Source organism: Suricata suricatta, chromosome 6 (assembly GCF_006229205.1).
Source record: "Suricata suricatta isolate VVHF042 chromosome 6, meerkat_22Aug2017_6uvM2_HiC, whole genome shotgun sequence".
NCBI lineage: Eukaryota > Metazoa > Chordata > Mammalia > Carnivora > Herpestidae > Suricata > Suricata suricatta.
Genome location: NC_043705.1, coordinates 52,567,991 through 52,640,079, shown reverse-complemented (window position 1 = coordinate 52,640,079; position 72,089 = coordinate 52,567,991). Strand labels below are relative to the sequence as shown.

Below are 72,089 nucleotides of genomic sequence, written 5' to 3'. Positions count from 1 at the left end.
TAAGATATTATAGTAATTGTAGACTTAATGTATTCTTTCCATTCCTGTCACCATTAAAATTGATAAAATGAAGCTAAATTTTTACACATTCTTATTATATTTTCTAATTTGAATTTTTAAAGCCAAAACTCCTGCTGTCCAACCAAAAAGACACAAAGAGTGTTTTAGCGATGACTGCAGAATTGTTGATCCACCTCTTCTGTCCCACAGAGACAGAACAAGAGAAAGCCATCCTGGGGTGAGTGAAGTTGAAATTCTTTCAGTTTTCAACTTAGAAAATGCCAGTCATTGACTGTTGGCATTATTCTTTCCATTTTAGGAATGCATACGTTGAAAATATTTTTTGTCACAAGAAAATAAGATAGCTAATTGAACAGAATGAGCCAAGAAAATATGTGTGTAGTTAACTCACTTATCTGCATTGAATACAGTATTATGGATTAGCTGTTGTTCTTTACGTGCAGGCTGGGTTCTATAGCTATTTCTAGTCCCATGGGCACTGCCACTATCATAGTGTGTCTTCACCCATTCACTCCCAAAAAATGTCTGGGATACATAGTGGGTAGAAAAGACCCTGGAATCCGACAGAGAAGAGGAAAGCAGCCTGGGTTAGCTAGTGTGTGCCTCACATGGTTTAGACTGGTAGTGTTTGCTGTATCTGAAACTCCTCATATAAAGGTATAGTTTTACAAAAATAATATAGTAGTTGCTCACTTAAAAATGTGTTAACTGGTAAGATGGATACATGTAACTTGATAAAAACACAAAGCTTACTAGAAACTAGCTTCTCAAGTGAAGTAGCATCTTCAGTGAAATATTATTTTGAGGACTATATATGATTTAAAAATTTTTAAACATTTATTCATTTTTGAGAGACAGAGAGGGACAGAGTGCAAGTGGGATGGGGCAGAGAGAAAGGGAGACACAGAATCCAAAGCAGGCTCCAGGCTCTGACCTGTCAGCACAGAGCACAATGTGGGTTTGAACTCATGACCATGAGATCATGACCTGAGCCGAAGTCAGATGCTTAACTGACTTAGCCACCCAGGTATCCCTGAAGACTTGTGTAAATTGATTAGACTTCTCTTATATGCTTTCTGTTAGTCATTGTAGAGAAGACAGTGTAATTCTTTGAACCTTAACTATTGTTAATAAGCTGATTTATAGCTTAAATATTTGAAGTGGTATTCAGACTAAATTGTATTTGCCTTGGCACTTTGAAAATGATTTACATTGTTCCCTGATATCTGTTCATAATGGACAGAAGGTCAATTGTCATTCCCTTGTAAATAATCTTTTAGCTTTTATGTTCTCCAGCTTCACTAAGCTGTGTCTAAATGTGGAGCATTTTTATTAATTAAACTCAGGCCTCAAGATATTTCTTTAATTTGAAGGCACCTTTCTCACTCGTATTCCAGAAACTTTCAGTACTCAGACCTTTGAAAATTGTCTCTCCTCCATCTCAGTATTTTTCTTTTTTGGAACTTCTGTTTTGATGTTTGTTAGATTAGTGTCAGCACCTTCCAATATCTTTTTTCATATTTTCCATCTCTTTAGCTCTCTATACTATATTCTCCTATGACCTCTCTCCCAGTACATTATTTCTCTCCTCAAATATTTTACTTTACTTAACTGATATATTGAACCTTTAATATAAGTGACTGCTTTTTATTTGTAGAAATTCTTTGCTTTTAAAATTTCTGTTTCAAAGAAAGAACAAAATAAAAAAGAATTTTAAAGTGTCTTCCTGATTCTCTCACATAATAACATGATTCTTTATGTGATTTTTATTTTTTATTTATTTTTTTAATTTTTTTAACATTTATTTATTTTTGAGAGACAGAGAGAGACAAAGTATAAGCGGGGGAGGGTCAGAGAGAGGGAGACACAGAATCCAAGGCAGACTCTAGACTCTGAGCTGTCAGCATAAAGCCTGATGCAGGGCTTGAACTCATGGACCACGAGATCATGACCTGAGCTGAAGTATGACACTTAACCAACTGAGCCACCCAGCGCCCCTCTTTATGTGGTTTTTCACTTTTTATTATGATTTCATTTCATTGAGCACTGATTACTATGGGAATTTTGGTGTGCCTAGGCTTCCTTCGTGTTTAACATTTGCCTCTGCTGGGGCCCTGGAAGCTCATCACTTTCACACAAGTTTTTATGCTCATTTCTCAGTTTGAGTTCCTGAACCACACGAATTATATAAATTTAGTTCTCAGACATACGTATAGTATAGGCTTGAATCTCTGATTTTCTACCCAAAGCCTCAGGTGGGTGGCAAGGAGAGATTTTCTAATCTTCATTTAACCTAAAGGACACCTACTCAAGGTCACCAGCGTTATGTGGACATTTCATGCCAACTCCCTCCTCACGTGGCCCGAGGCTTTCTCTTTTATGGACATTAACAGTCCAGCCCCTAATACTGTATTTCTTCCAAATCCCCAATGGGCCACCTCTAGCTTCATTTCTTACACCAGGGAATTTTTCATTCATTTTCCATTCTTTCTTGTATGTGTGTGTATTTATAGCGTATTGTATTTTGTCCATGGTCTCCATGTGATAGGAATAGGCAGCGGTTCTTCTGTATCAGCTCAGCCCACCACATTGACCATAAATATTGTTAAGGTATATTTTCATGTAAAGATTAGAACATCATGAAAAATCTGCCTGTTGTTATTAACTATATAGGTGTTTGCTTCAGGGATAATGTATATCATTTCCAATACCCAGCTTCAGAAAAAATGTAATGGTGATAACAGGAGTCTAAAGAAAAGCAACTTTTGGGCAAGGGGTTGGGCAAAATGGATGAGGGAAGTTATGAGATGAATAAGTCACAGGGATAAAGATCCAGCATAGGTGATATAGTGAGTGATACTGTAATAGTGTTGTGTGGTCACAGAGGGCGGCTTTACTTGTGGTGAGCGCAGTTCAACATATAAACTTGTCAGATTACTGTTGTACACCTGAAACGAATGTAATACTATGTTTCAGCTATACTTCAATAAAAAAGAAAAAACCAACTTTCAAAAAGAAAAACTCAAAAGAAATGCAAGGACCTTAAAGTTAGTAAGGGTTAGTCTTTTGTAAATGTAAACTTTTAAATGTTGGAAACTTAAAACAAATTGGTAATGGGGTGACTCTATAGCCAATTACAAAGGAAATTAGATGATTTTAATTTGGTGCCACCTTGTACCACCTTCAAATGAGAGCATGTAGGCAGCTTCCTTCTCTATACCTGTGCAGATGAAGTATGAAAGTGATGACAATACTATTAGCTGGCGTTCACGGATTACTTATTAAATGACAGTTTCTCTTCTAAGTGCCTTGTATTAACTCATTTAGTCCTTGTAATAACCTTTTTAGCTGTGTTCTGTTATTCCTGTTACTTTCCTCATTACAGTTGAGGAAGCTAAAGTAAGAGAGGTTAAGTAATTTAATCCAAAATTGCACTTCTGCTAAGTAGTAGTAACAGAACTAAAGCAATGCCAGGCCGTCCGGCTGCAGAGCCTGTGCTGCTAACCCCTGTACCATCGAGTGCACAATTGTAAAGGAGGTGACGGAGGAGGACAACCTACCACAGTAAAAATAGGAAGTTGGTATAAAACTTCAGTGAAGCTTTTAGTAAACACAATATAAACTGTCTAAAGCTGCTTATTCCAAGGACAGATTGGGGTGTGTGTGTGTGTGTGTGTGTGTGTGTGTGTGTGTGTGTGTGGTGTGTTTTAAGTTAAACGAGAAGTAATGAAGGACTAAGAAGTGGGTCTTGGGGGTAATACATTATGCTGGACTCTCCATGGTGACAGGTGAAGCTTGTGTGGAGTTAAAGTTACTGCCTATGGTGGCCAAGACTGAGTGAATCCACAATATGAGCAAAACAGAGGGGAAAATCAGCACCAAAAAGTGTTTTCTTTTTCCTGACCTGTAGGTATTTGCTTACCCAGTCCAGACCTTTAGTTTGCTTATATAGCCATCCAGTATGAAAAGAAATAAATCTCATTTCTTTGTTTTGCATATTTATATTTTATACTTCTACTTTGATACATTTCATAAATGACAGCAGTGAGATTGCTTTTTCACATAATTGGATGCTTTTATTATGTGCATTTTTCATGTCCCTTGTAGGCACCAAAGTAAAATTTCAGGACAATGTGCTTTAAAAGGCTTTGAGGACTGACACATTCTTTAAATGAATGTGTATTGAGAATATATTAAAGGATATATAATATGAGTCAATCCATCAGTTTTCATTTATTGAGCACCAGCTATATATCCAGCAATTTGAAGTCATTCACAAATATAAAAGCTATGCTCCTGCCTATAAAATGTTATTATTTTGAGAGAGAACTTGAATATGTAAGATATTATATATATTTGTGCTAAATTATGTAGCACTGAGGTTCTTAAGTAATTCTGAGAAAGGAGAAATCCATAGGAATTAGATTAGTCACAGGTTTCATGTATGAGATGGGTTTTATATACTAATAAGCAGTATTTATTGAACTCTTACTTTGTAATGGCACTGTCCTAAGCATTTTACATGTATTACTCTGTTCAGGCAAGGAGAGGACAAGTAACTTTCTAGAGCCCCCCAGCTACGATGAAGTGAAACCAGATCACACCCTGGCAGCCCAGTTCCAGAATCTACTCTGTGCTTACATCTCTCAGAAGAAAGAGATGGATCTGGGCATCCAGGCAGAACAGTCACTACTGACATGGGCACAGAGAAGTGGCCTTAAATCCCATTTGTGAATATTTGAAAGAGTAGTGTTTCATATTTTAAGATTACTTGTGAGATACTAACAGTGGCAGTGATAGTCACAGAGCCTCAGAGTGAACCTACTGCGTGTATGTGGCCTCTAAATAGTACGTACTCTCAGTCCTTGTTTCACCTACCGATGTGGCTGTAACAGAAGTCAGTGAGAAACTGGGATTCTCTCTATGGTTGCTACTCTTACTGTTTACCAGGAGTAGATCTGCTGCATAAATCAAAATACTTAAGTTTACTTTTCCTCCCAAGTATGCAACGTTTATACAGGCAAACAAAGCATGAACACATTTTGAACATAAAGCGAAATAAGCATTTTAGTGGTACTTTTCTTTAGAGCTTTTACTGTGCATTTGACAATTGCATATCAGACAGAAATATCTACCTTCTTGTAATGAACTTTTTAATGTTTTTATCTGATAGCATCATCCCCTCAGTGCCATTCTGCAAGATATAGAAAAAAAACAGGAAGATTTGCTAGGATTTGAAATAAGAACCCCTGAAGATGCAGGTAAGTATGCGCCCATACTCAAGTTTGATTATTTAATACATCCAAGGTCATTACTACCTCGGTGTCTTACGGTGCACATTTATGTCGAAGCTTACAGTGGCCAAAAAGTATCCTTTTTTTATGTGATGGTTAAGTGCCAGAAATGAGCATTGGAAGTCATTTATGCAAACCAGTAGTTAGTGTACTTGTTGAGCAAGAAATTCCTAGCCTCAAAGTATAGCATAGGTAGCATGAGAGACACTTGGAACAATGATCAGAGATAAGCCACTACTGGTGATATATTTAGATGAAGATGTGAAAAAAGAAGCATAAGAGAGTGACTAGAGAGGAGATTATGGTACTTCTTGGCTCCTCAGCTTCACCCAGCTCTACTAGCCCTCAAAAACATCAGAACAGGAATATGCAGTTGTGACTCAAGTGAGGCAAATCCTCAGACCTTTCAGATGGGCAGATACACCAGGTAAATGTCTTAGCATAGATGTCCTCCTGTTTACACACTAGTGATTCAAAATAGTGAATTTGACTTTGATCCCTGACCTGCTAATCTGAATTTCTCAGAAGTTTGCTGAATATTTGTAAATCTTTGATAGCTCACAGTTGTGTTTTCTTGAGTTGACAATTACAGGGTAAAAATTAGATCTTGATAGATGTAAATCTGAATGTTAAAGTAGTTAGTTAAAAATAATTTGAAGTATCTTGTCAGTCTTTAGTGTAATAGGATACAACTATTAGTTCATCTCTTTTCTTAGTTCATACTGTATAGTCTTTAAAAAATTATTTTCTTTTAATTATACCCATTCTGCCTTTCATTTTGGCCTATATAATAAAATGTATCAGCTGTCTTCATGTGCTATTTCTTTAAATGCTTTTAAGATTAGAAACTTTTCTTCCCTCCCCATCCCTAGGCTTGTAAATTAATTTTATTCTTCTGTGACCAATACATTGACTAGTTAGGACCCCTTTATTTTCTTCTCACTGCCCCTTTAAGGGAGGAGCAGTAGGGTATGGGACTCTGGAGTTCTTGGCTAGCACTAGATACTGACTACTATCCTTTCTGTCAGTCTTTGTCAAATGTCTAAAATGTAAGTCTCTTCAGAGCAGTTTTATGGGGCTTTTCTGAAACTTGTACATGTCTCCTGTGATGTGGCAGGGCAGTGCATTTTCCTTTCCCTGCCTCCTGTGTTCTGTCAGCTGCTGCTGCTGCTCTTTTTTTTTTTTTTTTTTTTTTTTTTTTTTTCCTTGGTGGTCCACTTACACACAGACTCTTTCTCTCAGGTAGAAATCCCCCAGGCTCCCAGGGCAGGCTCCACACCACATCTGCAGGACCCTGGCACTTTGGGCCTGTGGTTAGAAGGGGGACAGTTAACCTCTAGCACAGGAGTATGCTATAGTGTGAATACATAGAAGAACGCATTAAACAAATGCATTTAAAAAATTGACACAAACACATACACACACACACACAAGTACACTGCTGCCAAAGTATTAACAGTAGTCTCTTTTGTGGGATAAAAAAGAGGAGAAGCAGGGGGTACAAGTGAGATACTCTTTTTTTACTTTTCTTCTGGGTAAACATTCATACTGTTTGAAAATTTTTCTTACAATGTATTCCTTTTATATTTTAAGAAGTAAATAATTTTAACAAAATATTTATTTTCCTATTTATCTGCCTTCACTACCCTCATTTCACAAATAAGAAGTGTAACCGCAGGGGTCATGTGACTTGTCCAGTGTCACAGAACTTAGTGGAGCAGCAGGATTAGAACTCAGGTTGGCCTTCCCTGTTCGGGGTACTTCCATAGGGTGGCATAATGCAAGGAGCTTTGGTTTATATGTCTGGACCTTAGACACTGGGGAGCAGGGTAGGGAAATAACTTTTAAAAATTTAATGGTAAGGCTGACTCCTCTTTGATCAAATTTAACAATTGCTATCTCACAATTAACTTTTTATTTTATTACCATGTTTCCAGAACAATATGTTAGAAAGATGTTAAAGATAAAAGAGGTTATGGATAACGTGCTTGCCAAACAGAAGGCAGAAAGAGATGATCTGGCTAAAAAATACAGGTGAGTGAAAAAAATAGGGCTGCTTTAGAATTTTCACAATTTATCCCTTTTTAGCTACAATAGTTAGGTCTGGAATTTCTTAAGAATACAGTTGTTGCTTAGGACCAAAAAATGACTTTATGAGGTCATTTCATCTGTTACCTTCGTGGGGAATTGTACTTGCCAAAAAGATATTTTCCTTTTGTATTACTTGAAATATTCAAAAGAGAACATTTTAGTGTCTTAAAAAGTTGTCTACAGCCAAGAATTTTGTGCAAGCCTCTCTGGTTATGAATCCCCAAACTAGATTTCCATAATAAATTCAGATTTTTTACATTAAAAAAAATTTTTTTGCAATCACAATGTTATCTAAGTGGTGTAACCATGTGTATTTTGTGGTTTTATGTATGTCTAAACTCTCAGGGTTTTATCCTGATTATACTGGTTATATACCTCTTCTTTTCCCTTTTTTGAGAATGATGTTGTATTTTTTTTCTTGTTTGGGCATATTTTTATTAGTTTTTCATAGACTTAGCTACCTATACCTCCTTCTTTTCTTCTTGTGATGAGAACTTTTAAGATTTACTCTCTTAGCAACTTTCAGATATATGAGACAGTACTACTAAGTATAGTCACCATGCTGTACACTCATCCCCATGACTTTTCTGTTTTATTATTGGATGTTTGTACCTTTTCAACTCCCTCACCCGTTTCACCCACCCTCCACCTTCCACCTCTGTATCTATAAGTTCATTTTTGTTTTTGTGTGTGTATGTGTGTGTATTTTAGATTCCACATATAAGTAAGGCCATATAATATTTGTTTTTCTCTGTCTGACTTATTGACTAATTTCACTTAACATAATGCTCTCAAGGTCTATGCATATTGTCAAAAATGGCAGGATTTCTTTCTTTTTAATGGCTGAATAATATTCCTCTGTGTGTGTGTGTGTGTGTGTGTGTGTGTGTGTGTGTGTATGTGTGTGTGTGTACATACCACATCTTCTTTATTCAGCCTTGATGGACATATAAGTTGCTTCCATGTCTTGGCTGTTGCTAATGATGCTGCAGGGAATATGGAGCTGGAGATATCTTTTTGACCTTATTCCTTATTCACATGTGATTTTCTAATTTCCTTTATATCTTTTGTTTAAAGTTTGTTTGTTTTTAAGAGAGAGAGCAAGTGTGTGTATGTATACCAGTTGGGGAGGGGCAGAGAGAGGGAGAGAGAATCCCAGGCAGGTTCTGTGCCACCAGTGTGGAGCCTGATGTAGGGCTCCTTCTCCCAAACCATGAAATCATGACCTGAGCCAGTATCAAAAGTCGGATGCTTAACTATCTGAGCCACCTGGAGCCCCTCTAGTTTTCTTTTTATTCTTAAAATCATTTGGCATCTATTGCATATTCAGTTTTCTGAACTTACTTAAAAATCAGTTTTCTATTTTCATTTATAAATCTTTTATTTTCATTTTGCTTTTCCCTCCAGTGAATAAATATCACAGATTCATTTCTCTTTCCTGTTTTCCTGTTAGTATAAAACAAGTGAGTTTACAGGACCTACAGGTAGGTAATTGACTGCAGAATATTTTTTAGGGGACTTTGGAGACGGCTAGCTTCAGTTTTCCTTTATGTCCTATGATTAACAGTATACCCGGAGTTTGGGGAAGTTACCAAGCAGTTGGGTTTGCAGGTGTGTAAGTCCTGATTATTTCTGCTGCAAGACTTAAAATCTTGTAATCTTAAATGCACTTTTATTTTCTGTCTGAACTCTGTTTTAAATGTGATATTATTAATTTTTTCTCCTCTGTCCAACTTCTTATATTTTATGCTACTAGCTGTATGCTGATATTTCTTCTTGCTGCTTCTTGGACTTATATCTACTACTCACTTTAACATCTGGCCTCCTTGAAGTACAGGACCAACAACTCTAAACTGTGATAGGAAGGACAGATATCTGTACTCTTGCTGTCCCTTAGGCAGCAGCTTAAGGGGGATCCCTGAGAGTCATTGAGACCATTTCAAGGTTGTGTGAAGTAAAAACTATTTTTATAATGAATTTTTATATTTTATAATATAATTATTTTTATAATTTTTATAATGAACTAAGATATTATTTCTTTTTTTGGGCTCTCACTCTTCCATGAGCTTATAATGGAATTTTCTAGAGACCACATGTGTGATATATCATTATCCTAATAGCTAATGGAATGTATCCTTTTATATTCTTTTTTTTTTAATTTTCCATTTATTTTCTAGAACAGTAAATATTAATAGAAATACCCATATTAAAAAAAAAGCACTTTGGATCCTCAGTAATTTTAAGAGTATAAAACAGTCATAAGAGCAAAAAGTTTGAGAACTCCTGGAAACAAGGAGTCCAGGATCCTGAAGGTCACTGTAGAATAGATGGGTATAGCCAAAAGAAAGAGGTGTGTGAATCAACCATTTTCTCTCACTCTCAAGCCCCTCATAGTCACACAGAACAATGCTTGCCCAGTTGGTCCCTCGGCTGAAAGTGCCCTAGTGCACATCCAGAGTACAATCACAATAATTACTTGATGGACTGCTGTTTCTCAGGTCTAGCTCAGGTATAATTACTCACAACGCAGTCTCACTCCTCCATAGCTCTAAGGGAACTTAAGTGGAACTTACTCCCAAATTTTACTTCCCAATACACCTTTCCACTATGAACAGGTACACAAACTTGTATTTAAAGGATGGTGTTCCTCCTTCCAACTAAACAGTCAACATTTTGGTTTTTTCAGGGTTGACTCAAAACTGATAAATAATGTAAATGTGGATAACCACACCATCACCTTCATAAAAAGTCAGTCTTACTTACCTTAAAAGTCATTTTCCTCTCAAAGGAAATACACTGCAGAAATAGACTCTTGTGTACTTTGGGATGATTAAAATTTAAACTGAGACAAACTATCTTTAAAATCTAAATGATTGCTAAGAAAAAGTTTTCTATCATTTTTTTGTTTTGTTTTGTTTCTTTCTCTAGGGTGTCCATAGAATCATTTAAGCAAGGAGTCCTCAGAGAACAACTGGCTAACTTGGCCACAAGACAGAAGAACCTTTTAGTTGTGGCAAAAAGACAGAAAAAAATTAGCCAGAAAATTCAAAACTATAAAAACATTACATCTGTGTCTGGTTCTGGTTTGAAGAGGCTTCCATCCAGCTCAGAAATCTCTAGGGAAAAGGACATCCAAGAGCTTACCAGTCTGGGAAATTCAATGCAGCCCCATTCAAGTTCATGTTCTGCTGTCAGCCTTGTTTGTGGAAGCATGCAGGAAACACAGTCGTCTCTGGAAACGTGGAATGGCAGCCAAAATACCAACACTTGTGTAAATTCAGAGACTGTGGGAAGGGAGGAACTTTCTGGAAATGAGCTGAATTCTAAACAACATGTCAATGACTGTACCTTGGATGGGTTATCAAAATCCAGACATTCAAATGGCACTAAGATTAAGTTACCATTCCAACCTGTCGCTTTTCTTGCTCAAGCAGAATATTCACAAAAAGAAAATGATCTTACAGAAGCTCCAGCCAGAGGGAATGAGTCCTGTAGTAGTCCTTCAGAGGTAACTGGCACACTAAATATTTCAGAGACTACAAGCGTACTTGCCGAAGATGATACCTGTCCATCAACTGTTACTTGCGATCAGGCTCCTACCAATTGTGATCCAAAAAGAGGAAACAAGAAAACAGCTTCCCAACAGCCACCTAGGGGGGTGTTAGAATCCCTGGCAGACCCAGGGACTGATGCCGTAGGCACTAATACTGGTCATCAGATGAAATCTTATCCGAAAAACTCAGTTTTTGCTGTTGCACATGCTAATGACAGTCAGAGCTCCTCTTCCTCGGGGTCTGGCTGGCAACGTGCTGTAAAAAAGTCTTTGAACAATAGCACAGCTCCCAGAAAGAAATGTATGCAGATAAAGGATCTGATATTACTAGGAAAAATTAAGCCAGGAAATAACATTCTGGAATTCAAAACACAGGTATACTATTTTTTTTCTCTAAAATCATTCAGTTTTATAAATAAGTGTTTAAATGTTGCTTTCACAAAGAGTAGCCATTTAGCTCTGATTTATGGATATAGGGTTTCACTGGGCTTCTTGAATGAAGGGACAAAACCATTGTATTCTTAGCTTGTAAAATCATGGTTTTGGATTCTCTATACGTTTTAGTTACAAGCACCTTTGGGCTCTCAAGCCCAATTATATTGCCCCAGGAAGGATATAAGAACAACATAAAAATAATAAATCGGAGCTATCTTTGGTTCCACACTTTCAGGAATTACTGTGTATTGCTAAACTTACCCTGATAAAGGATAGGTATAGATTCATCTTCCATAGAAGTTCAATTTAGAAATAAGAAGTAACTTGGGATTTAGATAAATCTGACTCAATTAAAACAATATCACATATGCATAAAAATAGAAGAATAAAGGGGCCCCTGAGTGGCTCATTCATTTGGGTGTCTGACTTCAGGTCAGATCAGGTCATGATCTCACAGTTCGTGAGCTTGAGCCCTGGGGTGAGCTCTGTGCTGACAGCTCAGAGCCTGGAGCCTGCTTCAGATTCTGTGTCTCCCTCACCCTCTGCCCCTCCCCCACTCATGCTCAATGTCTCTCTCCTTCAAAAATAAATAAACATTAAAAAATGTTTAATAAAATTAAAAATATAAGTAGAAGAGGTAAAAAGCTCTACAAGAAACTGCCGACAAAACAGGCCTCCTCTCCCCTTTCCCCACACTGACTTTTTGGAAGAGGAATTCGGAGTGGCAGTGATTGTAAGAATCCCAGAATGCTTCCTTGCTAATGGACTGCCAGTTCAATAGAATCATCCAGGTTAACTGGAATTTAATCTGATTGACCACTGTTTCTAGTCCTTCCATTGCTGATTAATAAGGCTTTTCCTAGTTCATAAGCTTTACTTACAAGTTAGGAGCAAAACAATTCATTTCAAAATTTCACGCTGTCGTTTAAAGACCAGATTAGTAGCTTGGTCTCAGGTCTCTTGACCTGGTTGCCTGTTAACCAGTTACTGCTAAGTAGTGCCTATACCAGATTAGCCAGAGCAACTTGGATTTTAGTTAGTAAGTTAGTTATAGTAACTCAAATTTTGACAGTTGTGGCTACTTCTTTGGATCAGTTATAATAAAATTTTAATATAGCTTTTCATATTTCAGCTATTTCTTAACAGCTTTATTGAGATATAATTAACATACACTACATGTATTTAAATTAAGCTTTGTGACATATGTAGACATCTGTGAAACCATGACTACAAACAAGGTAATGAACATTTCCATCACCCCCAGAAGTTTTCTTTCTGCCGTTTTGTATACTTCCTTCATACTTTCTTCCCATGCTGAACTCCAATTACTGGTCCGCTTTCTGTCCCTATACCTTAGTTTGCACTTGTAAGAATTATGTAAAAGTGGAATTACACCATATGTATTCACTTTGGTCTGGCCTCTTTCTCTGAACATAATTGTTTGAGAGTCATCCTCATTAGAGTATGTATGTATGTACTACAATTTGTCATTTCATCTATAATAGACATTTAGGTTGTTTCCTGTTGTGGACTATCACACATAAAGCTACTGTGAACATTGGTGCACAAATTTCAGTATGACACAGGCTTTTACTTTTCTTGGGTAAATACTTAGGAGTGGAGTGGCTGGATGAAATATGGTAAGTATATATTTAACTTTTTTTTTTAAACTGCTTGTTTTCTCATGTGGATTTGTATTACCATTTGAGGTCACTTGCTTTCAACATGAAAAACTTCCTTTGGTATTTCTTCTCAGGTACTCTAGCACAAATTCTCTCCATTTTTGTTTATCTGGGAATGTTTTTATTTAACTTCATTTTTGAAAGATAGCTGTTAGATATAGGATTCTTGGTTGACACTGTTTTTCTTGTACACTTTGAATATGTTATTCTACTGCTTCTGGCCTCCAGTGTTTCTAGTAAGAAGCCGGCTGTTAATCTTCTTGGGGTTCCCTTGTAAGTAAGGAGTCATTTTTCTCCTTTGTGCAACATTTTCTCACTGTCTGTGACTTTCAGCATATATCTGTTTATGAACTTTTTCATGTTTATCCTCCTTAGAAGTCACTGAGCCTCCTTCTAAAAGTACAGATTAATATTTTTCAATAAATTTGGGAAGTTTTTAGCCATTATTTTTTCAAGTATATTTTCTGTTCCTTTCTTTTGTCCTTCTAGTACTCCCAATATGCATATGTTGGTATGTTTAATGGTGTCCTGCATTTCTGTGAGGCTTTTTCATTTTTCTTCATCCTTTTTTCATTCTGTTCTTTACTTTCATAATCTCTATTGATCTCTCTTCAAGTTTACTAATTCTTTCTTCTGACGTCACAAATCTGTTGAGCCCCTCTAGTAAATTTTTCATTTTGGTTATTGTACTTTTCAACTCCATACCTTCTTTTTGGTTCTTTTTAAATAAATTTTGCCTCTTTATTGGTATTTTCTATTTGATGTGGCATTATCATCATACCTTCCTTTACTTCTTTAATTATAGTTTCCTTTAGTTCTTTCAACATTTTTGTAATAGCTATTTTGAAGTCTTTTTTAAATGCAACATTTGATCATTCTCACAGATGTGTTCTCTTGCATTGTTTTGGTGTATGTGTCTTACTTTCCTGTTTTCCCATATGTGTCATAATTTTTTGTTGGAACTGGACATTTTAGGTATTTTTAAAAGGGTCATGGATTATAGTAAATTTGTGTACTGGCCTCCGTCTTCTCTTAGTCTTGTTATTATTATGTGCCTGCTTATTTAGTTACTGGATAGATTGTTTTAGTGAGGTTATTTTTTCCTACTATAATGTTAAACTTTTGATATTATACCACATGGATTTAGGCAGGTCTCTCTTTAACTCTTTCCCTGACCATACCAAGCCATCAAGCTCCACTTACCACTGATTCATTGTTCTATTGTTTTGTTTTGTTTTGTTTAATTTTTTTATTATTGAGAGACAGAGAGAGACAGAGCATGAGCAGGGGAGGGGCAGAGAGAGGGGGAAGACACAGAATCTGAAGCAGGCTCCAGGCTCTGAGCTGTCAGCACAGAGCCTAACGCGGGGCTCCACCTCACAAAGTGCGAGATCATGACCTGAGCCAAAATCAGACGCCAGAGTCAGACTGAGCCACCCAGGTGCCCCTGTTCTATTGTTTTTAACAATGACCTGAAGCAAAAATTGCTACAGACTAATCCAGTCAAATGTGTGCTCCTCTGAAGGGATGGGATAAGTTTTGAGGTCAGTGTTTGAGTTTTATTCTGACTTTTAGAAGTCTCTGCCCTACTATCCTTTTTCCCAGTTTTCTTCTGAAAACTAGCCAGCCTACAGCTTTGCCTGTATCTCCAATGAATCTACCAATTTACTTCCAATTGCCTTTTACCACAACCTGTACTGCCTTTAGAGTGCCCTTGAGCTTGAACTTCTCCATGTTCTGTTGCAAATGAAGTAATTTCCTTTGGAGGAGATTAGGAACCATTTGTTTTAAGGCTTCTTTTCCCAGGCAAAATCTCTGTACCATAGCTCTGAAGCTGGGTGGGAACATGGCAACTTTTCTCTGAATGGCACCTCGGCTTTAGTAGCTGAGCATTTAGCCAAGGCAGGCACGGTACCCTCAAGCCTTCACAGCTTGTCTCTCCTGACATGACACTACCACCTTATAAGCCAGGCAAGGGTGATCAGGGTCCCAGTAGTCTTAGTGACACCATGCCAAGGGTGGGGCCCGTCCCTTGCCAGTGCAGGCTAGTCAGAAGGGATCCCCTGCCTCTTCTATTTTTGTTTTTTTCTTTTAAGTTATTTAATGTTTGTTTATTTTTGAGAAAGACGGAGTGCCAGTGGGGGAGGGTCAGAGAGAGAGGGAGACACAGCATCTGAAACAGGCTCCAGGCTCTGAGCTGTCAGCACAGAGCCCAACACGAGGCTCAAACTCATGAACCGTGAGATCATGACCTGAGCCGAAGTCAGATGCTCAACTGACTGAGCCACCCAGGCTCCAGTCCTGCTTCTTGGCTGCACTCCCCATCCACTGAATGTCAGCAACAGATAGCTGAGTGCAGGATGGGAAATGCTGGTATCCTGCCCTTGACAAGAAGTTAGCCCTCTGACCAGGGGTTGTAGGGAGAGGGAGCATTGTGTTTGTGACTGCACATTCTGGAGTGGAATCTGCACTCCAGTGAACTGGGAAGGGAGGAAGGAAGCAATCTTGGTTCACGTATCACAGACTCACTTTTTTTCTCTTCTTTTCTTTTTTTAACCTAATTGTCATAGATTTAGCTGAATAGTGTCTTTATTTGCTGCATGTGTTTATGACCATTTCCAGAAATTAAAACAATTTAAAAAATACTTTTCACCTGGGAGTGGATCCCCACATTGTCATACCAGAAGTTAATTCTAGAATATTTACATTCAGTGAGACTTCTGATACAGTTAGGGTTAAATCTGTCGCATGGCATGTGTTTTCTATTTCTCTCATCTCTTCTTTGTTCCCTTTTTCATGTCTTTTTGGTGTGTGTTCTATCTCCTTTGTTGGTTTATTAGCTACAACTTTTTACGCAGGTGTGGCTTTAGAGTTTATAGTACATATTTTTAACCTCTCACGGTCTACCTTTAACTGACACTATATCACTTAGGTATACAATAAGAACTGCAAAGTAGTATACTTCCATTTCTCTACTTCTGACCTTTGTGTTATATTATTTTACTTTTACCCAATATTATAAATTCCATACTGCATGATTATTTTTCTTTAAGCAGCGAATTATCTTAAGGAAATTTAAATAAAAAGAAAAATACCTTTCTTATGTAATTACTGTCACTGCCTTTCCTTTATGTAAATCCTAATTTCCATTTGCTATCATTTTCTTCTGCGTGGAGGACTATCTTTAACATGTCTTGCATTGGAGGGCCTTCCACTGAAAATGAATCCTTTTGACTTTCACATGTCTGAAAAAGTTTGTTTCACCTTCATTTTTGAAAGGTATTTTTGCTAGATATAGATTTCTAGGTTGGAAGGATTTTTTTCCTTTGAGTACTTTAATGCTGTTGCTTCACTGTTTCTTTGCTTGCATTGTTTTCAACAAGAAATATACTGTTGTTCTTAACTTTGTGCCTCTGTACGTAAGTGTCTTCTGGCTGCTTTTAGTGATTTTCTCTTTGTTCCAAGATAGAGTTAAATAAGTTCCTTGGAAACAATTTGGTCCTTTTAGGTCTTGCTTTTAAGATGTGGTAGACAGGAATGGAGCATGGTTTCAGTCTTGGGCTATTTATTTCCCACTACTTAAGTAAGGCTCTTCTGTGTACCGTACCAATGCCTCACCAGTTTTGAGGTGTTTTAGTATTGCTGCTGGGAACAGGCACATATTTCAGAATGCCAGGTGTCTTTACCTCTCATCCTCTCAGGTGGTTCTTTTCCACCTTAGGTAATTTGCCCTCAAACATAGCCAGTCCATACTTAGCTGAATACTTAGAGGACCCTCTGAAGATCTACAGAGTCCTCTCTTTGTATTTCTCTCTTCTTCAGTACTCTGTCCTACAAACTCTTGGCATTTTGGCTTCCTAGACTCTGCTCTACTTCTTCAGCTCAGGGAGTCCACAGGCTTTGTCTGGATCCTCTCTCCTTGCACCATGACCTGGAAACTCTGTCAAGTCAATGAGCTTGGACACTTGGAAGGCTCACTTCATTAACTTCTCACTTCTCAGGGATCACTGTACTTTGTTGCCTGATGTTTGGTATCTTAAAAACTATTGCTTTATATATTTTGTCTATTTTTTGTTTGTGTTAGGATAAATCTGGTTCCCGTTACTTCATCCTGGCCAAAAGCAGAAGTTCACATATTTCAGGTATTTTTCATTCTTAATTTTTCTTTTATTTTTCACTTCAGGAGACTACTCACAAAGCCAGTGTTTTATTGAGTGGTAAAATTAAGGTAGAGAGTGGTCATATTTATCAAAATCCAGTCACCTGGCTCAAGGATCTTCTAGGAGGTGACAGTTACGTGACTTGGAATTATGCTTGGAGTAAGGTAGGTCATTCTTGTTATCTTTAACTTTGTATTCAAATAGAAATGCACACTTTTATGATAAAACTGCTATTTTTTAAGAAGTCTGAACTTCTCCAAGCTCGTTTTTGTCCTCATAGATCCCTTCTACAATATGCTATGTGCTTTCTCTTACAATTCTTGTGTACCAGAATTCCCAAGGGGCAGACTTGCACAGCCGACAGAGCCTCTCCTTCCCTGTTCCTCACCTGCTCTCAGAAATTCAAATGCCCTCATTCTTCCCCTGTCATTCCTCAGGTGATTTCAGGACTTGGTGACTCCATATAGAAAATTTGGGACCTCTGAAGGTATTGATAATTAAGTTAATATATTAGTATTCTGGTCCAGTGAAGAAAAAGCTTTCCCAAGACCACAGGAAGGAGCAAGCAGCTTAAGACCCACAGAGATTATGCTGCATTTTTGTTTGAACGTGGTCTTATCCATCATTTGCTAACCCTCAAAAAAGAAATACTTCCTTTCATTCTGACTTCCCAGGCTTAGTAATCGTCCCCTCAGTTCTGTCTTCTGAGTTGTTAGCCCAGTTTAACCACCAATTTGAAGACAATTAATGACTGACACCCTTGATGGCCAATGATCAGCCACCTCCAGATGTCCATTGTCACACTTCAGGGAAAAGTCTTGGAATGATTCAGCCAGAAAAGTGTGAATCATCAGACATCCACCATTACTGTTAAACAGAATTGCAGATGCCTTCGGCCTCCGCTAGCCATTACAGTAAACCTCAGTGCACTAGTAATAAAAGGCCCAGTTCTCTCCTTTTTTGTCCCACTTAGCTCTGCCCACCCTCCCCCCTAGTTTCTCCTCTCCTTCTGCATCCCTAATTTGCTTTCTGGTGTCCTAGACCTTTGTGGCAGGTGCTTCCAAAATTGTGTTTTAGTTCCTTCACTTACATCAGTACATTGGACTCTTTTCTACTTTATAGTCTTTATAGTTTTTGTCTTAAAGGTTTTTTTTCTGGTTGTTTATTTCCCACCCTTGGAGTCACCAGGTCATCTGCCTTCAATTTACCCTGCCCAGTTCTTACCATGGATTCATAAATCATATTTGCATGTTAGTAATTAACATTTTATCATTAGAAATCCCTTTTTATTAAAAAGTTTATTAAACTTGTGATCAATTTTATCATTTTGTTGAAATAGCCTATGCTCACAGCATGAATATGGTACTGATCTCTGTAGTTTAGTTTTTTTGAGCTCAACATGCCTCTGCTACAGTGTGCCCAGTGATGACTCATTTCTCCCACTCTTTTTCTTTATTGGAACTACTGCATTTTCTGCTTTTGGATAGCTGGCTGTGACATCATTTGGCCCTCACTCCGTACTTAAGCCTCATTTATATATCACATTGCCTATGGTCTTTTCTCATCGGCCATGTCACTCAGTCATATGGTTTAACACCTTGGTGATAGTGAAGTCAAAGGCAAATGTAGGCACTAAAATTAAGAGAATTATTGGATGTTGGATATTTGTACATATTATCTAAGTGGGCTAAGGTTTTTTTTAATATTCCAAAAACAGTCTTAAAAATTACCGCAGGGTGCTCATGTACTTCTAATAAATGCCCCAAGCTGAGAAACACTACCCCAGTGAGAATTTTTGCAATGTTTAAAACCCTCTTTTAAAACTTACCACAGAAACCTTTGCCTCTTCTTGTCTTGAGGCAACTCCTGAATTCACAGTTGCTTCTCAATGATTGTTTGTTTGTTTTTGTTTTTGCTGCATTGGTCAATGTGAACATTTCTCCTGACTCATTTTGAGAATGCTGGTATGGCTATAGGTCCAGGAGTAGTTGCTTGTCAGGCAAGAAATGCCAGAAAACTAGGTCTTTTCCTGCCTCAGACAGAATGACAGAGCCACTAGACACAGAGATGACTCACACTTCCTACCCAAGCAGCTGGGCTGCTATACAGGGAATTCTGATGCTTACTCCCACTGGGTATCACTGATCCCTCTCATGCCCGCAGTCTATTAGGTATCATCCCTATGTGGCAGAGTGATCTCTGGGCAGGAGACAGGAGACGAGGCTGGTTCCTGGTTCCTCGTGATAAGTTACATAATCTGGAAGTGGTTTTCGATCCTGCCTACACATTAGAATCACTTGAGGAGCTTTTAAGAACTGCTAATGCCTGGTGGACCCCAGCTCCATACATTATGATCTAATAGTCTTGATAGAAGACCAGGTGGCAATATTTGAAAACACTTTTCAGGTAATTGAAATATGCAGCCTAGACTGAGAATCACGGATCTAGATCAAGCCACTTAACCTTTCTGAACCTCATTTTTCTTATTTATAAAGTAAATAGTAATGCTAAATGGTCTCTAAAGACCCTTGCAATGTGGAGACTCTAGGACTTGGATAGCCATGTGTGACTTATAAAGGCTTTTACATGTATTCTTTCACAACAATCCCATGAGGCAAGAAAATTAAATATTTTTTCCATCTATGGATGTAAAACCAAAGTTGTAGGAGATTAAGTGAATTGATACCCCCAAGCCCAGTAAGTATGAGAACCAGAACTAGAACCTGGTTTTCTGGTTCCCTGTACATTATTTTCTACATTTACAACCATGAGACAAGGGAGCCCACATTCCTCTCATTGGAAACAGGTTGCTATGAACTGAAAAGAGCACACACTAGTACCTAACTGCCTTTATAGATCTATGCAAAGCCTCTTCTTGTGCAGCAAAAATTGCTCACTTCTACCGGGAAAAAATTCCTTTCTGTGATACCGTTGCGGTATGGAAATCATAAGAATGGCAATGACCATTCGTTTTGTGAATGCTCAGGACTGGATCTTTGCAGATGAAAAATAGACTGCCATTTTTGGGGCAGTGACTACAGGAGGACTGACAGCTGTCTTGTGTAAACATACATCCCATCCAAATGACTCATTCTCTGAATTTCCACCTTTATAAATTCACTACTTTGGATCTAGTATTAACTCTTTTCTGTGGTTACCCCTCACCCTACACACTTTCTAAAATAATCCCTCCTACTACCATGATTAGGAATATCAAAATAGGGAAGGGTTGAGGTAAGACTGTAGAAAGCAATGGGAACTGTTGACCTGGACAGCCACCCAGCCTCGTTGAGTCAATTAGTCATTCCCAAAGTGTCTTAACTTAATCTTCCTGTGAGTCCTGCTTCTACTCAGGAGATGTGGGCCTCTTCAAAATAGAAATATGCAAGAGGTGTGAATCTTGAAGACATAAATAATATGAAAGGCCTGCTGCCCTTCTCTTGCCAGGAGCTGCATGGACTGCCTGGGGGAAGTAGAGGAGGAGAGGCTCTAGGATAGGGATTAGGAGGAGTGGGGGGGTGTGAAGGTGAACTTCACTTCCATCATCATTCCCTCTGGATCTGCTCTTTTGTGGCAGTTATTATACTTTTATCCTCCCTTCTCAAATATTCGAGAATTATTTTAATTTTCTTAGCCAAAATGTGTCTTTGTGTTATAGTGAACCTATATATGTTATGTAAGGCATACTGTGTATATCATGCATTAAATGATAGTCCCCTTGAATATTAGGCATGTACATTATATTCATAATATTACATAGTACATATCATGTATATCATGCATTACACTATTTCATGGTCATTCTCTCATGGACCTCAACTGTCTGAAAGAATTAATCACCTAGTCTCAAGAAACCAGCAATCCTTGCTTGAACGTGTACCTCTTCTCCCTCCGGGCCCATCTCAATGTGGGGGTCTCTATACTGGAACTATACCTGGCATCTGGTTCTTACTTCAGGGCCATGTCAAATCTTTACTCCAATCCTACAGTTACCTCAAATAGGACATCTCTATGTCATCAATTAATGACAATTGATACTGTATTTATTCAGAGACCATACCAAAATAAAGTTAATTAATAATTTCATTTGGCTGATTAGCTACATTTCCAGAATAGTGGCTAAATGAATCATGCATCTACCTCTCTCTCTCTCTCTCTCTCTCTCTCTCTCTCTCTCTCTCTCTCACACACACACACACACACACACACGCCATTTCTTTTGTAAGTGTAATATTAGAATCAGCATGAACTGATTTCTGAAGAATAATGGGCCTTCTGCCTAAGAGCTTCAAAGAAAGCATCAGTGGCCTTAGGATGAAGCACTCCTGTAGTTCTACATTTTAGAGAAGCAGGACCACCACAGCCTGCGGACATCCTCACCGAATGCACCTCACCCGCATTCCAGCTTTATTACTCTTTTAATCTGGGGGAAGGTGGCATCCCATCAGCTGCCCTTCATCACAGTGGGTCTTGACGGGTAAGTTGTCAGGATTGCTGGCAGCTGTGTAGTCCAAGACCCTAAGAGCCTGGCCTACAGCTCATCCTACATGCCTGTGTCAGAGAAGGCATATGACTAGGTTCAGAGCTTGAGTTATATGCAGATATGATGATTGTTTGCTCTTACACTTTAGGCAACTAGAGCATAGATACTGTTATGAAATAGTTTCCAGGAGTGACCAGCCTGTTCACTTTGAGGTCTATGTATTAATTATCCTCATTCAATAAATTACTCCCACCTTGAGGAAACTAGATCTTTAACTCCGTGGATTTTCTTAAAGCTATGTTCTATGTCTGAATTACCCTAGTGCTATGTGTAAGACCGATGTGGACTCATAACCTCTAAGGCTACTAAGGTACAACGTAAGCACCTTATATTACCCAGTACTTACTGATAAAAATCTGCTCTAAATCTGAAATACAGGTGAGAATATACTGAGCCTGCATGATTGGGTCTGTAAGATATTTTGCATATTGTCAGGGCACAATATGAACAAAATCCGTTGTTTGTAATTGTTAGTTGTTTGGAGAACTGAAAGCTGGCATTCAGAGGCCTCATCTTTCCTATCCCAAGTAGGGATGGGTTAGTTAGCATACTGCGTAAGACAGATCTGCTCCATTTCCATTACCAAGTTTGTTTGGTCATGGAATTGAGTCCAGAGGGTGCCTAAACCTTCCAGGGTCCTTATGTCTGCCCCATTCTGTTAAATAATTGGCTTTTATTGAGCACTCGGGATGTACTAGACAGTATGCCAGGTGCTTTTCATAAATTTATTCTAATCCTCACAACAGCCTAATAAGCTGGAGGTTCTCATTTTACAAATGCACGAACAGAGGCTCAGAGAATTTAAGAATCTTCTTGCTTAAGAGCAAGAGTTTTTTCCCTCAGAATTGTTGGGCACTGTATGAAGTGCTAAGAGCATAAAAATGAATATGACACAGACCTTGTCTTCAAGGGGCTTGTGTTAATGGAAACAGATATATTAATACAAATTTTGTTTAAATGAGATAAGTGCCTTGACATAAATATGACAGAATTATGGAGGTCTAGAGGAGGGTTATTGTGTGAGTTTAGAAATTCTAAGAAAGCTCCTGGAGGAAGGGTTATTCAAGTTGAGACTGGATGGTTTAGCCACAATGAGCCTAGCTTTGGGCTGTCTTGGAACTAAAAGTGGAGAACCCAAAGACCCTGTGGCAAATGTTTGCCAGACTGCCTCAGACCAGCCCATTTGTGTGTAGGGATCTCTAAAATCTTACCTTTGAGGCTTTTAAACAATAGCTAAGTTCACACACACAAAAAAAAGCCAAAAAATTTGGATGCATAGTCCTGAAATTATACTAAGATAAACAGTTAAATGTCTTATTTCTTGCAAAGTACTATTACTTTTGTGGCTTAGTTTTATGAGTACATTAATTTTTTAACATTATAACGTAGCTCACGCTGGGCTAATGATGGTTTACTAAGTGAATGGAAAGAGAATTAATGATAAACAACAGGGGTCAACAAATTACTTCTCTAAAGGGCCAAATAATAAACATTTCAGGCCTCATGGGCATACAGTCTTTGTTGCAAATATTCAATCATGGTATAGCATAAAAGCATCCATTGATATTAAGTAAATGATTGGGTATCTTTGTGTTCTAATAAAACTTTACTTACAAACAAAGGTGGCAGACCAGATTTGTCCATGGACTGTAGCTTGCCAGTCTGTGATGGACAACAGTCAATACTTCACTATAGTTATACTTTGCAAGAGACAGGTGTACTTGCTTCTTCTGAAATGTAGAATTGTTACACTCCGTGCTTAATTATGTGTAGGTGACCTGTCGGGGGAAGGAGCTTTTAAAGTATGTTTCTGAGGAAGCACCTGTACCCGCAGAGCCAAATGTGATGCCTCAGCAACATCAGCCTTGTCTTCCAGGTGCGTGCAGAGCAACACTCATTTTGTAGTCGTGAGGAAAGCACCCACGGCTACTGAGGAAGCACATCTTGTTTTGTGTTTTCATTCATGTAACATTCAAATAACCGTTCTAAGGTGAACCATTCAGCACGCTCACCGTGGTGAGCAGCCACCACCTCTGGGTAGTTCCACAACTTTCATTACTCAAAAGAAACTCCCACCCATTCAACAGGGACTCCCCTCGATCTTTTTGTCTCTATGACTTTGCCTATTCTGAGTGTATCATATAAATGGAATCATAATATATAACCTTTTGTGTCTGACATCTTTCACTTAGCATCATGCATGTAAGGATCTTGTCCTGATGGACATTCAGTTTCCACTTTTTGGCTATTGGGTATAGTGCGGCTGTGAGCATGTGTATACATATATTTTAACCTACTTTTAGTTCTTTGGGTATATAGCTAGGAGTGGAATTGCTACATCATATAGTAATTATATGTTGAACTTTTTGAGGAACAGCCAAACCGTTTTCCACAGCAACAGAACCATTTACATCCCCACCAGCAACGTACAAGGGTTCCAATTTCCCTACATCCTCACCAATACTTATTTTCTGTGTGTTTATAGCACTCCATTTTTAAGCGCAGTTGATTCTAGGAGAATTTTTTAAATAACACCTTTTCTCACAATTCCATTCTCTAAATCTATATTATACTTCGGGTGGATTTTTAAAAGTGTTATATAAAAAGAAAAAATGGTATTTTTTCCTTCCTGCAGGCATGATTTGGTTCATTTTCTAAAATCAAGTACTAAAATAAATCTTGGCTTGTTAGTGTAAACTAATATGCTTTATCTGATGGAATAAACTTTAACCCAAGAAAACTGAAGAGAATGTAGTCTTCAGCATTAAGCAGCAGATTTTGAAATGATCTTCGAAGAGGTAGCACACATTTCTATAAAGCAAACATAACTAAGGCTCTGTTAACCTTCTCTTTTCCTCCAATATCCCTGCCTCAGACCAACTGGGGACAGTATAAGCAGAAAGGGAAGTGCAATACGGAAGTTGATAATTCTGTGATAACCAGAGTCAAGAACCTAACAGAGATTACTGTCATTAAGCCCCTAACCAGAGTCTCCCCAGGGCCATTTCTTCCTACAACAAACCTTAATAATTCCAAGGAATTCCCTTCCCTAACTTTATACCTAATCCACTGTACCTACTAGGGTCCTTGTTTGTCTCAAAAACTGGCTTCAGAATAGGATGCATTTTCCCCATTTTTCAGAAGATAGCCTCAAAAGTGCTTTTTATCATTTTGGGAAAATAAATCTGGTAAAACAAATTGTGGAAGGGTTAAAAGGTTGAAATTGGAAGAAGTTCTTGCAGTAATTCATGGTCTTTGGTTCCTAATTCTGACTGTAGATCTACCTAATCAAATCTTGGAATGGGGCCTAGGAACCTGAATTTTTTAAAGTGATTATGTGGCCTGACTATAGACTTTGAGTGACTAGCAGTATCTGATTTCTTATGTAGGTAATGATTTGAAAACTCTTGATATTTAGCCCTTTACCTTGATCCCAAAGCATACCCACTCTCAAACTTGCTCACATTGCCCCCCCTCACACACACACACTCTTACACACACATGCACACACAGAAAACTCAAGCAAACACTTTATCCTCCTGGTTTCTCACCTCAAGAATCAGAGCAGAACTACAGGATCTTCTCTCTTTCACAGAGGTTATCTGCTCCTCAGGTTTTCTAGCTCGAGGCAGGCATTTCCAACCTCTGCCATGCCTCTTCTTCCTCAGAGGGCTCATGGTTCCCCGGCTAAGTGAGCATGAAATTAAAAAAAGGGGTTCTGAACTGCTGCTTCTGTTGCCTGCAATATAAATAAATTTTCTAAATAATAAACACTATTTCCAGAAATACTGAATTTTCTTTCCTTTAGATAGTTTCTGCAATGTTAATGCTAATTTGAGAGCTATGGAGTGCCAGTGTGTCAGCCAACTGCTTGCTGCCCACATCTGGGCCCAGGAATCTGCAGGTCTCTACTGGCATTCTCTAGGTTGCTGTTGGAATTTTATTTGAACCTATTTGATTTGGGATTCTTCTGTACCTGGTTTTGTAGTACCTGACAGAAATCCAAAGACCTGGCAGGTTAGAAAAATTTAAACTCTGTAACCTCATTAAAGCAAACCATTCAGGAGAAAATCTTTTTCCCTTTTGCATATCAAAATGTCATGGAAATTGTGGTTCTGATTCTAGAATGCACATAGTTTAAAGGAAAAACAGGTCCATATAGATTTCATCAGTCCCATTCAGATCATGAACATAATCTCTTCTCTTACACTTTCTAATGTAAGAGAAGTGCTTACATTAGAATAGTGCTTTTGGGGAGTAAGGGAATTAGGAAGAGCTATTTACATTTCCCAGACTGAGGGTGACCATGCGTCCCAGCTGGACCAGGACAGTCCTTAATCCAGCAAATTTCTTAGTAGAACTCCCTTTGACATTCAGATGGGCCTTGTTTAGATGACCCAGTACAGGAGCCAAGCAAATAGGTGTTGGAAAAAATGAAAGTTGGACATAGTAAAAAGAGAGAAACTTTTCAATTTCATTTACATTTTTAACGTTTTTATTTAAATTCCAGTTAGTTAACTTAGAGTGTAATATTAGTTTCAAGTGTACAACATCGTAATTCAACACATCCATACAACACCTGGTGCTCATCACAGGTCCCCTCCTTAATCCCCATCACATACTTAACCCATTCCTCAACCCACCTCCCCCCGGTAACCATCAATTTGTTCTTTTTGAGACCTATATAGATTCTTACATACTGTTGTGCAAATAGATGGTCAGGTATTATGCGTAACACTCTATATCATAAATAATTGCTGGTTACCTAATCTTAACCCCCTGATGGACTAAGATCTTTGAGTTTAGAGAGACTTTTCTGGGCTTTTGCTCTCTGTTATATTCCCCAAAGACTAGCACAATAGTTTCCCAGTAAAGGTTCATTGAGTAATGTTCATCAAATAATAATTAATGGAAGTATGAATATGATCCAAAGGACTGCTGATTTAAAACTGGATTTACTTGTGATCGACTGAGCTAATAAGTAGATATGCCTAGATCTTACAGGCTATAATGGAATTTGTTAAGAATTCAACAAATTGTAAATAGGTTTTCGGTTAGTTAATATTATCTCCTTTATCTGAGTTCTCTGATTCTAACTGTGAGATACAAGAATAATGGCCCTTCACATTCTTTCAACTAGATATTTAAAAGAGGGCTACAAGCCTCTACTTCCCCCTCTTTATGAGAAATAATAAATCTGTTTAGCTTTGGTAGCCAACATTTCCTAAACCTCTTTAATCAGATGATGTCAGCATTTCATGGGACAAATAGCTAACTTGAACTAACTAATTTATTAGACTATTAGTCTATTAGACTATTAGTTTATTAGTCTATTAGACTAATTAGTCTAATTTATTTCTTTGCATCATTTGGAACCATGATATCAAGAATATCCTGGGGGTTCCTGGGTGGCTCATTAGATTAAGCATCTGACTTTTGATTTCAGCTCAGGTCATGATTTTATGGTCATAAAACTGAGTCCATTTGTCAGGACTCTCTTGCCCAGTCTCTCTACCCCTCTCCCACTCATACTTGAGCATGTATGTGCTTGTGCTCTCTCTCAAAAAAAAAAAAAAAAAGACAATCCTGAGTCATGAAGATTAGTGATAAAAGTTTTTAATCTTGTTGTTTTAAGACTTTATCTAATGAATCAGAGATGATGGGAGAAGTCTATTCTTAGTCCTGCAAAAACTAATTAAGTGGGTAGCTCAGGTTAATAATGTATTGGTGGACTTCAGAATGCTAAAATGTGGTACATTAACACATTTGAAGCTATATGTTACATCTAATTAAAGATTATAATCATAAAAACACCAGCCTTAAAAAATGAAATTCTGTTGATGAAATCCTGACGTATATATCACTAACGTCCTTAGAAACAATAAAATGGAGTGAATCTATGATGTATTTTCCCTTGAAATTTCACAGCTTCCTCCCAAGCCTCTGCCTACTTGGTCGTACTTTCTCTTCCGTGTTATTGAGGAAATTTTCATTGATACTTCAGAATAAATTGGAAGGGAAAAAATGAACATTCCCAGACTTCTACATAATCTGTGATCACTGTGTACAAATATATCAATCTTTTTTACAGTACTTAAATCTGTTACTGTGGATCACAATTCATTATTAACTTGGAAAGCCCATCTTATGTATATATCTGTGTCCCCTGTCGCCATAGTATTAAAGCACTCAATGCAAATTATGTTAAATGTATTCATCTAAGACAAAAAAGAGTATCTCCTGGAGTCTTTCTTTTCCCAAGCCATCATTTAATGCATATTCTATCATTTCCTTTCAAGGGGACCTGACATCGTTTCTTCATTTGAAAATAGAACATGCTTTTTCAGAAGAAAATACTCTTTTTTGTTTTTGGAAAAACTGTCTTTGACCTACTGATAATTTGTTGTAAATAAGTTACTTTAAAGAAAGTGTTCTGTTCATTCCAGGGCTGTTCCTGTGCTTCATTGCTCTGTAAGAGTATGTGTAACAGAGAGAGCACAAACATTCACAGGTGCTTCTGTTTTATGTGGTTAAGAACTTCTTCAAACTTGAACACCCAAGGAAGATGGTTGCCTGATAACAACAGAGCAGAAAGTATTTATTTCAGCTCCTGTTGATGATTCTTGACTGTTTTTCATTACTTTAATCATAATTTTTTTTCATCCTCATATCATGACTAACTTTGACCTAATTCATGAAGTGGAGGATATATGTACTGATAGTGGAGGAAAGACGAGAAAACTATTTATCTGTTGAGCACGTACCATGTGCCAGGCCCTCTGCCAGATTGTTTTACTTACATTAGGTCATTGATGAGCTTCTTATTCGTAAAACCCCAGACTTCATGTCTGTGCAACACAGGCAGAAAAAACATGAACACTTTACATATAAAGTCAAGTGTCTCAAACTCAATTCAGCTTAAGAAACCACAAGTTAAATTTATTTTCCCACAAAAAAAGAGGGCTTAAATAATTTAAACTTCTAAACATTATGTCCAAGTCAGTTTTTTGATTCCAGTACAGTTTTCACAGATGTTTTTGATTTTATCAATGTTAATCATCTCAAACATTTAATTTAGTTTTAAATATCAAATCATCTAATACTCTACCACCATGTTCATCCATTAGAGTCCTTTTATTTTAAAAAGGCATTGAACTTTGTATTTAAATAGCTGTAATTGAATTTTTCCCCAGTGTAACTACAGCAGATGTATTTTACAGTCTATTAAAGTAAGTCCTAATCACTTTCCTTTAGTTGGAATTATACTTCTTGTTGAGAATGACAATGTATGCATATGTATGTATATATTCATTTCCATTTATAACTAAAGTAAGCAAAGTTTCATTCTATAATCCTAATAAAATGTAGAATGATTAGTGGTAAGAATAACTTCTGGAAGTCTGAATTCAATAATTTTAGATTAGAAGTGAAATTTCTATATCATCTAATCTTGGACCTATTTTACAGATAATGAAACTGAGAACCAGAGAGGTAACATGGGTTGAGTGAAAAGAGTATGTAGGTTAGTGATGTTTGAGGAGTGAACTATCAGTTAAAATAATGAGTCTGATTATTTTCACTTATGATCTATTAAGGGAATTTTTTTAAATGTTACAGGAGAAAGAAAAGTAAAAGTTAAAATTATTTTTAACCTAACTAATTAGCTTGTCATTTTGAAATGCTAATTTAGGCCACTAGATAGCATGAATAGGTGCATGAGCCTATTCTTTTGCCTAGAGATGAAGCTAGCAATTCCGTGTAAGTAGACTTGTGCAGAATATCTAATATTTGGTGATCATGCCTGAGGAAGATATGTTTCGTCTACTTCTTGCATGAGTAGAATGGTTCGTTAGTTGAGTGGCCCTTTTGGGGGACAAGGAGCAACAAGAAGAGCCAAACATTCACACTCTGGCTATATTCTGAGTTGTACTGGGCTGGAGAAGCCGTATAACTTGATGAGATCACCCACGTTTGTGTGGCCTAGAAGGCTGATTATCCATCTTCCAGGCTAATACTATTTTCAGTAAGAAATAATGATAATCATAGCAGCTTCTGTTTATTGAGGGTTCGCTGTATGCTAGTCAGGAGCCAATCACTTGACATGCTTTATCCCACATAGTCTTCACAACTGCTTTATTCTCCATTTACCAGAAACCAGGGCACAGGGGGGTTTATACAACCACCTTCAGAAGCTTCAGTCATCGTTTTCTTGCCTTGATGTTTTACACTGCAGACAGGCTTCTTTTTTCCAAGATAAGCCAGTGCTGATGTATAGCTTTATCTTGGGTATGGAAAATGGAGTGAGTGAATTATGACTTGGTTCGAAATCTCATTCTGTACTCAGTAGACTTGACTGGGGTCTAGGATTTGTAGTAAGTAAATTTAAATATTATTTTTTTAAAAAAGTTTTAATTTGTTGGTACTTCTTTAAATAGGAACTTCCAGAGAGTCAATGCAAAGCCTCCCACATTATCTACAAATAAAAGAAGTTCTACTAATCAGCGATCAAGAATTTCTACCATGTCATATAATGGATCAACATTGGAAGTTCTATGTGGAATGTGAAGAGCTAACATTCTAAAACCTTGTTTTCTTAATAGTTTATGAAGTATTTTTCATATTATTAACCCACATTCATATTTTCTCTTATACGGGTTGGAGGGCCTATTTTAACAAACACTGTATGGGTTGCCACTTAAGATGTGTGTTTACTATTGTAAGAAAAACTATAACTCCATCTCTTGCAGTAGAGAAAGTACTTTTTTGCCATTGAAATAAACGCATTTTTGAATTAAACCACATTGAATATCTGGCCTTTTTTCTTTTTTTACTAAAATAAATGTAAAACTAATCTTTCAATCAATACCTCTACCCTTGTATAAATAACAGTTGCTCCTTAAGGGAAGTAAGGATTAAAAAAAGATTGATAATTGGTCCTGAAAAGGCCAGGATAATGTGTATCTACTTAAAACAAGAACTTAATGTCCCGATACCTTCCACCCTTTACTTTGGAATTTATTTTGTGACCAAAATATAAAATTATGAAAGAGGTTTATTTTAAATTTCATAAAATTTAGCATAGATAGAACTGTAACTGTGGTAACTCTTATAGCAAAAACTGAATCAAATTTGATTTGGTGGCTGATTATTTTAAAGAGGATATACTTAACCTGTTACTTTTGTTACACTGTCATGAAAATTTTTAAGGTTTTTGTAAGAACGATTTTTGTAATAGAAACTTGGGGCACACTGGAGGTGGCTCAGTTGGTTGGCCATCTGACTCTTTTGGTTTCTGCTCAGATCCTGATCTCAGGGTTCCTGAGATGGAGCCATACTGTCAGTGTGGCCTACTTGGGATTCTCTCTCTCTCTCTCTCTCTCTCTCTCTCTCTTCCCCCAACTCTCTCACTCTCTCTGAATAAATTAAAAAAGGAAAGAAACCTGGTAAGAGTTCTCAAGGGTCTGTCTTTTTGTGAGAAAGGATGCACATGTGCATGGGGGAAGGACAAAGGGAGACAGAATGAGAGAGAATCTTAAGCAGGCCCCACATCAGTGCAGAGCCCAAGATGGGGCTCCATCTCCTGACCCTGGGATTCTGACCTGAGCCCAAATCAAGAGTCCAGCTCAACAGACTCGGCCATCCAGGCACCCCTCAAGGGTCTGTCTTAATCGTTTGATTGCCATCTTGTTTGCCTATCCATCATGATCCCAGGCTCCCAAAGAAGCTTTTTGATTCTGTGGCTTGAGTCATTTGGGTAGAGGAGCCAAACTCTGACAAAAATTACTCTTGCAAGTGTTAGACTTTGGGAGATATAATCTTTCTTTTTTGATATTTTGAATTTTAAATGTATAGAATCTTAAATATCTTTAGAATATATGAGACTGGTTAACAGTTGCCTGTGGGAAGAAAAATCATGGGGCTAGTGAACTGAGAGGAAAGGGGGACTCTGAACCACATGTGCTCTTTGGCGGCTTTGGAAATGGGTAGTATGTGCGTGTTCTTCTTATGCAAGTAAGACATTTTAATACCTGCAAAGGAAGCACCTGGAAAAGTTTGCATATAATAAAAGTGTAAAGTGAAGTCCATTGAAAATGTTCAGGTTAGAATGCCCCTACAGGTCGTAATATTTGAGAACTGATAAGAAGTATCTTATACTATTATCATTTTTTCAGATTACCCTATTTTTCCAATTCTTTTTTTTAACGTTATAGAATTTTTTAATGTTTGTTGTTTATTTTGAGAGGGATCATACAAACAGGGGAGTGGCAGAGAGGGGGGAGGGGAGAGAGAGAATCCCAAGAGCAGGCTCTGCACTGTCAGGGCAGAGCCCAACACAGGGCTCGATGTCACCAACTGTGAGATCATGACCTGAGCCAAAACCAAGGGTCAGACACCTAACCAACTGAGCCACCAGGAGCCCCTAGATCTTGAATAATGTACATAAGATGGTCTATTTGGCTTTTGTTATTTAAGGAAATGTTTAAAACATGACTCATTGAGAGCTTTCCCCCTGAAATCAGGGACACGACAGGGGTGTCCACTCTCACCACTGTTGTTTAACGTAATGTTGGAAGTCCTAGCATCAGCAATCAGACAACAAAAGGAAATGAAAGGCATCAGAATCAGCAAAGAAGAAGTTAAACTTTCCCTTTTCACAGACGACATGATACTCTACATGGAAAACCCAATCGACTCCACCAGAAGCCTTCTAGAACTGATCAATGAATTCAGTAATGTTGCAGGGTACAAAATCAACGTACAGAAATCGATTGCATTCTTATACACCAACAGAAACAACAGAAAGAGAAATAAAATAACTGATCCCATTCACAACTGCACGAAAAACCATAAAATACCTAGGAATAAATCTAACCAAAGATGTAAAAGACCTGTATGCTGAAAACTATAGAAGACTTATGAAGGAAATTGAAGAAGACACAAAGAAATGGAAAAACATTCCGTGCTCATGGATCAGAAGAATAAACATTGTTAAACTGTCATTATTACCCAGAGCAATTTACACATTCAATGCAATCCCCGTCAAAGTTGCACCAGCATTTTTCTCAAAGCTAGAACAAACTATCTTAAAATTCGTATGGAACCACAAAAACCCCAAATAGCCAGAGTAATATGGAAGAAGAAAACCAAAACAGAGGCATCACAATCCCAGACTTTAGCCTCTACTACAAAGCAGTCATCATCAAGACAGTATGGTATTGGTACAAAAACAGACACATAGACCAATAGAATAGAACAGGGAGCCCAGAACTGGACCCGCAAATGAATGGCCAATTAATCTTCAACAAAAAGCCAGCTTCTTCAATGGGTGGTGGTGGGAGAGCTGGACAGCAACGTGTAGAAAAATGAAATTAGATGACTTCCTTACACCATTCACAAAAATAAACTCAAAATGGATAAAGGACCTGAATATGAGACAGGAAATCATGAAAACCCTTGAGAAGAAAGCAGGAAACAGCCTCCTTGACCTCAATCGCAGCAACTTCCTCCTCAACACATCCCCAAAGGCAAGGGAATCAAGAACAAAAATGAACTACTGGGACCTCATCAAGATAAAAAGCTTCTGCACTACAAAGGAAACAATCAAAAAAACTAATAGGCAACTGACAGAATGGGAAAAGATAGTGGCAAATGGCATATCAGAAAAAGAGCTAGCATCCAAAATCTATAAGGAACTCATTACATACCCGAAAAACGAATAATCCAGTGAATAAATGGGCAGGAGATCTGAACAGACTCAAAGAGGACATCCAGATGGCCAATAGGCACATGAAACAATATTCAGCATCACTCATCATCAGGGAAATACAAATCAAAACCACACTGAGATACCACCTCACACCGGTCAGAGTCGCTAAAATGAACAAATCAGGAGACTATAGATCCTGGTGAGGATGTGGAGAAACGGGCACCCGCCTACACTGTTGGTGGGAATGTAAACTGGTGCAGCTGCTCTGGAAAACAGTGTGGAGGTTCCTCAAAAAACTATCAATAGAACTCCCCTATGACCCAGCAATAGCACTGCTAGGAATTTATCCAAGGGATACAGAATTGCTGATGCATAGGGGTACATGTACCCCAATGTGCATAGCGGCACTTTCTACAATAGCCAAATCATGGAAAGAGCCTCAATGTCTTATCACCTGATGAATGGATCAAGAAGATGTGGTATATATACACAATGGAGTACTACATGGCAATGAGAAAGAATGAAATCTGGCCATTTGTAGCAAAGTGGATGGACCTCGAGGGTGTCATGCTGAGTGAAATAAGTCAGACAGAGAAGGACAGATACCTTATGTTTGCACTCATAGGTCTAACAGGAGAAACCTAACAGAGGACCATAGGGAGGGGAAGGGGGAAAGAGAGGTGGGGGGAGAGGGACACAAATCATGAGAAACTATTGAATACTGAAAATGAAATGAACCAAGAGCTGAAGGGGGAGGGAGAAGGGGAAAGGGGGTGATGGTCATGGAGGGGGGACACTTGTGGGGAGAAGCACTGGGTGTTAAATGGAAACCAATTAGACAATAAACTATTATTAATAAATGAAAATCATGACTCATTTGAAAATATATGTACTAACATGGGAAATTATATATAAATGAAAAAATTCACATTATTAGATAGTGGTTAATGCAAGTTCTGACTGTGTTAAATAAAAATGTGCCTTTGAGGGGCACCTGGGTGGCTCAGTTGGTTAAGCAGCCGGCTTCGGCTCAGGTCATAATCTCACGGTTCGTGGGTTCAAGCCTCACGTCGGGCTCTGAGCCTAGAGTGTGCTTCAGATTTTGTATCTCCTTCTCTCTCTGACCCTCCCTGCTCATGCTGTCTCTCTCTGTCTCTCAAAAATAAATAAAAAACATTAAAAAAATTTTTAAGTGTGCCTTTGAGTGTGTATAATTTTTATAGCCAATAAATACATATGTATTTATATTTTATATGTTAGATATACTTGATGAGTCATTAAATGTGTATTTGTAAATACGAGCATGTGGGGGGTGGGGGCAGAAGTATATTGAGTAGACGCTCTGAGATGCCACAAAGAAAACCGTTTGCAGTGTCTTCCCCTAAGGTAACTGGACTGGGAAGGGTAGAAGATGCTTTTGCACTGTACTTTCCTTAAAAAAAAAACACATGCTTCTTTTGAAACAAAAAATATTTTTTTAAAGAATAACAAGAAGCAGGTATTTTGTTTAGTGATTACACTTTATAAAAGTCATATATCCTAAGTTTATAGGACAATAACTTAAAATTCTGAGTTTTCATCTTAATGATCAAATTCTTAAACTTAATTTTTTAAGCCCATTAAAAAAATGTATGTACCAACTGGTAACTAAAAAATGTATGTATTAACTGGTAACTAACTGCCCTTGAGGCATGCTGAGTATTGCCCAAACTAAACAACAAAAGGGTCTGGAGTCCAGAGAGCTATGCTACCCCAAAACATCCCTGTGAGAAAACAACAATTTAGAGCATTTGCTGGATGTTTTGTCTATTCTGAGTTCTAAATGAAACCCTCAAGCTTCTGGCCTTAAGCCATGAAAGGGACCTCCAAGAATAGCTAATAATCCAGTCTTCTACTTGATACCTGTATCCCCTCTATAACATTAACTTCTTGACCACCTCCAGGATACTCCACACCCAACAAAGAAGACTATTCCCTTTCAGATAGGTAGTCGTAACTGATAGAAAGCTGGAACCGCAATGTCCCAGACCTCACAATCCTATTCTGATAAAATAATACTTCTTTTATGAGTCGAATTACTGTGGCACAGACTTCACACATCCAATTGCTGGGAATGTCCAAGCATACATCTTGTTCTTTTCTCGTCAATTTCTCTTTCATTCAGTTCCCTTCACCTTACCTCCCTGAGTTCAGTCATTTATCAGTGCATATCTAGACTGTGTGCAACATCAATCCTACCCCATTTCCCTCACCCAGTTCTTTATAACACATGGCACTCTGTGCCAAATTATTCTTAAAGATCTCTTTTCCTTCCCTGCTGTTGCAAGAGTAAAATCTAGGCCCAACATTCCAGTCCCCCCACTCTCTGGTCCTAACATAACCTTCCAGCTTCATCTCCCAATCATCTCTAACTTTCAAGTCACTCTTAAGAGCAAGTCATTCTTTCTTCATCCCTGTTATAGGCTGGATTGTGTCCTCTCAAAATTTGTATGTTGAAGTCCTAGCCCCTAAGACCTTAGAATGTGATTGTATGTGGAAATAGGACCTTTCAAGAGGTGATTAAGTTAAAATATGGCCAGTAAGGAGGTCTTCATGCCATCTCTTGTCCTTAAATGAAGAAATGTGGACATATCAAGGGACACCAGGGATGCACGTGTACAAATAAAAGGCCACGTGAGACACAACAAGAACGCAGTCATCTGCAAACCAAGGACAGAAGGCTCAGAATGAAATCAACACTGCTGACTGCTTGATCTTGGATCTCTACACTCTGGAACTGTAAGAAATAACTTCCTGTTGTTTAAGCCACCCGCTTCCTGATATTCTGTTATGGCACTCAGAGCAAGCTAATAAAATCCCTAACTCTCCCATACATTTGTTCACACTACCTGGAATGTTCCCTCTCTCTCCTGCCCATCTGCCTGTTCTTTATTCTTTAAGCCCTCTCCTCATATATGACTTCGTGTATTGCTTTCTTAGACCACCCGGATCCAAGCACCTAATATTTACAGATTGGTATTATTCGTTCTCACAGTTCATCTCCCCCCAAATAGCTGGAAAACTTGTTGAGATCAGCTTTAGAGTTTTATACTTTATTTCCTATAAAATATTTCAAACATACTAGATACTCAAGAAATATCAACCAGTTAGGATGTTTCAGGTACAGTTAGAGAAAACCCCACTCAAAAATGGCTTAAACAATAAGGAAAATGTATTATTTCATATAACGAGGCCAGAGGTAGAAACTTTAGGGTTCGTTAATTCTTCCACTCCACATGGTCACTGTTGTTTCCATCTTTCTTCCAGCTCCCTTCCCAGTGCCAAGATGGCTCGGCTGTTACAGGAGGTGTACACACAGAAACAGCGTCATTAGAAGAAGAAAAGGAACACCTTCTTCCAATGCACATCTCTTCTGAACACCACCATCACCCCAGGACACTGCGTCTCATTGGCTAGATTTATACCATCTACCAAACATATGTGCGAGGGGGAGGAGTTGGGCTAAGAGAATTATTTATTGAACACTTAATATATACCAGTCATTGTTACAACCACCATTAGGGTATAACTCATTTAAGCCTCACCACACCCTGTGAGGTGGAGATATTATTCCCATTTTACAAATGAGGAAACTGAGGAACAGAATGAAGTAACTTGGCCCAAAGTCACACACCTACCAAGTGGTAAAGCTGGGGTTCAACCCTAGCTTCAGAACTCATGCTGTCAGCCACCATATATTTCCTCTCTCTCAACCAAAAGTACTTGCCTGAATATGAAGACACAAAGTGATGACAAGAGTATAGACATCATTTTGAGTGATGACGACCCCATCGACTCCTTCCTCCTACACACTCTGAGGGAGTCAGTGTTTGCTCACTTCGGTGAATGATGGGTAGTTGGGGCAGACGGAGATACAGGTAGCAAATGGAATGCAGAAGTCTTCCTGGATGAGTTGCAGTATGAACACATTGGTATCTGCTCTTGGGCTCCCTCTTTCTCAATCTAGGGAGTTCCAGGTATAAAGAATGAGTAAAGCTTATTCATCTGACATACTGCCCAACTCAGTTTTTCATGGGAAACTGTGCTGTTATTTTTAAATGAATGCATGTGCCCATAGGACCTGGACTCTTAAGTCCTTTTGGATTCTCAGTACCATGATGGGCAACAGCACATGCCCTCCATGTGTGTTTCTTTGGACACCCTCTCCTATTTCTCCTCAGCTCATTTATGTGGAAACCCATTTCACAGAAGGAAACCGGGGCCATATCATTCTTAAACTTGTTAAAGCCAAAAAATACAGTTTCTGCTTAAACTTAGTCATAGGGTTCTCATGCCTGTAATTCTTTTACCACCTAAATAAGAAGAACAGAATTTGAGGTCATGTCCGCTTGCCTCAGTCTTTATTTAATTCCTGAGTACAGGCTGCACGGTTAACCTTAAATTCCTTGGACATATTTGTTACTTCATATTCTTTCATTTAGGCTACTTTGCCAGAGACTTTAAAGTAGGGACGGCAGATGCAAACATTTGAAGCTATAATGTAAATAGCGGTATTTCTAAAAGTAAAAGCAGGTAAGACTTCTGTTTTTAGATTCTCACAAGACACCTTAAAGTTCCAGGACGTCTGGCAGTTTGGCTTAGATACGAAGTTGGGTCATGGCCTTCAAAGCCGGAGGCCAGGAAGTGGTGAGACCCGCTCCCCAGCTGGCGGGGCCTTGCCCCTCACCCAGCACCTTCACCTCAGCACAGCCTTCTGTTCCCTGCCCGCTTTGCCTGCACGTTAACTGTTATGAAATGACTAAACAGAACAAAACAAAAAGTATGTTTCTTTGTGTAAAAGTGTCCCCAAAACAGAAATGCTGGTGGTAGAGATGGAGAAGTTTAAGAAAATTTTGATTCTTAGCCAGAGAGAGAGAGAGGAAGAGAGAGAGAGAAAGAGAGATCTAGGGTAAATAAATAAGTAGACAGTCAAATTTGGAAGAACCTAGTCATTTCTTAAGCACCTTAGGTGATTTTAATATGCAGCCAGATTGAGAACCACTGCTATAGACTCTTTTGTATCTTCCCCTTTCTCTCTTTCCTGGGCCGCATCTCACCTTTGTGTAGACATTCAAGAGAAACTCAGGATTCTCCTAGTTTTTCTCACATTTTATTATAAGCATAGCAGTTTTACTTTCTATGATTCATCCTAACCATCTACGCCATGCCCATGGGGCCTTGGCTTTTTAACCTTCAAAATATTTTATGTGTTTTCTGCCCTGGCCATGAAGTACAAGAGATTATATCAGTACTTTTTTTTTAATTTTTTAAGTGTTTATTTATTTTTAAGAGGGAGAGAGACTGATTGCAAGTGAGGGAGGGGCAGAAAGAGAAGGAGACACAGAATCAGAGGCAGACTCCAGCCTCTGAGCTGTCAGCACAGAGCCCAATGTGGGGCTCAAACCCAAGAACCAGGAGATTATGATCTGGGCCAAAGTCAGATGCTTAACCAACTGAACCACCCAGGCACCTCAATAACATTTTCTACAATAGCAAGAAGTTAGTATATAGTTCTCCCCAAATTGGGTGTGCATGTGTTTCTTCCAAAGTATGAGACCAAGGATTCTAGTTGTGGGACCTAAGAAGCTGGAAGCCACTGGACCACAACCTAGCAATATACATGGAGTCCTTACAAAGTATTTCTGCAGCTTTCAGGGGATTTTCAGTCTTGGATGTTTATTAGAATCACCTGATCAATATTAAAACCTGACCCAAATCTGCGCCCCACCCTGAGAGATTCTAGTTTCATTGATCTGCAGTAGTGTCTGTGCTGTCAGGTTTTTTTTTTTTAGTAAGTTTATTTAGAGAGAGAAAGAGAGAGAGAGAGAGAGAGAACATGGGGGAGGGGCAAAGAGGGGGAGAGAGAATCCCAAGCAGGCTCCATGCTGTCAGCGCAGCTGACTCACTAACCATGGGTACAGGAGTTGAGCTGAAATCAAGAGTAGGCTGCTTAACCGACTGAGCCACCCAGGTGCCCACAGGAGTTTTTAAATCTCTCCCCAGTGATCCCAGTGAGCAGCCACTGAACTCTGGAAACTGATCTTGTCACTTTAGGGTTTTTTTTCCCCAACCACCATCATTGCATCAATCACTGCCTTAATCCTGTGTTTCTCACAGTTGCCCCATTAAAAGAATCATTTGGGATGCTTCTTAAAAATACAGATTCCTGGGCCGAATTCCAAGCTTACTGAATCAAAATCTTCACAAAAAATTTTTTGATAGTGCCCATATAAACTTGATCAGGCATATGTGGGAAACACTACCTTAATTCAAGTTATCCTAGCCCATTTTCAGTTGATTAATATGTACTTTATTCATCTGTTTAGAAAATCTTTAATGAGCACAGCATAATTTTTGGCTGCTAGGAATACACCAATAAAACAAGACAATTCCATGTCCTCTGTCTAGGAGCAGAGTAGACAAGCAAACAAGTTAATTTCAGCTAGTGATAAATGTCATAAAGGCCATAAAGCAAGCTAAAGGGCTAGAAGGTGACATGGAGGTATGGCAGACCATTGTAAAAAAGGGTGGCAAGAGAAGTTGCATCTGAACAGAAAACTGAGTGATGAGAAACTCCATCAGAATATAACTGCAGCCTCACTTATACCATTTTTAATCTAGATGTCTCATCTCTCCTAAATGATACGGGCTTTTCTTCAAGGTCAGGGACTGTCTTTTATATTTTTGTATTCTCCTGTAGCAACCAGTGTGGCACTGTGCACAGGTAAGAACTCAGTGAATCACACTAGATTCAAAAGCATTTCATCCTTTAAATACACCATTAAACACAGCCAGCAGAGGATACAGCAAGCTGCCTGCTTACTAAGTAAAGGAAAAGCCAGGAAAACACATATCAATCATCAGATGCTCAGCCCAAGGCTAGACTTTCTGCTTGCTTCCCGCTGCTTGCCACAGTTACAGATTCTTATTGGAAAATCTTTCAAACATGCCAAAATTTGGCCATCTGCGCTTAACTCCACACTGGTGAGATCCAGCACGCAGTTGTGATTATCAGTTTTTGCCAGCTTACCATCTTGTGATGTAATTTGTTGTCTTTTGTACGCAATGTCTCAACTTCTCACTGATGTCTCCAGGTGCCCTCAAGTTCCATTCAACCCCTATTTTCATGAGATAATTAGCTGAGCTTCTCAGAAGACCACTGTATCCTATTATGTCTCTGAAGGCCAAAGGAGATGCTTTAATACGGGGAGATTCTTCAATACAGTCAAAAATCCTTAGAAGGTTTAGTGAAACCATTCAGATGCCTGGGGGAGGTCTATCACAATTCCAATTTGGAATTCACATGGCTTTAGGAAGGCTTTTCATTTCTTGCAGGATTACCCTGTTCTTCAAATGCTTTCCTTGGGCCAAGGACACCACAACCAGTACTGGAAGACTCACCCAGGGGGAAACAACATTTGGTAAGGAAACTCCTGAACAAGGACTCTTGAGGCCAGTGTGCTTGATACCAATTCTACAACTGATTTGCTGTTTGACCTGGGCAAACTCCTTGCCCCCTTTGAGCCCCAGAATCATTAGTTGTAAGATATGGTGTCCTTTCTCTGATGACACTCAGGATTGTTATAAAGACCAAATGAGGGATGCCTGGGTGGGTCAGTCAGCTGGGCACCCGACTTCAGCTCAGGTCATGATCTTGTGTTTTTTGAGTTCAAACCCAGCATCCAGCTCCATGCTGTCGGTGTTTTTCAGATGTCAGCTCCCTTCAGATCCTCTGTCCCTCTTTCTCTGCTCCTCCCCCACGTGTGGTCTATCAAAAATAAATAAAACATTTTTTAAAAAGACCAAATGAAATTAATGAAAGGAAAGAGTACTTTAAGGCATGCTAATTGGTATGGTATTGCAACATACTATTATTTTGGTCAAAGTAATCTACCATTTTCTTATACTCCGTATCATAGGTGTTTGCATCCTTTTAGCCTCTCATTTCTGCAGTGAAACTTCAGGAGTAAGATTCTGCCAGGCACACCTTCCCCACTCACAGCTGTGCTTTTGATAAGCCCTCCTAACTTATCTTTGCTTTCTTTCAAGGGTGTGCTTAGATTACCCTCTGCTTAGAGTGACGTGCTTTAGTGGTGTCCTCAGTGACTGTGTCCCCTTGGCTGACTTTCTGAGCATGGCTGTCATTTGGCCCATGGATTGTCATTTGGCCCCAGTCAGTTGGCTCTTAGCATCTCCTGTCCTATTGGTTATTTATGTTCTGGGTATAGGGACTATGTCTGTAAGTACAATGACTTACTTTGAGGGGAGGGTCTGTGATTTACAACTCTGCATCCTTTGCTCAAGCAAATGTTTTCATTAACAGTGATTTTCAGGGCTGGTACCGGGTGGAATAGTGTCCTCCCCAAATTCATGTCTGCCCAGAAACTGTGGACCTGAGCTTATTTGGAAATAAGGTCTTTGCAGATGTAATGGAGTTAAAATGAAGTCATACTGGTTTAGGGTGGCCCTAACTCTAGTGTCTGATATCCCTAAAGAAGAGAGAAATTTGGACACAGAGGAGACATGAAAAAAGAAGGCTAATAACATAGTGAAGGGAGGAAAGGATAAAGTGATGTTTCTGCAAGCCAAGGAGTGCCAAGGAGTGCCCCCAACCTCCAGAAGTGAGGAAGAGGCAGAGGAGGATTCTTCCCTAGAGCTTTCAGATGGAGCATGGCCCTGCCAACACCTTACTTTCAGGCTTCCGGCTCCAGAATTGTCAAAGAATACATTTCTGCTGTTTTAAGTCACCCTAATTTGTGACTTGGTGGTAATTTGTAATGGCAGCTCTGAGGAACTAACAGGAATACTGAACATGCTACAGAGTGTAGCAGCGACCCGTGGCCACCATCCAGCTTTGGACAATCAGCTTTTGGAAGACTTGGGGCACTGTTTTAAGGAAAGGGAATAATTGAAGGCAGTGAATAGAGAGGGCAGGGAGAGGACGGGTATGGTCTGAATACAGAGCAATCCAAAACAACGTTCACAAACTTTATGCTAAAGGTGTTTTTAAGGTCCCATCATAAAAACGGTTTGCTTTATGACAAATAAGTTGATCTGGGAGTTGGAGACAGAGGAGTAAGTGAGTGAATGAATAACCACTTCTGATATGATATATTCAGAATAAGAAAACTGATCTTTTTGGGAGGAATTCTGTGAGTGTGGCTCTCATAACGCCTTGCCTGAGATAACTGGAAGCCAGTGTGAGCGGGGGGCTCATGTGGGCGGGTGGGCCGCTGGAATCCCAGTGTCCAAGGCCTCAGTCTCCTCAGCTGTTAACAGCATAGACCTGGGACAGATCACCAGGGTCTGAGTTCGGGTTCTTCTGTTTAATGGCAACTTATTTCACTTCACCTGCTTCCCTCTACTCATCTATAAAGTCAGAATAGAATGGTACCTTTTTTGTAACTTTGTGATGATTGAAGGAGTCTGCATAGATTGCTTAGGATAGTGCCCAAGATGGATGACAGCAGCCTTACTTGTTTTTATCTTCATCATCTTCATGTGCAGATGAGGGAGACAAGCAGGGTGAATTACCTAACCTGTAGTGACTCTTGTAGAAAAAGGAGGCCCCACTGGGGAAAAGGAGATGAGTGCAAAGCTGGCCATTTACTTGAAAGTATCTGCAAGATGGATATTAAAATATTTGCTCCCCTGGCACAGAGAAATTTTTAAAAGGCAGAGTAGTCTCAGAGTCTCTACTACTGTGGACAGACTCCAGATCCTGAGAGTAAAGGATATAGAGTCCTATGCAGTGCTACCTATTTGGGATTCACTGGGTGTCAGAGTCTGGTCTTATCTGGCTCTCCACCAACTGACCAGGCATACAGCAGGCCCTTGGTCAACATAGACTCACACTGAAGGAAGCAGCAAACCAGCTGTGATTGACTTGCCCGGTGGGCCTCCTGTTCTATACAACAGGCCCTAGGAGCTTCTGGCCCTGAAAGGAACAGGAGTGCTGCAGGAGACTTCTGGAAGTAGACAATTGCCAGCACAGATAAAGCATCTGAGACAGGGAAAGGGAAGGGACTCCATTTTTAGAAAGGCTCCATCTCTACTGTTTTTCCGCTAGGCTCCATTTATTCATGTTCTATTTTTTGCATTTGAACAAACCAGAAAAGTTATGTTCCCACTCCAAGGGGAGTTATTCTCTTGAGTTTTGTCCTAAGTTCTCAGACACCTGATAACAACTAAGAAGAGCCAGATCCAAACACATTCCAGGACATTAGCTTTTATCAAATCTGGGCTTAGGCTAGCATCGACGCTGGGGACCTTCCATGACTTCTAAAATAATACCTAATATTCACCTGTCACTTGCCTTTGGCCCCTACCCTGGATTCCTCTACGAGCACATACCCTGGACTCCTTTCCAATATAAATCCCTAACCCAAAGCAACCACTAGATAATTAATTCCCCCTTTTGGAGTCTCCCAGACACTCCCTCTGCTAGTCTCTGTCACTCACGCTATTCCATAAACTTTTTTCACGTTTGATTTCCATCCTGCCTGAAGCCAAGGATCCTTTTGGTTGGTCCTATGGGACCCCCCACTCTGGATCCTCATACCGGCTTGCCTGCATCACATCCCCTTAACAAAATTAGTATATTTCAAGCTGTAGATCTTGCTCAATTGGTTAGGTAGGTCCGAGCTTCTTGCATTCAGTTATTCCGGGAGCAGAACTGGTACCTGGTACCAGATCCCACGCCCTCAAGGCCTGTCGCCCTCACCTCCGCTTTCTCGGGTCAAGAGGAAGCCTTAGAGTGTCTATTTGGCATGTAGGCACTGACCGAAAAACAACTTTGTACCCTATTTATTGGCCATAAAGCTCCACCTTCTCACGCTGTTCCTAGATATTTCTCCCGGCTGCGTGAGACACTGTCCTAGTCTCACCAAAGAGAGCGAGGCGAATGCTGCAGGGCCGGAGCCTCACGGAGCACAGCCTTGGGGAAGAGCAAGGAGTCGCAGATGTAAGTTTGCTTTGTCACCGCCCTTCGAGAGACTTTGGGCAAGTCTCCTGACCCTCCCGACCTCTGTTTAAACGCGGGGGCAGAGGCGGGGGGGGGGGGTGCGCGGAAACCGAACCTGGACGACGCTCAGATCAGCGGCGCAGAGCCGCGCGGCTCAGCAGGAGTGGAGCGCGCCGCGCGCGCCTCGCAACTTTGTCCCAAGCGTGGAGCGGGGACTCCGGAGTGCAGGGGCGGGGAGCTCCGGCTGCGGGAGCGCGGCGACGGCGCTCCTCCTTTCCCCTCCACGTCACGGGGGCCGCTCGGCGCTCTCCCACCCCCGCCGAGGGAAAGCAACTCCCTAGCAGGGCGCGCCGCCGAGTTGGCGAAAGGGGAGGAGGCGGGAGCGAGCCGCCGCCGCCGCCGCCGCCGCAGAGGGGCCGGGAGCCCGGAGCGCAGCTCGCGGCCCCCTCCCGGACGGCCTCTGCAGCCGCGGGGACCCCGCGTTCGGGGCTCCCCTGCTCCCTTTCGTAAGTCGACTTGGCCATGCAGGCCAGCGAGGAACGCCCGGGGCCGGGGTGCAGGGTTGTCCCGCGGTGGCGGGTGCTGAGCTCCGATCCCAGCCGCGGAGTGGCCGGGACGCCCCGACCCTCTCCTCCCCGAGACTTTGACTTTCCCACTGGGGAAAACTTGGGCGCCGAGTTCCTCTGGGGGTGGGGGCGGGGACGCCGACCCCGGGGTGCCGCAGCGGGATCCTTGGCTGAGCCCCGGCCTCGCTGCGCGCCTGCGGGTGCCGGGAGGAAGGGCGCGGGCGCCCGGCGGTCGGAGATGGAGTCGGGGGCTATTGCGGGTGACCCCGACGCGCTACTCGCGGACGCCGCAACTTCGGGAACCCGCGCGGCTGCGTGTCCGCACCGGGGTTTCCCCGGACTCTCCGCGAGCGGTGAGGACGCGGCTCCGGCACGCGCCCTTTCCGAGGCTGGGGCCCCCGCAGTGTCGGTCCCGCGGCACGAGGGCCGCTCAGGTGCGGGGCGCCGAGGGCCGGGGGCGCGACGGCCGCTTTCCCCCCACCAACCAGCCCTCCAGCCTCGCCGCAGCCCCAGCGCCACCGGCCCGGTGACGCTGCCCGAGGCCCCTGTCCTGGGCATCCTCGTCCCTGGTAGGCGGGGAGCGCGTGGGCGGGCGAGGGACGAGGTGCTCGGGATGGGCTGCTCAGGGGCGTGTCCATTAGCACGGTGCGCTCGGGGCGGGGGGTGGAGGGTGGGGTATGAGGTCGTACCAGTTTCGGGATCTCAAGCTGTGGGGCGGACCTCCCGGCGGTGCCCTCCACAGGGACGAGCTTCATTGCTTTTTAAGGTCAAGTTTCCATGCCGCAGAGCTGACCAGGACGTCCCCCTGACGAGGTGGCAGCGCCTCTCCGGCAGGCTTGGAGCCTCCGGGGATCCGAGCCAAGAGGTGTGGACTCTCCAGTCAATTTACCGTCTATCTGTACTTAGACTAACGGTGTGAGTGAGCTGGTCTTGCCTGGAAATTTTTAGAACTAAGTTCTCTGTCTTGGGGGGGCTTTCTGGGTCGTGGTAGCCTGGGGCATTTGTGTTTTGCCCCCTTAAGTGGGCACATGCAGAGGTGGTGTTAGGCCTCAGACCCTTATCGTTTCCTCTACTCGTCTGTACAGTTGAAGAGCAACAAACCAGAATTTTAAGGGAATTGGGGCCAATATTAAGTATCCCGTGAGGTTTGGTAGACATCGAAGTCACCCTTTTTGATCTTACATGCATGAAGCGTGCCCTTATTAAACCATTTACCAGCCTAAGGCATTTTAGGACCTGTCACTTTTGACAGCCTTTGTTGATAGTGTCTTGAGGAAGTTAAATCTTTAAAAATAAATCATTTATGGCAGAGAACATTTCCTATGCTTGCAGTTTCCAAGGATCCAATGCTATCTGAGAAGTGACCAGTTAAGATGCTGTTGAATTATCTTTTTTATTAGCGGAAAAACAATAGCCAAAGAGTTAAGTTGTGTAGTACTGAGTTTGGAAAACTGATAGAAGAATTTGGGGGAGGGGGAGATGGGGAGCAGTGTTCCTTCCTGTTTATTACTTGTACTTATTCCAAAGTTGACTCATGCCAAAGTAATTTGCTAAATGCCACAGTTATCAGCACCGGGGTAGGTAGGAGTGAATGGCATAATTGGGGAAGAAGTCAAAGTCGGCACTTGATAGCACCATGCTAAGTAAGTACCCTCAAGCTAGGCAGTAAATAGTTATCAATCTCACTTTGAATGGATGCAGATCATGGCTGTGAGGGCGGGGAGGGTGAGGAAGGTGAGAATATACATGCCTGTGCCCAGCTTCTGTTCCCTCCCTTGAAAATCACTGAATACTGCCGTCGCTAGTTTGATTGGTAACCTGGGGCTTATCTTAGGTCCCCTACCAGAAGTAAACTGTGTCTCCATCCAAGGATTTACTTCTAAGGCTGGGAGGTGGAAGAAGGCAGCGAGAGAGTGAGATTCTGTGATGCAGGGTTGAAAAGTCAGTTCATCAATCCACATTTGATGAGACCTTACTGTGTGCTGTGGGAACACAGATGTACTGAGTCTGGGATAGAGGCAGACTCTGGCCTTCTAGGGGAGATTTAAGGTGGGCCTGCTCGATGGGTGGGAGTGGCGTCCACTAAGTGCAGGGCAGAGGAGAAAAGAAGTGTTCCCCCGTCAGGGAGCAGTGTGCCGTAGTAAGACAGTTCGTGGAATGGAGAGGTCCAGTTTGACAGGAAGGGAGAGGCACAGGTGAGGTGAGCAGGGTGCTGGGGCTGCGTGAAGCCAGGCCTTGGGGCCCTTTTGTGGAATTAAGCCTCTGGACAGTTTCACACCAGAGAGTATCCTGGTGAGAGCCTCATTCAAAACAAAGCAAAACAAGACTAGGTTGCTGTATGAGAATGGATCTGAGGTACCAGGAAGGTAAACAGGGCTGTTCCGAGGGTATAAGAGGCCCGGCGGTCTGGGCTGAGGTCGTGGCAGCAGGTGCTTGGATTCAAGGCAGACTCTGGAGGGACTTGGTGACTTTTGTGTGACAGAGGGCAGGGCAACTCTCTCCAGGTTTGGGCAGATGTTGCCGCCATTCAGAAACAAGGGAGCATTAGAGGAGGGGCAGGTTTTGAGGAAAGATGTATTTGGTTGGTTGAGTCTGAGACCCCGGCTGATGCACCAGTGAAGTGGGCGTCACCTGTGCAGGGGTGGCCAGGACAGGGGCGTGGACCTGGCGAAGCCCCTGCTGTCATGGGGAGAGGTGAGAGCCAGCGCAGCACGTCACTCATGGGAGCGAGCCCCTGCATGGTCCGTGGGGGGCACTGGGGGCTGAGGACTGGCAGTGGCCTCCACACTTGGCCTCCCTGGAAGCCAGTCCTCAGCTGAGAGGAGGGAAAAGGGACGGCTTTTTTAAGATGAGCAATCGTCACCCACAATTTATATGTGCAAGGGATGGAGCGAGTGGGCAGGGAAGGATATGTGGAGTCCCTTCAGGTAAATACAGTCTGGGCTGGCATTTTGACATCAAACTTCTGTAACTATCCATATCTTATAGAAACGGTACTTTGAAGCAGGTATGACTGTAAAATGTGAACTTTTACTCTGTAGATCATGCAAGCCTAATGGGTAGCAGAAACACAGATGGAAATCAGGCAACAGAGCAGCAGCTTGGCTGAGTGGCCCCTGGAGCGATGCTGCTGGGGGCCCAGTTCTGGCCGTGCCACTCCCTTGCCTGCCGCCTGATGAGAGTTTCCTGGTTTCTGAAATGACACCACACAGACGGGGTGCATACTTGATCATACCCTCTCATGGGCTGGGGTGAGGATTGCTGCGTGCATCCTGAACGCACAGTGTGTGCACGATGTGTGCGCTGTGCAGGCCTGTAAGCCTTAGTCCTGGCGATTTTGTTATGATGATGTCACCTCATTACTTCCAGATGTAGGATCTGAGAACCAGAGGATTCAGAGAATTTGTACAAGGCCATAGAACCAAACAGTGGCCATGTTCAGGCTAGGATCCCATTTGCCTGACTCATGGATGGAGGCACCTTCCATTTAGCAGGCTAACCAGTGTCAGGTGCTGGATGCCATATAAAATTAATTGTAATAAAAGAATCTGGTCACTGCTCGCCAGACTGTAGAGAAACAAAGCAGATAATATCAGTGTTAAAGCTTACAGACTTTTCCCAAGCAATTTAGATGTGTATGTTTTGTATTAATTTGCATTGCTTTGCATGTCATTTTATATGCATTCCATATGCTGGTAATTTTCCTACTGGGATTGAAAGGCTAAAACTTCAAGTATATAAGATCAAATAAAATTAATCAGGAATTGAATGCAGCTGGTTTGAAATCTAATGGGCCCCAAGGCATGGTGGGCTCTGTGTGGGCTTTTGGGGGAAAGGACTAGATCGATGCTTACTATTTTAGAAGATGTGGGAAGCCAGATACCATTTGATGAAAGCAGGTCACATTTTAATATGTAATGAGGCTTGACCTGCTGAATATAATACATCAGGACAGGATGCGCGGAAGAAGACCAGAAGGAGACTGCCCGCTATGTAAATGCCAAGAAATGAAGTAGAGACAGAAACAGAATTTTGCTCTATGAAGTTGAATTAATAAGAAATGCTAAGGGTCAGAAGTAAAGGTGAAACTTCTGTTCAGCAACATAAAAATTTAAAAAGAGCATAATCTTAAATATGTGGGGTTTTTTTTAAATATTTATGTTTGAGAGAGAGAGAGGGTGAACAGGGGAGGATCAGAGAAAGAGACAGAATCTGAAGTAGGCTCTAGGCTCTGAGCTCTCAACACAGAGCCTGATGCAGGGCTCGAACTCAAGAACCAAGAGATCATGACCTGAGCCAAAGTCAGGCGCTTAACCGACTGAGCCACCCAAGCACCTCAGTGTGTGGGGGTTTAAAACCAATAAATTCTTTCTAATTTGGACTTACTGTGGAATAGCTATTGTGTTTTAGTAAAATCTCAGAAATACATACATATTTTTTTCTGAATTACAATTTTGTTTCTTAGAGCTCTTGTCCTCAGAGTGTGATCCCTGGACTAGCCATATCAGCCTCCCCTGGGAACTTAGAAATGCAAATTTGGAAACCACTCAGATCTGCTGAATGGGGAACCTCTGGAGATGGGGCCCAGCACCCTGTGTTTCAGTATTTGGAGCCAGCTTTCATTCCTCTTGAATTTTTGCTTCTTCAGTCTCCACCTTCCATTTCCCTCTTATGAACACTGGCTTCTCACTGTTCTCCTGAACTTCTGCCAGTCATTGTCCTTGTGGGGGGTTGTACCCAGACACAAACCCATCCCTTCCTCTGCCCCAGGGTCTAACCCCAGGGAAGATGCTTTCTAAGGGCACTCTAGCCTCTCAGGTTGTGCAGCCCTGTGGTTCTCATGCTGCCCAGGACCACACTGATTTGGGTTTGGGTTTGTATTTGCTACCTTTAAAAAAAATCTTTTGGCAGTCTCATCCCCAACAAACTGTTACTCCTCCCAAACATACAGTCCACCAAACCCTGAACTGTTCTTTCCAGATGCTCCTGGTAAACCCTATTTCTCCATCTGCTGTGAGTGCAGTTAATTTCTTGGGCCTAAGCACCGGTCTTTGTATCTATCAATGTTAGATTGCATCTTGCTGGATTCAAGTCCGTCCAGACCTGTTTGGATCCTCCTTCTGTCCTCTTTCGTATAAACCTTCGTGTCCTTTGCTGATCTGGCTGCTGATGTCCTGGCCAGAGGAATTCATGACAGTGTGAGTAGCTTTGGTAGAGGCCTTCCTCACAATTAATGAGGCTTAAAAACTTGGCATCTTTTGCAGTCCTTGTGGGGCTGACATCTGAAGAATTGTCATCAGCCCCATCGTTGTTTGCATTTAAATTACAGCTGCTCTCAAGCGTCCCTCATGGGGTTGCTCTGAGAGAGGATAAGAGAGAGAGAGAGAGAGAGAGAGAGAGAGAGAGAACTGTATTCTCTGACTCTGTCCTGGTGTCCCCCTAATCCGCACCCCATTCAGTCACCTGCCAGGAACTTCATGACTGTGTTGTCCTCTCCCGGATTTGTTTACACTGTCAGCTTAGGGGAGTTTTCTGTAAATGACACAGAGGTAAGTTTCAGTTTCTTTATAGTCAGGTTAGGATGAATTCAGACATTTAAAAGTAATAGGAAGCAATAATTGTGACTTGTCCTTTCCCTCTCCTTCACCCCACCCCTCACGACGACCACCAAGCTCTAAACTTCAAGAGAGTTTTGTGCTAAAGCTCACATTTTAGCCAAGAGGTTCTGATCATTTAGAATTCCTTTAGTGTAGAATTTTGTCCATATATGACTCTTAAAGGAGCACAATTAGATAATACAATTATACAAACAAAGTTTCACAATGTAAAAAGCAGGGACCCCTGGGTGGTTCAGTCGGTTAGGCATCTGAGTTCGTCTCAGGTCATGATCTTGCCATTCATGAGTTCAAGACCTGCATCGGGCTCTGTGCTGGCAGCTCAGATCCTGGAGCCTGCATTGAGTTCTGTGTCTCCCTCTTTTTCTGCCCCTCACCTATGTGTGTGTGTGTCTGTCTGTGTGTGTGTGTCTCTCTCTCAAAAATAAATAAAATAAACATTAGGAATTTAAAAGAAAAGAATGTAAAAAGCAGAACAACTTTATGGCAAGAATGCTTTTAGCCATGGTTGCTAGAGCATGAAAGAGTGCCTGGAATCCAACACTGTTCTATCATTCATGATCCTTATCCAGTCCTACTCAAGCCCTCTGCCACGCCCCTCCCCCTGCACTGAAAGACTAGCCTTAAACCAGACTGCAAAACTCTCAATAAAATCCAAGCCTGCTTTCCCCCTCCAAGATGCTACCAAACATCTTTTGATGTGATGAGCTCCCTTACCATGGCAAGCAAAATAACAGTGCCTGGTGATAAGGGAACTCTGTAACCTCAAGTGAATCTCCACGAATGCTCTGTACTTCTAGCTATTTGATTGCTTCTCTTCCTTCCTCAGTCCCTTTCTACTGTTTTTCTCATCTAGTTAAGGGGAAAACAGATGAGGTGGTCCCTTTGGAGGAGAGCTTCCTGTCTGTGTTCAGACTCAGACGGCCTGTCTGCTCTTGGATAGGTTGGACCTGCTTCTAAAGGTTCTGTAAACCCTGTTATTGCTCCTGGTCGTTTTCCAGATCCAGACAGCCCATGACAGAGCAGCTTGTTCACACTGCAGCCAGGGCGGCCAGTTGTGCCCGGGACCAGGAAGAGCAAGGCCAGGCATCGCTCCTGTGCTGGCCAAGCTTCCTTCCGTCTTCCTTCTGTTCCTCTGGGTCACGGTGGAATTTTTGGAATATTTGTGTTGTGTCCTTTCTCCACACCCCCACATTCCGCCTGGGTGCAGCAAGGAAGGGCTCTCTGCCCAGCCACCCTCTTCCCCCAGGTTCTTTCCTCCTGCAGCCATCCCCGCAAGCACCCCACCCTACTCTCTGGGAGGCAGAGTTGGATATAGTATCAGATGGGTTGGGAGACGGAAGTGGAGCGGCACTCAAGGTAGACACAAATTAAGTTCCAAAGACTAGATCTTGAGAAAATACTAATAGAATAATATGGAGATTCTGGAGCTGAAGGAAGGGAATGTGAAACCAAGGAAGAGATCCTAAAATGGAGGGACATGTAATTAATACTGTGCCAAGAAAAATCCCTAAAGAAAAAACATTTCTACATGCTACGGTGAAAACAGAAATTACATACTAACATTCAGATGTACCAAAGTAACTGGGATTCCTTGGGTTGTACTGTTAGGTCACCGAGGACTGCGCTATTTATTCCTCTCTGCATCCCTTCAGGCAGGACAGTCTCTAGTATCTCTATAGAATCTAACATAGCGCCTCCGTGGCACATGGTGGGCACACAGTAAACGTTTGCTGGATGGACAGGCAAGCAGTTGAAGGGGGGTAGAAGTAGGATATTATAAGAATGAAGGTATGTCTAAAATATATGTCCAAAAGGGGTGAAAGCATGTACACAAACAGGTATTTGTATACCCACGTTGGTAGCCGCATCATTCATAATAGTCAAAAGATGCAAGTGTCCACCAACAAATGACTAAATAAAGCATGGTATATATGTACAATAGAATATCATTCAGCCTTCAAAGGAAGGAACTTTTGACGCATGCTTCAGTACAGATGAACTTTGAAGACATGATATTAAGTAAAATAAGGACAGAGACTATGATTCTTCTAATACGAGGTTCCCAGAGGAATCAAATTCATAAAAAGAGAAAGTAGAGGGGTACTTGCCAGGAGCTTTAGAAGGGGGAAAATGAGGAATTAGGGTTTGCTAGACACAGAGTTTCTGCTGGGAAAGATGAAGAAGTCCTGTGGGTGGAAGTGGTGAAGGTTGTACAATAGCATGAACATAATTAATGCTACAGAACTTAAAATGGTTAAAATTTTAACCATTGATTCATCCATGTACCCCTCCACTCATCCATCCACCCACCCATCCACCATTTGTCCACACACTCATCCCCCCCTGACATCTCCAACATTTATTGAACGGCTTTTCTAGGAAAACTAAGAAGCGGAGACTTTTTAGCACTGACAATTAAAGTGGTAAAACTTTATGTGAAGTATATTTAACCACAACAAAATAATAGAAGAAAGAATATTTTTATGAGCATTGACTAGTTAGTTCATACATATGGAATAAGAAAGAAGATATTTTTATAACAAAGTAGTGAATCAGGTAAGACTTGGAAGACATACCCAGAAGGAAGACCGCAATGACACCAGACGTACAGAGATGTTTAAGACCTGGCTACGAAAAATGAATTTGCCTGAATCTCCGTATAAGGCAGGGACTTTGGAAGGCCTATAGACCCACGTGCTACTGTTTACCTCTATGATTCCCAATTTAAAAAAGAAAAAAAAAAACCCTGGTTATTTTGGAAAAATCTCAAGCCTCCAGAAAAGTTGTAGGATGGGCACGGCCTGATTCCCCCCAGAGCAGGTGAATGTGGAAGGCACTTGCTCTTGACCCCTTACTGTTCTGCAACCCATGTGCTGGTCTGCGTTTCCTCCGAGTATATACCCCGCACGGGAGCTCAGCTAGTGGTCACAGTACCCACTTGCATTAGCGCCTTGGCCTCTTTCACAGGTGAGGAGGCAGGGGACTAACTGGACTGCTGACAGCTTCTTAGTGAAGTCAGGATTTAAATTCAGACTGTTGGCTTTAAGTTCCAAACGAGTTATGTTGTACACAGAGGGGTAGAGCAGGAGGGTGAGATGTGTAGGGGGAAGAAGGGTCAAGTGCACAGGGAAAAGAGGAATGGGGTCAGGCAGGTCAGGGCTGGGGGCGGGGGGAGGTGCTCAGAATGACTCAGCATGGTTCACCCTAAGTGGTGCTGTTACCTTCCTTGACAGGTAACACGCTTGTTATGAATAAGCTCACAGGAAGCTCTGCAAGTTGACTTTCAGAGATCATGTGGCCTCTCCCCTACTTGTGACCAAAACCATACAAAGTCGAGGTTTGCCAAGAGCTGTGTTGTGCTTTACCTGAAGCGTGGTGCGTGGGCAGCCCAGTTTGTGCCAATATCAGAGTTAATTTGGTAACTTGTGGAGTCTACTTTCCTTCAGATATTTACTTAAAGCCCCCACCCGCCTCTAGTTGATATCGCCTGAGACATAATTTCACGCTTGACCATAAACAGCTTGTACTGTTGTACAGTTGTAACCTAGTTTATGTATTTTTTTACTTTTTAATATATACTTATTTATTTTTGATAAGAGGTGGGGGGGAGCAGGCGGGGAAGAGAATTCCAAGCAGGCTTCCGGCTCTGAGCTGTCAGCACAGAGCCCGACACAGGGCTTACACGCCGTGTGATCGTGACCTGAACCAAAACCAAGAGTTGGACGCCTAACCAAGTGAGCCACCAAGGTGCCTCATGTAAGCTTATTTACATCTAAGCTTAACCTGGTTCGTGTGTTTGTGTGTTTATGTTTGTGAATCACTACAATTTTCATATCGTCTTCTTCCAAAGTGCATCTCTGCAAAGTTGCTTAAACATGTAAGGGCTTATTTTTCTCATATAACAAGAATAAAGAGTGGGTGTTTGGTGCTGTTGGTCCAGTGGTTTGAGCTTCCAGGGCTGAGGTCTCTGATACTCTCTCGGCCTCTTCTTCATGGTCCCAGCATGGCTACTGTAACCCTAGCAATCATGCCGGACAGAATAGTGGGCAAAGAGGAAAAAGAACAAAATGGCCTACCTCCCCTTGAATCAGGTTCCTGTACAGAACTTCTCCAGGTACCCCACAGTATATTTTATTGACTGCTCTGCAATGGGGGCTGAAGAGAAAAGCTTTTAGAGGAACGCATTTCTGCCACCAACAATGCAGGGGTTCACTTAGGAAAGAAGGAAGGGAGAATGGATGTTGGAAAGCAACGGGCTGGCTGTACCGGAGCCATAGATAAAGTCCCACAGAAAAAGTCCTTACGTGCCAGGTCTGTTTCGGAATTTCATCTCCCTGATCCGTGTCTGTTCTGGCACCACTATTATACTCTTTTAATGATTGTAACATTATAATCCGCGTGAATATCTGAGGAGTCTGGTTCTTACTCCTGCATTCTGTACCGCTGGCATGTCCGTTTGCTTTGATCGTTTTAAACTAAAGTCTTTCACTTTTTTATTATATTAATCCAAAATCTAAACCTTCATGTTGAGAGTCCTGTTACCGCAATTAAAACTATTGCTAGAAAACATCCTTGTAGCAGATGCCAACTGGAGAGCTTCCTGGAGTCATTTCTTGATCTGACTCCTGGAGACACTTTACACAAAACCCTGCTTTTAAAATTCCTATTTGGGCAGAATGTTTTCAAGCCCTGCTGATTTTGTTAAATCCATTTATCTTAATTTTAAATTCCTGGGTCTTAACTTTGTTGCATCTCTACACACACACACACACAAGCTCTCAGGCCAATAGGGACAGTGTAAACCAAGAACACAGATCTTACGGAATGGCGGAGTCCTGCCACAGTAGCTGGTCTTGAATCTTTCAGTGGAACCTTCCAGAAGTCTCCAGCTCAGTCCCCCGCCACTTGACAAAACCTGGCACACAAAGGAGCTCTTCTGAAGCTGTAAAACTGAGTGTGTGCAGTCCATCCGTGACGAGTGTGGCCTGGCCTTAAGCCCTCTCTGCCATCCACATTCTTCATTCACATCTGTTTATCACCACGCCGCCTCTGTGATGTAGTTACGGACATTAAAGATTCTACTTCAAGGACACGCATGGAAATCAGAGTTCCTGTACCTCTTCGGCTGCTGCCTTTGAGGCATTCATTTTGGCCATACAAAATATGGAGTTAGCCATATAATAGCAAATAAGTGCTTCTAGAAATTTTGGGGGGGGAGGGGAGGGTGAATTATATACCATGCAGACCTCAGGTGGAAAAAGACTTGCTCTTTCTAGCATACTAAACATACATTTAAAAGAAAGACACCAGTGTTTTTCAATTCAGTCTTTCTTCTTTGTAGAAAAAGAAGCTGGGTTACCTGGGTGTCTCAGTCAGTTGAGCATCTGACTTCAGCTCAGGTCGTGATCTCACTGCTCATGGGTTTGAGCCCCGGGTCAAACTCTGCTGACCAATCAGAGCTTGGAACCTGCTTCAAGTTCTGTTCTCCCTCTCTCTCTACCCCTCCCCACCCATCTCAAAAATGAGTAAATGTTTAAAAAACATTAAAAAAAAAAAAAGAAAGAAAGAAAAAGAAGCCAGGATATTCTCTGGGACACCTGGGTGACTCAGTCAGTTAAGCGTCTGACTTTGGCTCAGGTCATGATCTCGCAGTTTGTGGGTTCGAGCCCCACATCAGGCTCTGTGCTGACGGCTCAGAGCTTGGAGTCTGCTTCGGATTCTGTGTCTCCCCTTCTCTCTGTGCCTGCCCTGCTCATGCTCTGTCTCTCTGTTTCTCAGTAATAGATAAATGTTAAAAAAAATTTTTAAAGATATTCTCAACCCACATTTTACATCCACAATATTAAGTATATTTTGGTTCTGTATTGTGTCCAGTTAAGTGTGGAAGGCAAAGAGAAGGAGAACCTAAGAAAGGAATGTAAGATTGGTGTTCATAAAGCTTGAGAGGCAGAGTTCAAATATTAATTAACCTTTTTGTTAATTTTATCTAAAAAGGAGCAAACATTTTATTTAAGCTGTTTCCATCCAAGCTAAAGTTTAAGAGCATAGATATTTTTGAAATACCACCCTTCCTTTTTTGTTTTTCTGTTTTCCTGTAGAAAAAAAGCTCTTAATGTTTTGCAACATAATGAGGGTCACAAATCGTTACAAAATAAAGATTTCATTCAGTAGTATTATTTATGGCCCTTTAAATTTCCTGCTAAACACTTAGCCCTGGAGTTTTGCCCAGTAAAATATACAAACAGGGGTGTAGGGGGGTTCACTTGGGTGGCTCAGTTGGTTAAGCGTCCCACTTGGGCTCAGGTCATGATCTCACGGTTTGTGGGTTTGAGCCCTGTGTCAGGCTCTGTGCTGACAGCCTGGAGCCTGCGTGAAATTCTGTCTCCCACCTCTATCTCTGCCTCTCTCCTGCTTGTGCATGCACACTCTCACTCTCTCTCTCTCTCAAAAATAAATAAATAAACATTAAAAACAAAATGGTTACCTGGATGGCTCCTGCAGGTAAGTGTCCAACTCTTGATTACAGCTCAGGTTATAATTTCACAGATTCTTGGGATTGAGCCCAATGGGTTTCTGTGCTGACAGTGCGGAACCTGCTTGGGGTTCTCTCCGTCTCCCTCTGCCCCTGCCCTGCTTTCACTCTCTCTCTTTTTCTCTCTCTGTCTCTCAAAACAACAATAAAGAAAAAAAAAAACAAAAAAAAACCCCCCAAAAACCCATACACAACCAGCTTTTGACGTCTGCCTTGTGAACCAGACGCTACAAAGCAGAACCAAGTTGGCTACCACCCAGTTTTTGTCACTATAAAAAACCTGGCTGAATTCTGCATGTTTTTCGCTCCACTGCTGCAGTCCACATTTCTGATGACCTTGAGGGACCACCATCTGGTAAATACACCCTGATTTGTGGCTTGCTCGTTTTCTTCCCGAAACTAAGAGGCTCCAGTTAAGTTACAGGCTGAAAGGATTATAAAGAGGTAGTTGACGAACTGATGTCCATGCCCAGCATTTTCCTTCAGACCTTTACTCTCAAAGGTGGTGACCACAGTGTTTGCACTTGCAAACTGACGCGCTGGTCCCATGGAGGAAGCTGTTGGATGTGCCGTGTTCTGCCGGTGCCCCCACCACATCCCCTTTGGATGAGGGGCGTCGTGCTTTCCGGCGCCGAGACTGTTCCAACCATCAGAGCAGCTGAGCCCTGACGGAGGCCCTCCCCGAGGCTCTGTCTTGTGTGCTCACACTGCTGTGGAGCCCTCAGTCCTGCTCTGTGTGCGATGGGGCCTTAGGGACGGCTTTGCCGAGCAGGGACGCCGGAGCGAGTCCTTGCAGCTTAGCGCTGTCTGGAGAAGCGTTGCCCCCACGCATACTGAACGGGAGGGAAAATGGCGTAGCTTCTGCCGTATGTAGTCACGGAGGCTGGTGAGCAGAACGTGACTGCACAGGACTGGTTGCATGTGTCTTCCTTGTGTAACTTTTCTTTTATGAATAATGATCATATACATTTTTAATGCAAAACTCTAAACTTTTCAGAAGGCATGCAGTACAGCAACCTTTGAATATTTGCCATGACTCCTAGTGGAAAAGCACAAAATAACATAATATCTAAAAGATAAGGAATTGTTTGGTTATCAGTCTTTGAAAAGGTAATGAGCAGGCAGAGGGGGATGGGAAAAAACCTCTAACGATTAACTAGAGTAACTGCCTGTCTTTCAAGATCCAAGACAGGTGTATGTCTTCAGGAACAATATATACACCAGGCATTGACAAAAAAGAACGTTGTCAGGGAGTGAAAAACAAAAAATAATTAGAGTGTCATAATGGAGGAAACAATGCATGTTTCCTTCCATATTTTAGAAAAATAAAGCTGGTGGCACCTGGGTGGCTCAGTCAGTTAAGCGTCCAGCTTCGGCTCAGGTCATGATCTCACGGTTCATGGGTTTGAGCCCCACATGGGGCTCTGTGCTGACATCTTGGATCCTGGAGCCTGCTTTGAATTCTTTGTCTCCGTCTCCCTCTCAGCCCCTCCTGCTCATGCTTTGTCTGTCTGTCTGTCTCTCTCAGAAATAAACATAAAAAAATTTGGACATATGGACTTGTTCCTGGCTTTACCAAGAAACCATTCTTTTGTAGAGGTCCTGGTAACTGATATTTGCCTACCAAAGTTGTTTTCTGTAGCCCTTTGACACGCCTGTGTCATAGGACCTTCATGATAGCATGGCTGGATAGAGAAACCATTATTCCATTTAACACATGGGAAGTAAAGACTTACCCAAGATGAAATGGCTTGCCAGGGTGACATGAGGAGTTTTTGATGACACAGCCCAGACTAGAACTTGGGTCTTCTGACTTTGTGCCAGTGAGGTATGTCCCAGGGGCTGGAGGTAGAGCGGGAATAAGGCCTATCTGGAAGACAGACATAAACAAGCAAACAAAGTAACTGCTGCTGTGGTGAGTGCTTGCAAGAAAACATGAGTTCAGTAGTCAGGAGAAAGACCGGAGAAGGGTGATCAGAGACAACCCCAGGAAAGGATATTTCTGCTATAGCTTGAAGGTCAGGGGCACCTGGTGGCTCAGTCAGTTAAACACCCAGCGTCGGCTCGGGTCATGATCTCATAGTTCATGGATTTGAGCCCTGTGTCAGGCTCTGTGCTGACAGCTCAGAGCTTGGAAATTGGAGCCTGCTTTGGATTCTGTGTTTCCCTCTCTCTCTCTCTCTCTTCCCTCCCCCTGCTCTCTGTCTCTTAGAAATAAATAAACATTTTTTAAAAATAGCTTGAAGGACAGAGAGGGGCCAGTAACCCCAGGATCCAGAGGAAAATGGTCTGAATCTGTGGACAGCAAGTGCAGGGGTCCTGAGTCAGGAGACTGGTGTCCTAGAAATATTTTTTTTTAAGTTTATTTATTTAGTTTGAGAGAGAGAGTACATGTAAGTTGGGGAGGAGCAAAGGGAGAAAGAACCCCAAGCAAGCTCCACACTCTCAACACTGAGCTGGCAGCAGGGCTCTATTTCACTAACCAAAACTTCTAGAAGGCAGGTGTTGCTTAGAGTGTAATGAGCAAGAAGAGCAGACTAGGATGAAGTGGGAGAGGAAGGTGGGACAGGAACTGGCTGGGCCTTGGGGCCATGAAAAGCATTTCTGATTTCAGTCTAAGTGCAGCAGAAATCTCAGTGAAGGGTTTTAAGTGTAGGGAGTGGCACTAGGGAGGCGGAGTGGTCTGATTTATGTATTTAAATGATGGTTTTGGCAACAGTACAGAGGATGGATTACAGGGACTTGCGAGGAAGCTGGTGAGGAAGTTATTTCCTTTAGAGGCAAGCGCTGGTGGTAACTTGGCCTGTGGTGGTTCCTATGGACTGGAAAGGTGTGGATGGACTCAAAATACGTCTAGAACCAACAGGGTTCTCATCCTGCCAAGAGATTGGAGAGGCGGCTGGCATTGTGGTTGACAGTGCAGGCTCTGAAATTGGGCCAGAGTTGAAAATCCTGGCTCCTTCACATACTAGCTATTTATCCTCTGTGACTCAGTTTCCTAATCTGAAAAATGGGGAGATTGAGAGGGGGGATAAAGAATGAATAATAGGGATAGTAAACCTCATAGGTTTATCGAAGGGAATCAATCTCACAAATAGTATTAGTGCTCAGTATAGACCATTAGGAAATGACAGGTATGTGGCCACTGAATCTGGTAGTGTGACAATTTTTGTTGACTTTGACCAGTAGTCTCAGTCGAGGGGGCAGTGGAGCCAGGATTTAATGCCACCAGGAGGGTTCTGGATACTGAAGAACGGACGCCCCCCCCCCTCTGTACAGTCCCTTGAGGGGGAGCAGTTGGATGTATAAACATGTATGTCATGAAGGAAACATATCCTTGGCATCCCAAGAATGAAACAGTGTTAAATGACAGCCAGGACTCTGTTTTCTCATCCAGAGGAGGAGCTTGGACTCCATTACCATTCAAATCCTTTGTCAGTTTTAGGACTTTGCTTCCAGGCTTCTTCAGGAATTATGGGATAATGACTTAGCTTTGGTGAAGAAGGCCCAGAAAAGTAAATTCTATTATTAAAAATTTTTTTCCTATAGAAAAATATATTGACCTCAGTTAGAAATTATTTACTTGCTAACAATTTATAGAGTTAACAGTTCAGGAAAGGACTTAATCACAGTATATTGTGCAATGAGAAAGAAACAGATAAGACAGTGTCTGTGTAGCAAGGCTTCTTGTGAAAAAGCAAGCCCACAAAGGTGTCTTTATTGAAAACAGTCTGGAAGGACGGAATATCCACAGAATGCCTTTGCCAGGTGGGGGGGTTACTGGTGAGCTTTCATTCCCTCTTTAGACTTTACTCCTTCTCTCGTTTAAAAAAAGAAAATGGAAGTGTTGGGGCACCTGGGTGGCTCAGTCGGTTGGGCTTCCAACTTCGGCTTAGGTCATGATCTCACAGTCCGTGGGTTCAAGCCCCGCATCGGGCTCTGTGCTGACAGCTCAGAGGCTGGAGCCTGCTTCAGATTCTGTGCCTCTCTCTCTGCCCCTCCCCCATTCATTCTCTGTCTCTGTCTCTCAAAATAAAATAAAGACAAAAAAAACCCCACGTTTTTTTAAAAGGAAGTTTTTGCTTTCATAAACCAAGAATGGAAAAACATTTCTTTTCCCTTTTTGAGATGCTAACCTGTTTTTATTCGAGGACTCGTGCTCCGTCTGTATTGTATTTCTGGACCAGTCATGCCATTCTTGTGTTTTGTGTGGTCGCTGTTTATCTGCTCACAGTTGGATCATTATTTGCTTTGCGGTCTTGTAGAACAATGAGGTCATCAGGGCAAGAAACTGGCCTTTCTGCTTCTTTCCAGACTCTTAGGGTGCTGTGGGGGTGTTGAGGAAATGCATCTCAGCTGCGACATCCTCCCACTAATGGGCTTACTTGAAAACTTTCTCTTGGTTTAGTGATGATCATGTCATCAAGGGGAGAATCAGTGACCTTATTGAAATCAAGGAGCTGCAGTAGAAGGACCTTAGCTTATTCAACTACATCAGGAATTCTTTTTTCTTTTTTTAGTGAATTCATCTTTTTAGTAGTGTTCTTAAGTGATAATTCTTCTTTGGAAAACTTTAGGAAGAAACAAAATCCTGACATTTCTAAATCAATAAAGTCTTCAAATCCTATCTTTCATACTAACATAATGGCACCAAGTTTAAGAATTTGAAGGTGGCCCACAGAGGAAATATTCTTCATGTGGAGAGAAAGCTTTCTAAACTAGGTAGTAATTCTCAGAGAGCCCAAGCTGTGTGATTGGTCACTATGAGAACAAGTGAATCGGTAAGTAGTCAGTGATGGGATGGGAGGCTGAATGACTGCCAGCAGGGGTTCGTAGGATGAGCTAGCTTTCTCTTCCTTCAGTGGATTCCACGGCTGGAAGGCTGACTAGTCTCTGCAGTAGCACCTGGCTTGCCCCTGCCTCTGCCTGTGGGAATATAATGAGTTCCTCCCCAAGCATCTTGCAGGCTGATTCTGCAGGTACATAATCCCTTAAACTGGGTGGAAGGTCTCAGAACTTGGCGATTTGCTGTTCATCCCTGTTTCAGCTTTAGGACAGATCGGTAAGACATAGTAATGAGAAATTTTAGTCAAGGACAAAAACTGTTATGGAAAACTTTATAAGAGACAGTATTACCTAGAAGGTTAAGAGTACATCTCTGGAACAAGAATCTTTGGGTTCAAGTCTCTGATAACAGGGAATGTAGCTCACCTTGGGTATTTCTTAATTACCGCATGTTTCCATTTCCTGTCTTGTAAAAAGAAGCATAAAAGTAGTACCTACCTCATTGATCTGCAGAGGGGCCTGCGTACATACAGAGGACTCAGGACACTGCCCCAGGTAACAACTCTTTGCTCGGTGGTTCTACATTAATAATAATGATGGTGTTACATTGGCAAGGAGACTGCATGGAGGCATCCGGCAGTAATTCTAAAGCATTGACTCTGTGTCAGAATTTTGGGGGGAAATAGATTTTTAAAAATAAGACAGGTCATAGGCCTTGAGCAGGATCTTTAAAGAAGTCAGTGAGGAGGAGGAGAAAGAGGAGAAGGAGAAGGTGGAGGAGGGGAGCTTGAGGCCAGATGATGGTGATGAGGATGAGATGAAGCCACCGTCAGCACTGACCAAGCAGCCACTGTCAGACTGTGTTAAAGCAGTTTGCACGCATTACCCCATTTAACCTCAAAATCCCATAGGTAGTTGGCTGGTATTAACGTACTTCGGATGTGGACACAGAGATATGGGAAGGTTGAGCAACTTGTGCAGGGTCCAGGCGCTCCATAGGCTATTCCTAAGCTGAAAGGGGGTCTCCTCTGAGCTGAAGTCCTGGCTGTGTGGCCGGAGGGGGAAATGTGTATTGCAGGACCCTGTGTGGCTTTTGCTTTTTCCAGCTCAGCCCCTAAGCAAAGACTTAGCTCTTTGCTGCTCACTTATGATGTTTCCACCTCCTACTTTGTCAGAAAAGAGAAGGTCAGCCATTTCCTTAACACTGTCTGCATATCAGTGCATTCCGCGTAACGTACTAGAAAACCCCAAGGTCTGGAGTCAGGCAAGCAGAGCACCTGTGTGGGGTGACCCCATTCACGTCGGGTCCCCTGAGCCCTCACAGCTGCTCACAGCAGTTCGGGAGGGGATTTCTCATTCCTGTTTTGAGGTAAGAACACTGGGCTTCCGAGGTGAATTCATTGGATTAGTCTTACAGCTAGCTGTTCAGTGTTCCTCCAGGGATTCAAGCCTGGGTCTGGGACATCCTGAAGCCCACACACTTCTTCTCTCCCAAGTGTCCCACTACCTGCCTGAGTTATAGAGAGGATTACAGGTCATGCAGGGAGGGAGCAAGGAAGTTGGTGGAGCGGAGCGGGCGGAGGCCTCCCAATCTGCAAATGCGAATGATAGGTCCCTTATTCTTGGTCCCTAAGCTAAACGACATTCAGTACTTTTCTCCTCAGACTCGTCCTCCCTTTCCTGATTGACCATTCCCCTTCCGTCCCTGGGAAAGCAAGCATGTCCTGGGTTTTGAAATTGCTGACTTGAGGAGAGTCTGGGGAAGAGCTGCTCGTGACTGTGCCGCTTAACCCTGACTACAGTTATGACCACTTAGCTGAGTGCACCGTGTGTGTGCCTGCTGTTTCTTTCAAGGCTGCAAACAGTGCCAGGAAGGACTGGGAATAGAGGACGGTTTGGGGGAGTGGCTTCATTCAACATCTTTGTTGGGTTTTTATGGAATTATCCAAACAGCTTGTTTCAGCTTAGCTCTGGCAATCCATGTCCTTCTCAGCCCTGTCATGGTTGCCAGGAACTCATACCTGGGTATCAGTGAAGTTGGCAGTGAGCCTGGCTTTTTTATTTGCCTGGGCAGGTGGGAGGGTACTCATTTGTAATGTAATCATAAGACCACTTCCTGGCAGCAAAACATCAGCCTGTGTGCTGCTCAGGGCCTGTGAGAGGGAAGGAGCTGCGGCGGGGTGTTTGAGGAAGGCGGCCTTGTGCCCTAGTCTCCCAGGAACCGTGTGGCCGGTAGAATAGGCGGCCTGGCACCAGCCGGCCCTGGACAGCCACCAGGAGCTCATTTCCATCCTCTAAACCTGGGGTCTGTGGGGACTCACAAGTTTGGACTGGCGATGGCAGAGAAGGGAGGCAGTTCGCAATGGGCAGGTGCCTGCCACCCCAGCCCCCACCCACCCCTGCCCTCTGCGGCTCCCAATTGGGGTGTCACACACAGGTTCTGTCCAGGAAAAAGCAGAGCCACGGTTGGGAACTATGGTTTCTAACCTCCTGCAGGCTTTTGTGCCCAAGGATGTCCTGCTGACTTCTCACTGAATCTGGGAAGAGGCCCACAGCCCTTTCTAAGATTTGATAGAAGCTTATGCACTTCCCCCTTTTTTACTTTTCTCACTTGGGGAAAGGAATGCTTTTTTTTTTCTTGCTTCCAAGATTTTATTTAAATTCAGGTTAGTTAACATTTGGTGTAGTATTGGTTTCTAGGAGTAGAATTTACTGATCCATCACTTCCGTATAACACCCAGTGCCCATCATAACGGGTGCCCTCCTTGATGCCCATCCCCCATTTAGCCCATCCCCCTACACCCCTCCAGCACCCCTCAGTCTGGTTTGTTCTCTATCCTCAAGAGTCTTTTATGGCTTTCATCCCTCTCTGTTGTTATTTTATCTTTCCTTCGCTTATATTCATCTACTTTATCATTTGTCTTTCTCTGAGTAGTTTTGCTTAGCTCCGTCCACATTGTTACAATGTGGCAAATGGCAAAATTTCATTCTTTTTGATCACAGAGCAGTATTCCATCATATATATCTCACATCTCCTTTCAGTTAACAGAATTTCTGGCCATGGTAAGCAAGAGAAGGGGTTTTACTTGGACTTGAGACACAGTGGGATTGGAGGGCTGCTCGGTTCCCTTGGTGTCTGAGGCTGACCCTTGGATATATGAGCTCTCCTGCTTAAAGATGCCCAGAGCAGGAAGGGTGAATCAGCCAGCCAGAGGCCTGGGCTGCCCCAGGTCCCTCCCCTCGTCCCTTTAAAATTAACCCTTATCCCAGTTGGAGAAGCTGAGACATGGAACCCAAAGCCACTTCCCACAAGGACTTCTCACAGCAAGCCTGCCACGTCTCCCTCCCACACGTGCCCTACCACCTGGGGGCAGACAGCTGTGCCCGCTCAATCAAATCGAACTCGCTAGGCACCAGGCTGGAATCAGGACGTGTGTACTCCTGGTTTTCTCAGGAGGACGAGGGAAGCACACATACAGCAGAGCCCTTGAGAATGGGCTGCAGGACAGGGAGCCACTTTTGCCTTTTTATGTAAGCATGATGATGATAATTAAATGGCACATCATAAACGCCATGACAACTCTGGAAGACTTTGCAAACCTCTTTAGAAGTGTAAAAAGATTTTTGCATTTTATCACTGTGGTATCAAGGGGAACTATTCTAAGCAGGGATCCCATGGACCAGTAAAGGGAGAAACAACAAAGCAAAAATCTACTTTGGGTAAGATTCATTCTAATTCTAGCCATTTATGTACGCTCCTTTTTGTGTATGCCTAATTATCATGAATCAGGACCTAGATGAGATAGATTGATTTGGGAATGATGAATCTTCTGAATCAAATTTTATCACAATACCTACTTCTAAACATGTGCTCGAGCTTCTGAAGAAGCTTGTTGCCCTGTGCATCAGGAGTGTAAGTACACTCCCATGCTCTCTAAGAACTGGCAGGAACCTTGGCCTTGAGCCAGTGTGGCATTTTGTTTCAGAGGAGAAGAAGGCTGAGACCTGACAAAGGGACCCAGAACCATGAACCTGATGGATTCCGTGACCTGGGTGCTGATTCAGCTAATGGGGATGGAGAAAAGGAGATGGATTAGGGCCTATTTATGAGATGGCTTGTTATTGTAGATGTGAGGGAAAGGGAAGAGTCAGATGACCCTCGGGTTTCAAGCGTGGGTCATTGAATGGGTGGTGTCTCCATAAACTGACAGAGAAAACACAGGAGAGGTGAAGATGTCATGTTCAGTTTTGGACTCAGTTGGGCTCCTGTGGGATGTGGATATGTCCGCCAAGCAGCTACCTAGATGTTCATGTCAGAAGTTTGGGCAACAGGTGAGGACTGGAGATAAAGGTGTTGGCAATGTGTATGTGAGCATCAGCATTCAGAGGGCTCAGGAGAGGTGCATGAGAAGAGCAGTGAGGAGCGCCTGGGTGGCTCAGTCGGTTGGGCATCTGACTTCCATCATGATCTCGTGGTTTGTGGGTTCAGGCCCTGCATCAGGCTCTGTGCTGATGGCTTAGAGCCTGGAGCCTGCTTCGGTTTCTGTATCTCCCTCTCTCTCTCTCTTTCTCTGCCCCTCCTCTGCTTGTGCTATCTCTCTCTCTCTCTCTAGTAAACATTTTAAAAAAATAATAAAAATTGAAAAAAGAAGAGCAATGAGCTGAAACAGGGCACTTGGGAAACTCTAGGAGAGGCTGCGAGGTGGCGGGGGATGGGGGCAGATTCTGCAGGATAGTCTTGTTGTTGATAAGGTGTTATTCTTTAACAAGAGTGATTCAAATGAAGGTGAAGGAAGGCATGTCCTTCCCAGGAGAGCTAGTCAATTGATCTGTGATGAAGAAATCTACAAATATACATCAAGTTCAGATTGCTTGTTAATTCTAAGAAAATTGGGAACAATGATTAGGTTCACATTTAAGATTCATTGAGATGTGTTAGGAAATTGCACATGGTGCCCTCAGACCTCCCCAGTTCTCAGGATTTGAACCTCTTTGAGGCACCCCTGTGAGCTCAGCTGGCCCTCTTGGAATGGCACTTTCTGGTTCCCCCTCCCTACTGCTCCCAAAATAAACTCATCTATGCCCTCTTGATTAGCCTGTTTTTATCTAAAAGAAAAAAAGTGACATAATCATTTTTAAATTCAAATACAAAAAGATATTCACTGATAAATACATCTCCCTCCTACCTGGGCCCCTAACCCCCCACCCTCTCCCACCCGACCCTGCAAAGCAGCTCCTGTTCCAAGTATCATGTCTCCGCAGTATCCTTTAGAAAATAGCCAGCCAGCTGCCTTTTTGTAAATAAAGTTTTATTAGAACACAACCAGGCCCTCTCATTGATGAGTTATCTGTGGCTGCTCGCCCACTACCGTGGCAGAGTTGAGTAGTTGTGACAGAGAAAGAAAAGTTGGCCAGCATGTGCTCTTTCTGTGTGGATACAGTTTGTATCATCTTTTCTAGTCGCACATGTGAGCACACTAAACACCGTTATGTGTTTTGCTTATTTCCATTTCACAGTATATCATGTAAATTGTTCCCCATGGGCACATACAGTTTTGTCTCCAGCTTTTCACATAGTATGGATGTTATTAATCCATACCTCATGTTGTAGAAGGGATAAGGGAGATCCTTGGGGTCTCTTCTTACAAGGGCATTAATACCACTAATGAGGGACGCACCCTCATGACCTAATCACCTCCCAAACCCCTACCTCCTAATGCCATTACACTGGGGCTTAGCTTTCAACCTATGAATTTGGGGAGGGACATAAACATTCAGTCTATAGCAGTGGGGTTCACTGGGCTCTCCCCATCTGACTTCAGATCTACATTTAATTAGGATCTGAAGGTAGAATCAAGATGGATGTTACTTTTAGGCTCAGGTGGGCCATCTAACCCTCAAGACCCCTGCCCATGCCATAGTAATCTCTCTCCAAATATGCTAAACAGAAACGCAGACAGTAAAAATTACATAGTACCTATATTTTAGGAGCTTAAATTATTTGCCATTATTTGGTAACCAGTGTCTCCAGAATTTAGGCATAGTTACCACAGAATACCACCATTCTATATATTCTCGTTTCCTTATTTCTGGGTCCTCTGAAGGGTGAGAACCTTGTTTTATTTACCATTGGGCCCAGCCTTCTGCTTGGCCTGTGGAAGGTACCCAGTGAATGCTGATTGAACTGAACTAATAGTCTCTTGAGTTCTCTCTCTTATTTCACCTGAATTATTCCTTTTCCCTCTTACAGAATGAAGACATTCAAATGTTGTTTTAAATACCCGGCACAGCAGAAAGTTTTCATCTTATTTTTAACTCTCTGGTTGTTCTCCCTGTTGAAGCTTCTAAATGTGAGAAGACTCCTCTTCCCTCAAAGAGACATTTACTTGGTTGAATACTCCCTGAGTACCTCACCTTTTGTAAGAAACAGATACACCAATGTTAAGAATGAAGTCAGGTATGAAGTTAACTGTTCAGGCATCTATGAACAGGCACCTTTGGAAATTGGCAAGAGTCTGGAAATAAGAAGGAGAGACATCATCGACCTGGATGATGAGGACGTCGTGGCAATAACCAGTGATTGTGACATTTATCAGATGCTGAGGAGGTACCATCAAAAGCCTGTTTCAAGGGAGGAAAAGAGCTTCCCGATAGCCTATTCTTTGGTTGTTCATAAAGACGCGATTATGGTTGAAAGACTAATCCATACTATATACAACCAGCACAATATCTACTGCATCCACTATGACCATAAGTCACCTGATACCTTCAAAGTTGCCATGAACAATTTAGCGAAGTGCTTCTCCAATGTTTTCATTGCCTCCAAAATAGAGACAGTACAATATGCACACATTTCCAGGCTCCAGGCCGATTTAAATTGCTTATCAGACCTCCTCAAGTCTTCGGTTCAGTGGAGATATGTTATCAATCTGTGTGGGCAAGATTTTCCTTTGAAGTCCAACTTCGAGTTAGTGTCAGAGCTGAAGAAACTCAATGGGGCCAATATGCTGGAAACAGTAAAACCCCCTAACAGTAAGATGGAAAGATTCACTTATCACCACGAACTAAGACAGGTGCCTTATGAATACGTGAAGCTACCAGTAAGGACAAACATCTCCAAGGAAGCCCCGCCTCATAACATTGAGATCTTTGTTGGCAGTGCTTATTTTGTTTTAAGTCGAGCGTTTGTTAAATATATTTTCAACAACTCCCTCGTTAAAGACTTTTTTGCCTGGTCTAAAGATACATACTCACCGGATGAACATTTTTGGGCCACCTTAATTCGGGTACCAGGAATCCCTGGGGAGATTTCTAGGTCAGCCCAGGATGTGTCTGACTTACAGAGTAAGACCCGCCTTGTCAAGTGGAATTATCACGAAGGCCTCTTGTATCCGCGTTGCACTGGCTCCCACCTTCGAAGTGTGTGTATCTACGGAGCAGCGGAATTAAGGTGGCTTATAAGTGATGGACATTGGTTTGCTAATAAATTTGATTCGAAGGTGGACCCTGTCTTGATTAAATGCCTGGCAGAAAAGCTTGAAGAACAGCAGAGAGAATGGATTACTTTGTCCTCAAAAAAGTTATTTATGGCTAAAAATCCCATAATCACATCATGATAAAATCATGATAGAAATAAGGTGTCAGATAAATGGAGCCAACAGGGAATTGTGTGCTGTACTATGCCCAGTACCATTTGAGCTTAACCTTCTCATAGTTTGAGAGGTGTCCAAAATCCAACATATAAGGCAAAAGGACCTAGACTTTGGTGACAATTAACCTGCCCTTGTTTTTTATGTTTGTTTTATGTTTGTTTTTCCTTGTAGTCTTATGGAACTAAACCAGAGATCTGAAACAGTCAATCATCAGATACTTAACTGACTTCCAACTGTATGCGAGGTACTTTTTCAGAAGTGTGTAGGAAATTAAAGGCAAGTTGTAATGAATTATACGATGCCTTCAAGGCTTATCCTAGTCACACTTCATATCTTAAGTTTTCCACATAGTGATCAGGATTCTACTGAAAAGATGTTGGTGTGTGCGAAAATCCCATAACTTTTTAAACACCAATTTCAGAGAAGTGTTTTAGTGACCAGCTCTCTGCTTGTCTCTTAATTCAGCTCCCCAAACTTTTCTTAACCATTAGAATATTTGAAGGAGAGAGGCACCTGGGTAGCTCAGTCAGTTGAATGCCTGACTTTGGCTCAGGTCATGAGCTCACGGTTTGTGCGTTTGAGCCCCGCATTAGGCTTACTGCTGTTAGTGCAGAGCCCACCTCAGATCCTCTGTTTCCCATTCTCTCTCTTTCCCCCACCCTTCTCTCTCTCAAAAATAAAAACTAAACATTAAAAAAATATATATATTAGAAGGAGAAATCACTACCTCAGGAAAGCTCAAAGAATTGTCCAGTTTCCGGCTTGCCAAAGCATAATTTACCTATTAGTGCCTCACTTTTTCAATTCAGAATCCCAAAACTCTGTCGGTGGGGCACTTATAGTGTATGAATGTTGGGGAGGTTGGGGGCGGGGAGGGGGGGATTGGGACAGATGGTGCCTGAAGAGAAACAAAGGGATTTGTAGGACTTTTGCATCATGTTACACAATGATTTCATGAATAGTCTCCCTTTTTAGTTCAATTATCTTTAAAACACACTTACTGATGAAAAATAGGAACTTGGTTAGTAGTTCCAAATGTCACACTCCCAAACATTGAACCTCAGTCTTCTAGCTCATAAATTATCATTATATGTAGGGTTTTTTTTTTACAGTGAAATTAGTATAATTTTGTATTATGGAACCATTAAGCTAAGAGCCACTGAATTTTCTTGAAAAGGTTGTGTAAAATATGTCAGCTTTCTAAATTAACTATTATGGTCATTTAAAATTCTTGCTTACGACTCCAATAACTATCCGGGTAGAATCCAAAGTTAAAATGATAAAACCTCTAAGTCTACTGAAGTCTTCTCAGCTTAGATACAGTGAGAAAAAAGTTAATTTTCTTAAGCACATAGCAAGAATGTTCACTAATGGTATTGTGTAAAACCTGCTCCTTAGAAAACTACCACAACGGATCAAATACACATCTATTTCAATGTAACTGTGTTGTGCTGGAGTTGAAATGAGAAAGGAGCACAGTCCTGAGAACAGGCTGTAACATTTTTACATCTCTTCGGAAATCACAGAGCTCATGTAAAAATTCCTTCCTGGTCATATGTTTCAATGTCAGCCTCAGAATCTACATAAAGATATAATAATCAAAGCCAGTATGAGACTATTTGTGAGACCAAAATATTTAAATATTTTCTAAAATGTCTGTGTTCTACATGTGAAATGCACTTTGCTTGTTTTGAAGCGTATGATGCTGACTGCCAAGTGATATCACTATGCTCCCTTTCTTTCTCCCTGGAGCTCATTTTTCTTCCTTTTTTGTTTTCCCTCCACACTCACCTCCACATTACTTCATTCTTCAGAAAACAATTGTGACCAAACCTCTGTTCTTCAAAATAAGTCACAGTTAGACAGAGCTAAGTTCCGCAGAAGATACTTACCATTTGTTCGTGTGTGTGACTGTGACAAACTAAGTCACTTTGTCTCTATGAGCCTTGGTTTTCCTGGTCTTTAAAGTGAACTTGGATGCTTATGCTGGCTCCCTCACACGCGCATGTGTGTATCAACTGAAATAATATGTGAACTGGTTTGAAAATGGAGACAGACTATTGACAATAAATTTCAGAGAGTAGTCTTATTAGAAGGCAAAACAGAGATTCAACCCCATTGTGAAACTTAACCACTTACCTTTTCTGGAAAACCTCTGAAATATAAAAGAAGCCACATTTGTAGGAGCCACTTCTGTAAATGAATCCAGGGACAAAGAAACCCGTCACCACGTCTAGGATTCTTTTTAAGCCAATATGATTAGCAAATTGATCCAGTGGCTTGGATGGGGGTTAGAGGTAGAAATGTTTTTCCTACCTTCTAGTCTTAAATACACAAGGCCTTGCTGACATCTTGGTTTTTATGCCTTTGGACATGAGAGTAAATGTAAAGGGTAAAAACTCCATCTCCTGGTCCCATGTCTTGCCTCTTGGTGAGAAATGATTCTAC

At 41.7% G+C, this 72,089-nt stretch overlaps 1 protein-coding gene and 1 long non-coding RNA gene across 5 annotated transcripts; one reads left to right on the top strand and one right to left on the bottom strand.

Annotated features, from left to right (window-relative positions):
• Positions 1-40,275: 40,275 nt before the first annotated feature.
• On the bottom strand, positions 40,276-44,826 carry LOC115294511. Of its 2 annotated transcripts, none has more exons than XR_003909926.1 (2): positions 44,604-44,826; positions 40,276-41,293 (listed from the first exon to the last, which is right to left on the bottom strand). It is a non-coding gene; the product is annotated as an uncharacterized LOC115294511 (long non-coding RNA). The 2 variants fall into 2 exon arrangements; XR_003909927.1 differs by lacking the exon at positions 44,604-44,826 and adding an exon at positions 42,920-43,030.
• GCNT4 (glucosaminyl (N-acetyl) transferase 4) lies at positions 44,648-70,210 on the top strand. 3 transcript variants are annotated; one of them, XM_029942442.1, is made up of 2 exons: positions 44,648-44,994; positions 68,240-70,210. In XM_029942442.1, the coding sequence occupies exon 2, from the start codon at positions 68,241-68,243 to the stop codon at positions 69,603-69,605; it is 1,365 nt and encodes a 454-aa protein (XP_029798302.1). In that variant the 5' UTR covers positions 44,648-44,994; position 68,240; the 3' UTR covers positions 69,606-70,210. The 3 variants fall into 3 exon arrangements, with proteins under 3 accessions (XP_029798302.1, XP_029798303.1, XP_029798304.1); XM_029942443.1 differs by lacking the exon at positions 44,648-44,994 and adding an exon at positions 45,758-45,919; XM_029942444.1 differs by lacking the exon at positions 44,648-44,994 and adding an exon at positions 61,259-62,544.
• Positions 70,211-72,089: the final 1,879 nt, after the last annotated feature.

What these genes read in the sequence shown, in the direction of transcription:
- GCNT4 (XM_029942442.1), top strand. Translation starts at nt 68,241, where the DNA reads ATGAAGACATTCAAATGTTGTTTTAAATACCCGGCACAGCAGAAAGTT.